This window comes from Spea bombifrons, chromosome 4 (genome assembly GCF_027358695.1).
Source record: "Spea bombifrons isolate aSpeBom1 chromosome 4, aSpeBom1.2.pri, whole genome shotgun sequence".
NCBI lineage: Eukaryota > Metazoa > Chordata > Amphibia > Anura > Pelobatidae > Spea > Spea bombifrons.
In genome coordinates this window covers 93,531,357-93,603,445 of record NC_071090.1, presented here as the reverse complement: position 1 = coordinate 93,603,445, position 72,089 = coordinate 93,531,357, and the positions used below count along the sequence as shown (strand labels likewise).

Below are 72,089 nucleotides of genomic sequence, written 5' to 3'. Positions count from 1 at the left end.
TCACTGTTGCTTTATAGAACAATTAACATAGAATATTCACACATATAAAGTAATCACATTCAGCTAAACACATAATGGGCCTTGGTAGTAAACAACGTATTATCCATGTATATTCATTTAATGGGTGAATTGCTCATTTTGGATTTCAGAGTCTCCCCTAATATAATCCTGAAATCGTCCGATTTTTTGTCAAATGCAATTTCTAGGTACAATCAATATCAATGCAAAACTGTAAAATCCATACTAGCGATTCAATGGCCATTCTCATTGCTCCTTGTTTGGGATATTCCATGCTCATCCATTCCATGGATGTGATTTTCTTGGACTGAGTGCCAAATGCATTATACTCTTTATTCTCATAACTTTCTGATATTACCCCGTACAAGTAAACACCATGCAGACTGTACAAATATGACAATTCAATTCTCAAAATGATGCTTTACCTTAAAATGATTCTTAAATTTGGATCTGCTCTGCACTTCATCCTAGAATATACAATCTATACAATCTAATTATAAGGTTTGTCTTCAAGTTATTTAATGTTGGTCATTGTCCAACCATTAACTGCCCCAAATCCTGATGTAGGCATTGTTTCCTTAAGGTATACATTGATCTGGTTCTCTAAACTAAACAAAAAAAAGTTCATCTTTTAGCATTAACTATAAATTGTGAATGAACTTGGTGCTTCTCCCTGCAGGAAATAGACACGATTTACCCTTCATAACAATACCTTTGTTTTGTGTATTATTTAACCATAACCCTTTGATTTAAACTATTGTTTGTCCCTGATCCCTATAATCTCCATTAGTTAATTTTGATCTCTGCGATCTATATATTATCGTTGCAGGGTAGGCAAAGTGTCAATAATACAATGACACCAGACTCTCTGACAGGTCTTGAAGAAGTCCATGGTGCATATGAGCTCTTATAATTACTTTGATTTATAGATCTGATGATGAGCCATATAGCCTCCATGGTAAGAATATTGTGATACGCTTTTTCTATTTGAACAAACTACTAAAATAGTGCCCCCCATAAACTAAATTGATGGCTATACGTTTCATCTCCAAGATTGGCATTTAGTATTATTCTTCCACGCAATGGTTTAGTTATTTAATGTTTTATACAATCATATAATTAAAGGCATTTAGAATGGCCCTTCACAAAGATTCCATTGTAGCGACAGAATGGTGACAGACCAATTGGTTCTAATGATGGTTTTTATGAAAATGCTTACTTATTACCTGTATTCAACCAGGGAATTTATCTGTGACATGCCAATGAGAAAAGATCCTAGGTATAGAATTGTACCATGTTAGCCACGTGGAAGAAAAACACCAAACATGATACCCTTGTTGGCTAACTGAAGTGTAACAGATTGTAAGGTTTCGAGACCTTTGCAGTCTCGAAATCTTGCAAAAACTCCCTTAGAAATCAAAGTGCAATATAAAGATATGTGTTGCCCTTTAGATCTGCCCATCCTCCTCAAGACCCTAAAATATAAAGACAAATTAAATCCAAGGTACCAATGTTCTTGTGTATGCCTATAGGCATGGCCTGTAGCTGACCTGTCTTCTGGTTACACATTGCTTCTTTTTCTGAGATAATATACGCTTACCTGATATTTCTTCATTAATCTGCACATCACTTGACCCTGCATAAGTAAGATACATTTTACCCAAGTATGATAATTCATTATTGCTGTACACCATTAACTGAATTCACTCCCGATACCTTGTTAAATACCAAAGAATAGTTATATAAAAATTACACTGTAACTTAATGGTTATTTCATTTTAGTAATTTAAATTGAAATTAAAAACTACGGTCTACATATTTAAGAAATCCTACAAAATGAATTACATCTGGTAGAACAGGAACAGATATTTAACAGGCCACATGTCAATTGAGAGGTCCGAGTGAGAAGTCGTATGCAACAAAGTTGGGTTTTAATAATTACAGATTGAAAAGCTCCCCAGATATAGAAGCAGACTATAGCCAGTGACTTCTGAATAATGTTTCTTCAACTCCAGTCAGCAGTTGGTGGAAGAGTCCAGTGGGTACCAATGATGAGACCCCAGACTCCAGTGACCTCACCTCAGGTGAAAGATTCGAGATGTGCGTGGCAGTCACACAGCCTTATCAGTTCTCCGTCCAACAGTTAGTTATAAAAAGCTGGGCTGGAAAAGTGATAAGGAAGTGATACTGGCATCTGGCGAAGAACTCTCAGTATATTCAAACATTTGAAATATCAGAAAGAGCGAGGAATCTCATGTACCAATCTGTCGATGGAATATGACAGCCCAAGATGTGCAGGATTTCTCTGTGAAGAAAGAGCTTAAAGTTAAAATCTTCCATTTCTTCTGAAATTGCAATGCTGATACTGTATCTCCAGCAGATCTCTGTTTGCTCCTTCAGGTCCCTCTACCTCTTGACCTCATACTGTGATCTGAATGTGTCTCTCAGCCCTACACCCAGCCCATTCATACCTCCCTTGTCTGCCTACACCCTCCCCCAATTTACTGCCATTGGCCCCAGTTTCTTCTCTATGCCTCAGGACTTCTGCCGAATCGTTACATTCCATTTCTCTGACACTAGTTCCCTGTCCTATAAACCGAGGGAGGAGTCCTGGTCAGCTTGGGTGTTGTAAAGACAAAGTGAACTATGTGTCCTCCGTGAACGAGGTCATGGTTACTGTACCATATCACCTCTTTATTTTCAGACTTACCTCACCTGTACATGTCAATGACAGATCATTCCATGAGCAACATGTATACACCAGCACATAATCTTATGCCTGCTAGGTAACTTTAATCAATGACCAAAGTCTATTACCTGCCACGTTTCAAATGTTTGCTCTCATGTAGGAAGAGACCTTGGTTGGTGCTCACCTGTAACTCCAGGAACCCCGGTAATGCGTGACATTCATACCACTGATGTCAGGATCCATAAGCTCACCAAAGTTAGACAAATTCCTGGTGTGTCATATTCATTCATGCATTGTTAATGTAACATGTAAATACTATGTGGTATTAACTCTTTCCTTACAAAAGAACACTAGGTATCTTCCTATGACACACTTAGCTGTTTATCATACTTTTGTAACTGCTGGTGGGGATCCTCCAGGCTGACTTACACATATTCACTTCAACTTTGGCTAACTTAGAGTGTAAGATAACCTTGGTGAAACACTTTTTATGAAATGGTGGGCTTCCTGCGCCTTTGCACAATGCCCAGAGTCTCTTACCTACAAAATGTTCACATTTGTAATGAAAGGATGCGAGGTACCTGTGATGAATGGCATGTATGCAGACACACACTTGCCAATCCCACCACATGCCCTGTCAAACCTAAAGAGCCTCCTTCATTATTTTATTGGTAGTTGTATATACCATGATCACTCTTGCTGTTAGATTCCGTCCCTGGATGAACTATTCTGGTATATTCATGGTATGTGCAAAGTTTGGTTACAGGCACATCATACAGCTAATAGGTTTTTCACCAAAACGTTTGCTTCGACAATGCGATAATTTCACAGGTTTGTATTTTCAGGGCATGGTTCTTCTGGTTGCTGTGTGCAGCCACGAGTGGAAAGAACCTGCCACCTCATTGAGACTGGATCCACAGGTCAGGAGGCATGTTGTAATTCAGTCAAAAATTTCTAAAGGTATATTTCGCAGCTGTAGTACCATGAAATCAGAGTTGAAAAGTGCCATTTCATCTCTTACTATTACGTTTAGAACATTTTGCATGTTGCAAACTTATCAAAGAGCGTGCAATCAATGACAAGTTAAAAACAGCTGGATGAAGAAAGGTACTCAATTCAATGCCTTTAGTGGTATGTTACTGCAATTCATTAGGCTACATTGGCATTCTATTTAGATTTTTAAAATATTACTATTAACCTTCTATTAATGATTACATACTCTGCAGTTGCAAAAGAAATTATTTATAGCCTATCACTCAGCAGGTCTATGGAGTTTGAGGCCTCGTATCAGTATTGGACTTCTGGGTAATACTTTAAAAACCTCTCTTGAAGGGACCCATACGGGAAGCTTCTCCGGATCCTCATGTAATCCTGAGCTAAGTGAAGCTGCCCATTTTACCCCACATTAAAGGCAGGAAGTGTCATAGCTGACATGAATGGCTATAATGTGTGTGTATTAGTGTCTGGTGTTAGCAAAAGTGTGTGTCAGCTTATGGTCTCAAAGTGACAGGGGCGAGTCTAGGGAGAAGATGCAAATGTGCATATATATATATATATATATATATATATATATATATGTATATATATGTATGAGTGAATTAGAGCATGTTAGTATGTGCATGCGTTTTAGTTACTTGGATTACCAGCTGACCTGGTTCGGTTTTCAGTGCACGTTGCTCTGTCTACCCTATGCTTTTCATACAGTGATTTGCCCAAAATATTCTGCAATCACCGAGGATCAGAGAGGGAGGAGAGAAGAGATGATTTTCAGCAGTCACAAAAGACTTAAAAGATGAATTGGTTCCTTAGCTCCTCATCACTGTCCTCGCATGAACACTGCACCTAATCCTGACATGCTTTAGACATGTGATGTCACACATTTGTATAACGTGTGACACTGAATGACAGTCTAGATGGGGGCAACCTTGTGGCCTTATGTTTTTGAAACCTTACAGCATCTAGATAAGTGACGCGTACAATAGGGAGATAAGCGGGAGCTATTGCACCTCCATAATATCACAAAACCGGATGTTGAGAAAAACACTAGTTCCATTTGACAATGTTGTCAGCAATAATTACTGTTACGCTACAGGTACAATTGAGTCTATTGAATTTGATGTCATTTTTACTTAAATGAAGTAAATCACTGTCTTTCCCTTTCCCTAGCCAGTCATGTTTTTACAGTGTGCTTTATTCACTAAAACCTGAGTTGTATGTTAATTGCAATGATAAGAAATATTTTGTATCAGTACATTATATCTGCATTATAAATGGCCAACCCTGGTGAGTCTGTCCTAAAAGAATAAATCCCACAGCTATACAAAGAAACAAGGATCCAATAACGCAACTGAGTTGATGCTGATATAATTCCCCAGAAGGTCTCTTATAACATTCATTTATAATGCATCCTTAGACATCTACCAGATTTTACCATATGTTGTTATTGTTCTTCTTTTTCATGAACAATCGTGTAGAAATTATGTAGTTTAAAGGATACAATATTTGTGTTGTATGTGTGAGATTATGAATGGGGGGAAATTACATTATTATGGACGTATCTCCAAGACAGAGTGGTTTCTAAAATTATAATTAGTTGTATTCAGAACAAGGGTGGCAGAGAAGTCTAATTTCTAAAAAGATCTAGCTAAGACAACCTCTACCAAGCTGCTTTCTCACAACTTTTGGAGGCATTGAAGAAATTACTTTTAGGAAGCCTAGGTTGTTTTTAAAGTTTAACAATCACGCTTATTGAAAGAACAAAAAACACAAGTTGTAGATAGTTTAAATAAATACATTTACAGTAGATGACCTGCCATAATAAGGCTACACTTAGAAGAACTGGTATGGACTTCTCAGAAGCTAGTTAGGTCTTACATACACTATTACACATGCACCAATCACATGCGCAAAATCTAGGAAATAATAAAGGCGTGAATGGTTTGGTTCCTTCTAGGGACAACAGAAGGATAAATGTATTGGATCAGTCCAGAAAAACCTTACAATTAGATTTTGGGGAACCCTTACAGTAGATATCCTGGATCTATTACACCTTGGGTTGTGAATGTCTTGGATCATTACAGAAAATCATATGGTTTAACGGAACCCTATATGGAAGGACGAAAGTACTTCCAGAATATTTTCAGAAGAAAATGTTGTGTCCTTGGTGCAATTCGAGTAAGAGTACCAGTTTTAATCTGGGTGTGGATGTCCGTTACAGCTCCTTCATTATTCTAATAGATTGTCTGGACTGAGCTTTCTCGTAATGTATGTGTCTATAATAAAGCGACGTCTCTTTCCCATCCTCTCAATAAGCTGCAGGAACCCGTCAGCACATATTCCATGTCATGACATATTTGGGCGTTCTGCTGTGCGTAGTCAGCGGCAGGTTCACTTGTTGCTATGGAGACTGGCTGTGTCACATCTTTCTATTTTTTGTCCTTGCAGCGTTTCCATGGAAACTTATATTGACTATTCCAGAAAGGCTATTTTCATAATTTCCTGGTAGTTTGGAATGATATACATACATGTTTATGTTTATGAGGACGCTCGTGTTTATTTGTTTGCGTTTGTATATATAGGTATGCTTTTGCGTACTATCGGTTTGTAACCGTGCGCGATATTTTGATGTATAACTTTTTGCCATACGTAGCAACTCATACTGCAGATAAATGTTAGTATCCATGTGTTTATGTGTGTAGGAGTACATAAATTTCTGTTTTCTGTGTGTGTGTATCCAATACAAGAACACATGGTATGCATGTGTTCGCTAATAATATCTATACCATTCAGGGAGCCTACATATGTTTATGTGGAGATCAGCGGAGAAAGAGATTTATGAACAGATGTGAAGATTTGTATGTATATATATATCTATATATATATAGAAAGATAGATAGATAGATAGATAGATATAAATATATATATAATCATTAATATTTATGAGCACCGATACAATACCAGTGTGTTTATTATCTCTTATTACAGGTTAGGAATAGCTGTATTAGAGATCACCGATGAGATCCTATAGAGAGATGATACACTGTATATTTCTAAGGGGGAAATGATTTTTTCCCCCAGAAAACCCAGTGAATGATCATATAGGATGTATCAGGGCCAGGGCGCCTATACATGTGCCAACAAGGATGTTGATTGCTCAGGGGATGAAATGCCCCAAAATACTTTTGCCTCATGGATTATACATATATATATACACACAGACTGATCACAAAAGACAGAAAGGTTTTCCATAGTACAGACAGCAGCAGATAAAATAAAACATGAGCTTACGGCTAAAGAGATTTAGAAAGTTTGTAGGAGAGCTGTGTTCCAGCTCCTCAGCTTTACTATATGGCATGAAGAGCCGACCCCTGGTGAGCTTCTGCTGCGGGAAGAGTTTGGCTGGCCCTGGATAGTTAGTGAAGATTCTCCTTACACATTGAATTTTGCATTATACAGATCCAGCTCAGAAGAAGATATAATGGAACTATTTAAATACTTAAACAGCATTTAACAAAGTACAGGAGGGAGGTTTACTTCAAAGGAGGAGAAATGTTAGAACAAGAGACATGCTAAAACTAGAAGGTCAATTTTTAAATGTAATGTAAGAAAGTTTACCAAGAGGGTGGTAGATAAGTGGAACGGTCTCCCAGCAGAAGTGTTAGAGGCTAACACCATGAGGGAATTTAAACATGCATGGGATAGGCATGAAGTTACCCTGAATCTAAGATCAGACCAAAGAATGATTAAGGTGTGAGTCAACATCAGATGGGCCAAATGGTTCTTATCTGCCTTCAAATACTCTATTTCTAATTGTTAACCCTGATAACAGCTGCCATTTATAGCGTTTTTAGAGATTCATATAGGTGCAATCATATAAATATATTTGTAAGTTCTACGGCAACATATAAAATGCGTCGGGCTGTTCAGTTATAGAGATGCTTCAAGGAGCCATCAACATCTACTTCCATTTTTTTGTTAAATGTTGCTATCATCCTGTGGTTTTTCATTTTGGTTTGAAACATTTGTACACCTTTAAACTTGTTTCAAGAATTGTAATTTTATATGTGAATTCCCACGCTAGCGCTAAATGACAAACGCAGGCAGGCTTTGGTTTCCAATATACGCCACAATATGAATACATTTTACTCAGTAAATATGTAATAAATAAATTAAGGTTAATAAACAAAATGGAAGTATACACCGAACAGAAATACAATATGTCAATGTATCTCAAATGTTACACATTTATTAAAGTGCTGCATATATTGTAAAACATTCTATATAATATAAAATATATATTCAAAAATGAATGGAAAAAGTAAAAACAGACTAATAAACAAAGCCAATTTCTCTAGTGTTGTCCGCTAGACGGACAGGCGGACAGCAGCAGAGGATGAGCTTTGGTTTATAATAAATAAATAAAACTTTTTCGGGCTCTGAAAAGGATTCATTCTTGAGGGACGTAATCCTAAATGATTTTTAGCATTTTTCTGTTTAACATATAATTAAACAATTATCTTTGTGTATCATTGAGCAGCGGGTTGTGTATTATCCTGAAAAGCAGCACGGTGCGACCCTCCAGGACTGACGTTGGGCACTCCTGTGCTAGACAAATTTGTTATTGTTTATCTCTAACGGCATCCTAATTTTCAATTCCAGTTTTCTCAAACATTGGCATAAAATACAGCTTGTTCTCCAATGTCTATTGGAAAAGCGTCCGTATGTTGATTTGGAAAAATGCCCCTTTCGACAGGAAGGGATGTTTCTTGTGCGATATGTTGCATATGACTAAATGGATCTTTTTAATTGTGTTTATTCATTTGGCTGCGATCTATACTAAAAAATAATGCGCAGATTTTTTTTATCACACAGTACAAGTTCTTAAATTATATTCCATGCAAAAATTCAACTAATATCAAATATCATATCAGGCACAATCTTTTTCACAATCTGTATATGTTACAGCGGACAGACCACTCAATCCTTAAGTGACACCGGAGCACCGCACTGCACATGTTTGTCTGCGAAAGCACAACTGCCAAGGGGGCATTAGGGGCTAATAGTTTGACACCTGTATGAAAGGCCGGACTGGGGATGGTGAAGCGGACCTGCCAGTGGCTGCTAAGTGATGTTAGTGCCGCTGCACACTGCACCCAATCAGCCTCTGGTTCTGTCTGGGTTGTGATGAGGAGTATAAGAATATTTGGGTGGTATGATGAGGAGTATGAGAATTTTTCTGGGGGTGTGATGAGGGGTATGTAAATCTCTCTGGGGTATGATGAGGGGTATGTGAATCTGTCTGGGGTGTGATGAGGGGTATGTGAATCTGTCTGGGGTGTGATGAGGGGTATGTGAATCTGTCTGGGGTGTGATGAGGGGTATGTGAATCTGTCTGGGGTGTGATGAGGGGTATGTGAATCTGTCTGGGGTGTGATGAGGGGTAAGTAAATCTGTCTGGGGTGTGATGAGGGGTAAGTAAATCTGTCTGGGGTGTGATGAGGGGTAAGTAAATCTGTCTGGGGTATGATGAGGGGTATGTGAATCTATCTGGGGTGTGATGAGGGGTAAGTAAATCTGTCTGGGGTATGATGAGGGGTATGTGAATCTGTCTGGGGGTATATGCAGAGGGGTATGTGAATCTGTCTGGGGTGTGATGAGGGGTATGTGAATCTGTCTGGGGGTATATGCAGAGGGGTACGTGTGAAGTACCGGTAATTGAATCTAGTGGTGGATGCCCACACCAATGCTTTATCTATTCTGATTAGATTCGGTGCATTTGACCACACTGGCGTTGACACGGATCACATTATATTTCACGACAATCTTATATACTGTATACATTCTACTATTATTTGCCTATGTGGAGTATTTGCAGTTTAAATAAATATGTTTTGTCACTAAGACCTAGCAGTTTCTTTCCCTCTTGTGTCAAGCTCTTTAATGGCCACTCCTTTGCCCGTGGCACAAAATAACTGGGCAGAATGAGCCTCTGGTGCATGTCATACATTGTGAGGTTAAGCCCGTTTTGGAAGGGATCCTGTGTTCTGATGCGTGCACATTGAGCAAAGCAAGCAGAAAATCCCCTTCCATGTCAGAGCTTGGCTGCCATATTGATGTGACACGTGCACCTGAATATCCGGAGCCAGTCCTGTGCAGTTTAGCACCCTCTCCCAAACACACCTGTGCTACCTGCACACATCCGCTTAGGAGGGGCAGCTGATTACTTGGGTCTAGTCTCAACACATCACTCTTGCCTCGCTGTGACATTTCATTTAACCATAAAGAAGCCTCCACAGAACAGCTGAACAATACATAATTAATAGTATAGGTAAATAAGACAAATTAAGCATGAATGCTTCCTTTAATCAATAGTAATGGAACATTATTTCTGTGGCATCTGTTATATATATATATATATATATATATATATACTGCTACATGTATGTAGCGAAGCCATGGTGGAGCAAACTATAACTATAGTTTATAGTTATGGTTTATCATGATGAGAGTTTAAAGCAAATAAGACCTGTGCTCTAACCCTTGGTTCCATGCTGAAAACACCTTATATCTGTTTTGTGTTTGTAGGTAAATATATTATCTCTGATAATGAAACTGTGTCTGTTCGTGTCAATGCATGGGCAGAACTGCATGTATGTCACTATGTGTGAACGTTAGGTCAGTGGTGTGCATTCATGTGACATCGTTGGGCAGCCATGTGGAAGCTCCATTCATCCATCACTCACATGTTGGATCATCTCAAGCTAGCAGAAAATGGAGCAGATTATTAGCTGGATAGGGGAGCTTATTTTTGCAGGGATCTTTATTGTACTGTCTGAAATAGACCTATAATTATTGCTTTTTTAGAGACAAAAAACAGACTGTAGTGGATGATGTCAGACTCCTGGTGCACTGGGCTCACTACTCAATGGATATATCTCATTTGTGAGTCTTTTCAGAACTTGGTTGCATGTGATGTTCCTCAAAAAATCTCCTTTATCACCTTGGCACATTTATGGCATGGCTCTAAGACATGTTGAAGGGATGTGGACACAGATGAGGACTCAAATATATCTGTGAGTGGAAGCTTGCATCTTCAGTCCTAACTTTGTAATGTCTTGACACTAAGTAGTGGGTTCGATCTACAGGGAATGCAACCTCAAGCAAGTCTCCTGGCCACACCAATCACTGTGTTCTCCACTCATGCTTCCATAACTTCTCGACACTACCTCTAAAAAATGTGTCATGGAGAACATTCAACATTTTTCTGTTTTAACAGTAATAATGCTATTCATAAAGCAGTGGGTAGTGCTTTGTATGAAGGGCTTGTATAGTGTGGTTTTATAATGAGGTGTCACCATTTTGCCAATCTCATCCTTTCACGTGAATAATTTAACCTCTTTATATACTACGACAGATTTAAAAAGAATTCAGGCATCTGGAATAATGAGTAAAGGTCATAGTAAAATAGAATTGGTTGGTAGATAACCATTCAGCCCATTTTTTCTGATGGGAAGTTGTTCCGTTTATCTACCACCCTCCCTATGAAGTATAACTTCCTTACATTACGACAAAACCTCTGACCACCTTGTTTTAGATTACGATCTCTTGTTCTAAAATGTATCCTCCTTTGAAATCAATTTCTATCCTGTGCTTTGTTAAGTCTCCTCATGTATTTAAATGTTTCTATCGCACTCTTTCCTCGAAGCCATACATATTGAGATCCTTTAGTCTTTCCTGATAATGTTTATCCTGTAAGTTGCTGAGTATTTTAGTAGCTCTACTCTCCAACATGTCAATATTCTTCTGTAGATAGGCCCTCCTGAACTCTACACAACTCATGTTCAACTGCAACGTTAGTAGCTAGTGTCTAGAATAAGCGAACATTAAGTTGGTTATGATAACACTCATGGGGGCTCCATCTCTAACATAGCCACTAACAGGCGTGATATATGAGAAGACGCAGATCCTATTGCAGTAAAATGTCCCTAGGCATGTATTGCAAGGAGTCACAACATTGTAATCTGGGGTCTGAGACAGGTTTAATATTCTAGCAGCAATAAATGTCAGAGGTTGAGAACGTAACTAGTGAGAAAATAAAGAAATATCCCCACAGGACATGTGCTTAACTACCACCCAGTTCATATTTTACTGTATTTGAGGATTGGGCCCTGGTTGGTTTCTTTGAAAAGGTTGCAGGATATTTTTTCCAGTTATATCATTCTCATCTGTTAACGGTTAGTTATCTCTACAGTAAACTTGTATTTCAGGTAAGCCGAGTTGCAAGGCTCTAATTATTGTGTCTAATTAGTGATACGATTGCATTTCTTGTGTATCTTCTGTATTTTGATTCTAATGCTGTTTGGTTACCCCTTGGTAACATAAGATGCCAGGTTGGCCAAACTCACTAGTTAGACATAAACTAGTATTAAACATAAAAAACAAGCAGGTTCTCCCATGCACATATTGCATTATAGTTCTTCAGCCTCTCTTGTAAAGTAAGTATGCCCCGCTATTATCACATTTTATCTCCACTTGTCATAAAACCCATCTGCCCGTGACTAATGACTTGACCCGTCATTATTTAAAGATACACTTACTCACCTGCATTCAAGCAGGAATACCAGACAAACCATATTCACAGCAAAAGCCCCCGTTGACAGTCTTATATATGATCACAGCCATATAGAAGAGAAAGGAGTCATGTCCAGACTGTGTGATGCTGAGAATCTATCCCTTTATCTGGAGACCCTAAGATTGGGGCAAAGACCCTGAGACTCACAGTCAAACCCGGACAGTTCCTGGGTATCCTCATAGACTACAAGCAAACAGTATGCACCCAAATAGACATGTATATAATACTACACAAACTATGAACTTTAATTCACTGTGTACACACATAGACACAAAGAAACTGCGTCTGCAGCCTCCGTCCTCCTTCCTCCCACTTGCCCCCCACCCTCCTCTCTCCTTCTCTGTGTGCCGAGGAAGCTGGGAGACGTTTGCTAGAAGTGTGTAGGCGACAGGACTCTATAAATAGCTGTGTCTCTCAGTCTGATCATTGCACCAATCCCTTCACTTTGGTATCCAGCCGCTCGGAATGCATCCTATACACCCCAAACACCCTGATCTAGCATATCTGAACCCAATGAGCAAGCATAACTGTGACATCATCATGACCACATATACATACACTGTTTATATGTGTGCATGTGTGTGCGCGTGTGTCAGTATACATATATATATATATATATATATATATATATATATATACATATACATACATATACAGTATATATATAGAAGCCGGTTCTAAAAGTGGATGTTGATTAAAATTTTGACCGTTTGACAAAGCAGAGACATTGTTGAAAATTTAGAGTCATTAAAACAGATGCAAACGGCAGCAGATTCTTCCTGCTGCAGAGGTATTTAACCCTCCTAAATGCCAAAGCTGTAAGAAAGGCATTTAGCAATATAACGCTTGCCTCAACGCCACTCAAAAGGTTAATTAAGAAACTAGGACAGATGGTTTAGTGTACGTAGCCATATACATATTACGCTACACCCATGTTACCTATGTATTTACATTATTATTATTTTTATTATATAGTCCTTGTGGGAGAAAGGACTGAAGCAGGACTTTTCACAGTTCTTGTTGAGTGAATTACCTGGGGATATTAAAAGGGCAGTTTAATGTCCCAGGTAGGCTTTTCGATGGGGATGCCGGGTATATTTAAAGGGACCACACACCTATACAAATACACTGAAGTACAGACGATGACCGGAGCGTCCCTTTAAAAGCAGGGGTGATTTTTTTTTTTTTAACATGCACCTAGATATAAAGCGGCTGGTTGATTTTTTTGATTGACAAAGGTTGACACCTTTTGCAAATGATCTACATTCTTCTCTTACACACGCTCATGCATACATCCTTGAACATCAGTTGATACCACTTTTGGGATGTAATGTACACATATTTATTTCCCCGACAGTTTTCCAACTCACCAACTTATTTTAATCTGTCGTAATACTGGTCAGGTTCATGCAGATAATTGAAACTGTTTGGTGTAGACATTCTGCAAATAAAATATGTTTTTGATGTCTTTTTGCAGATGATACAAAGGTCTCCAACAGGGTAGGTATCACTGGTGGAATAAGCCAAATGGCGAATTAAATTAGGAGAATAGTGGAGAACATGTCAGGTACAGTTCAATGTGGATAAGTGTAAAATAACACACTTGGGATGTAAAACCCCACAGGCAAAATATAGTAGAATAGAGAGGGACTAAATGGTTCTTATCTGATGATAAATTCCATGTCCTGGATAAAAGGTAAAGAGAAACATTTTTGTGGCTCCTTCACATGTATTTTATCATATTACATGAGACTGCACTGAAACATACTTTGCTGCAAATGCTTCCCACTATGCATCAGCATTTACACCCCTAGGATTAGTATTATTAGTATTAATGGTGCTTGTGTATTTTGCTCCTAACTAGGACATGCTCTGGACTAGATGAAGCTTTGCCCGGTACTGTGCAGTGGTGGACTGAAAATTTGGTCACATTATAACATCAGCGTTGGTTCTATGGTTCCATGGAGCACAGATGAACAGGTTGGTGTCCTGCAGAATATGAAGATGCTGTAACAATCAATAAATAACAATAATAGTGTTGTAACACATTTACATCTACAGTATTGGTATGATTTACCACATATTACATTTTAACATTTTGGTTAATGGGTAGATGTTGATGTGAGCTACCTGCTCACAAGAACTCTATTGTGATCAAGCTCCCAATCCTGTTCTGCTGTCACATCTGAACCCATATCATGCATACAGAGCTGTCCCAGAACAACCTACAAAGCCAAAATAAGAGTGTACAGGATTTCATATAAATATTTCAATATGAGTTTTCTACCCTAATAGATTAATGTAAATGTAATGTAATGGGTTAATGTAAAATAATTCCATGAAAAACACCAGGACACAGGGTTGACTATTCTTTATTCTCATTAAATGAACCAGGGACCTCATACCAGTCTCATAATTTCTCTCGCTTCCTAAAACTCAGTGCTCACACTCATTGCTAACTACTTCCACTCTTACAGCTGAACTTCATTATATTATATCATTATAGATCACTTATCTTAAATCCCAAACTTCAAGAACCATCCATTCAATTGCTCATCAGCTTTTACTACCATGAGTAACACTCCTCTCTCATTCTAGAGTCACACCTGCCACCTTGCCATGAGCCTAGTCTTGTCCCTTTATCCCGTTTCTCCTACACCAGTCTGTATTCCACACAGGAATTATCTTCATATCCATCGTCCATGTACAGTTCCATCACACCCTTGTATTTTGCATGGGATCACTTGCAAGGTGCATACCAGAATTCTGTTTCCCTAAATAACCCAGCACATCAAACTAGAACCATCTCCTAAATGTGAACTCTAAGCTTCTGCACTGTAATTATCTTACTTAACTTTATGGGTTTATCTCTAGACCTTTTTGTTCTTTAAGGTCTTGGCTTTTTTCATTGGCCATTAACCTTCAAGCCTAGAACTTGAAGCTGATCTACTTCCCTGTCAAGTCTGAAATACTCTTCCTCCGACCCCAAAGCTCTGCTTCTTACCTCACCTATAGATTCCCAACATTCTCACAAATGTCCAGCCCCTGCCCTGGCATCATCACCTATTGCCATTCAGTGGACCACTGATTTATCCATGAGCTTCTCAGATCCAGGAACCATCGTCTTCACATGACAAATGCCATGCCCATCCATTACCTTCTAACTCATGTCCAGGAATTCCTTTTCACCTGTGACCCTATAATATCTATACCATTCCATATCACAGAATTGTCCCTTATATGTCTATAAGATCTCATTTAACCCTGGAATTTTCCCTTTCTCCTTCCCAGGGAGGGTATTATTGCTCATCCACCCTGACAGCCATCTAAGAATTCAGACCATCGGAATTCTGATAATCCCCTTAAAGCCTCACTCTCTAAAATCTGCATCTCCTCCACGCAGCTCAGCCCCATCCTTGACGTTGTGTCTCCTCTCCCTCCAGCTGTGCCTTTCCTCACCTCCCAAACTCCAGCCTATTCCATCAAACCCACTGGTTTGTCGTAACGCTCATCTGGCTTGTATCTGGGTGCTGTGGACTACCTAGGGGCGACCCCACGCTGCCCACTCGGCGCTCCTTCTGCCGTGGGCTGGGCTCTGTCCACGGTGCTGAATCGGCAGCGTTCCCCGTAGCAACGTCACATGACGTATCCCTCCCGAGCTACGGAGACTCGGGACCCGCCGGAGAGTGCTCCGGGCACCGGGATCGGGGTGGGGAGGAGCGAGCGCACTGGGGTCTGCAGGCACTGTGGGACGTGCCGGGGGAGGAGCGGGCTGATCGTGCACGAGGGAGGGTGAACCTGATTGTACGAGAAGCACCGGACACCGGCGGGGGTGGAGCGGGTGCACCGACTTGGGGTGCACCCTGGGGTGCCGTAGGCGGGGCTGATAGCCCAGGCCACAAGATGCAGCGGCTCCGGTTGAACGAGGCTCACGCCATATACCTGGGGCAGCTTGCCCGCAAAGATGGGACACGGAGGGGGATCCTGAGCAAGAGGAGCTCGGATAACAGCCGCTGGCAGAGCCGGAGCTTCTCCCTACTGCACAACCTGCTCTTCTGCTTCGAGAGCGAGACCAGCGGCCGCCCCTGTGCCCTCTACCTGCTGGAGGGCTGCAGCTGCGAGCGGGGGGCCAAGGGCGGCCCGGACAGACAGGTATACACTGCGTGCAGGGAGCCGCATCCAGGCAGGTGTGGGCAGGGGCCCCGGCGGTTAGGATTGCATAGCCTGGAGATAGGGAAGGGGGAGGGGAGGGCTGACAGGTATGTCATAGGAAGGGGATACAGGTGTAATAGGAGGCCATGGGGTAACACTGGCTCAGGGGCTATACGGGGCTATACGGGGCTATACTGCTAGAGAATCAGCCAATAAGGAGCAGGCATCAGCTGGGGTTATGTAAAGGTATGTAAAGGTATGTAAAGGTTGGGTATAGGAGCTCAGCTTATGGCAGGTTATACATAGGGGAGGCCTAGATAGGAAGGGCAGCTTTGAGGTGAAGCATTAAATAAAAAATGACATGCAAAGACATGAAAAAGGACCTGGAATTGGGACTCGGCCATTTCTCTCATAAACAGAATTTGGCCGCATTCTGGCCAAACTTTGGGAAAGGGGCATATAGCTGTATTCACCCAGGAGAACATGGAGTCTCTAGTTGAAGCTAATACCTTTTATTGGACCAACATGGAAAAATATGTAAAGTTGCAAAAGCCTTTAGGGCCTCAGAAACCATCTGAAAAAGAGACCTCTGTGGGCCTGAAAGTTTAGGTAATTTTACATATACGTTAGTCCAACAAAAAGCATCAGCTATAGGCGTCAAGTAAGATTTAAAGGGCCTCTGGCTCCCTCCTGCTACGGATGTTCAGATGAGATAAGGGTTTTAGAATATATGAAATTATTATTATTTATTGTTTTATAAAGTGCCATCATATTCGGCAGAGATGTACAATGGGTAAACAAGACATAAGTAATTTATAACATAACAATTTGACTTACAGAAACAACAGGTGAGGAGGGCCCTGCTCAAAGAGCTTACAATCTAAAGCAACGTGTAGTATGCCAGGTATAAGCAGGCTTGTTTTGACGTGTTGTTGCATATGGGCATATTTGGTGTAACTGGGAGGAAAAGCCCAATTCCCAATTCCAGTGTGTATAGTGTCGAGGCGGCACAGAGTGGTTGGGTAGGAGATCAGGGTGTAAGTTTACACAATGTATATTTTGTAATGGGGTGGTTTGATTCACATAAAGGTTGCCTTCAAAACCAGATGCATTGTGGGAGCCTGGATGACTGAAGCCACATATATAATAAATATTAGATAATAAGTAATAATAAATAAATATTATACCTAAATTCCCTGGCTTATCCAATCAGTGCTTCTAACTGAGAGTGATTAGTTATGCTGTATGTATAAAATGAGATAATATATAATACATACATTCTAACGGAAGGGTAAAGGTGTCCAGATTTCATACATTGGTACGGACACAGGCAAGGACACAAAGTGATGAACCCCAAAAGGCAGGTCAAGTCTTACATTGGTAGGACAGAAGCCACATACAATGGGGGCCAAAATCATTAGAAATTGTGCTTATGTATAACAAGTCATTCTGGCTCATTGTTCAAAAAGTGGTTTTATCACCATAGCAACCAATGAAGCAGTCCGTTGGTTGTTATGGTGATAAGGCCATTTTTTCAAACGTTGCGTCACAAACATTTTTTACATCCATAAGCACATTTATGAAAAAAATATATTACAAAAACAGTCAAAACATAGAAAATTCATGTTTACCAGAAAGAAGTGCAGACTTATCGGAGAAACATTCTGGGCGGCAGCAGATTAGGGTTTTTTTTGGCATGAATGGTAGGTAATAATAAAGCAGCAAATTAATGCGCCAGTCCTGGAAGTATTGGAGGTGTTTGCTATAGAACAGGTATGGGTCAAACATATAATGCAAAGAGATTTAAGATGAAATTACATTTAAATGTAAGGAAGTATTATTTCAACAAGGGGGGGGTAGGATATAAGTGGAACAGCTTTCCATCCGAAGTGGTAGAGGTTAATACAGCAATACATTTTAAACACCAATGGGATATGCCTATGGTTATCCTAAATAAGAGACGTGACCGATGACCAAATGATTGAGGTTTTTACATCAGAAGAAAATGGTCAGATTAGGTTGGCACAGTGGTTCTGCCTAATTCTATGTTTCTATGTGAGTAATGTCATGATTGCATAAGTACTATTTAAATAGGGTAGTCATTTGTTGATGTTCTGTGTATGGTTGTAACTTAGGGGGTCACACTTGGAGGATCTGAGACTGGCCAAGAGTCTCTTCACCTCCTGTGACTGTTGTACGTGGAAGTCTAGCCCATCTTTTTCTCCTCCCAGCTGTTCTGCACATTAGAGAGTCAAGGCATTGTGCATGACAACATATACAATATCATATACAATATAGTATAATACGGACAATGCTATATTTAGTAAATCCCTGTGTAAGAAGCAGCAATCGAATCAGAGCAGATCTCAGATCGCAAGCAGATTCTAGTGAGTCTATCAGTAACATACAATCTGATTGAGAGGACTAATATGTTATGTTTTTCAACATATCCAACAACAATCGGCACCCGGTGGAAAAGACACCCTTGAAAATGTACAGAGTAATTTAAGATATACATGGTCGCTTAGACACCTGAAATAGAGAAGTGGTAGGTATGTGATAGCTGTTAGACTGTCTGATAGATGCATGATTGATGTGTGAGTACTGTGACAAGAGATTTGTTATTCGATGAGAATAGTTACATACAGGGTTGCGGTATAGAAGGGGCATCAAAAGGAAAGTTATACAGCGAAGGGTCATGTGAGCAAAGGGAGACATGAAATTGTAATCAGATGGGTCATGTAACAGAGCTGTATAGTTGTAAAAGGTGTTACAGGGTGCCATGTGCTATTAGAGAAGGATGTACAGGATACCTATAGGGGAATTGATCCTTTAACTGCAAAATAATTAGAATACAATTATACTAGGTTGAGAGTTCCTATAAAGATTCATTTCTCATCAATGGCTTCAGGTACCACAAAGAGTGCAAGTTTTCTACTCATATGAACACAGATGCCGCTTTAGCTAGAACACGTGTAAAAACCTGCTCTGTTGGGAGCTTTTGAAGATCTATGTTCAGAAACCCTGCTGTAATATTGCAGGCATACCAGAGACGAAGGACACGAGGAGTCCTGTAACTTAGCAGGGGGAGGTACGCAGCATACATACAGTGATGAGATGTGCCGGACTGATATTATATAAGGGTTCTATAGCAAAAGAATGAAATGTTCAGGACAGGTCATGGCTATGGAATGGAGATCATATACAGGATAAGAGCTCCTCTTTTAAACAAGCAGTGAGGGCAATAGGTCAGGTACAATGTCACAGGTCCTATAGCAGTAAGGGTTAACTTATTGTTATAGTGTGATATAGTTTATATTTTATCACAGTGAGTGATCAGAAGAAAAACCTAAATCAAATCTATATTTGGTGTGACCACACTTTACCTTCAAAATAGCATCAATTCTTCTAAAGGCACAAAGTCAAGGATTTTGTAGGCTTATAGTTAGATGTAGGAATAATTATACCAAATAGGTGCTAATGTTCGTCAATTTAATTGCTGATGACTGTTTAATGTCAAAAGTCACACAACATGGCAAGACTGAGCACAGCAACAAGACACAAGGTAGTTATACTGTAACAGCCACATCTCTCCCAGGCAGAAATTTCAGGGCAGGCGTTCAGATGTTCTGCCCAAGCTCTTTTGAAGAAGCACAAAAATTAGCAATGTTTGCCTAAATACACAGAAGAACTGTGGTTAGTTCTCCAAATAACTCCTGCCAAGTTCATGTGTGCAAGTCTACCTAGAAGAATTGATGTTGTTTTGAAGGCAAAAGGTGGTGATGCCATTTGTTGATTTGATTTTGAGTTTTTTTCTGTACACTCACTTTGCATTTTGTTAAATGATAAAAAATATCAACTACAAAAATGTCTATTTTTGAAAACATTCTTCACAGCACCTGCCTAAAACTTTTGCACAGTACTGTACCGCTTTAATTACCTTGCACTTGTAGGTGTGTAATAAGGAAGAACAAGGAAGAAGAAGAAGCTCTGTGTATCCATGTGAGCTGTAATCTCCTTCACCTATTAGATAATTAGGATTGAGTGATTCTGTGCTGATTTAGTTTACATAAGGAAACATCTGCTAGATCTGCAAATTTTGCCCCGGGGACCCTTCTTTACCAATTATAAATGGATATCAGCTTATATTAATGAATCCTTGATTTAAGTTCATTAGAAGTCTAAAAATAAATCTGCGTGCATTTGTTTCAGGTCAGTACACAGCACTTTTAATGTCTTCACCACAATATGGTCATTACATTTTAGGTTCTTTTGTTTCACTGCTCCCAAATAAAATGAGTGTTATGCATTAAAAGTAATTTCCAGTGCAATGTTTGAAATGTGGTCTTATCACTATAGCAAAGAATGGAATACTACAATTAGTAAGAATATTCTATGTGCTTTGAAAGTAATAAGACCAATTTACAAGCTTTGGACCAGAGTTACTGTTTATGCATACCTCAAATGTGTCCCACAGATCAGCTCTTTGCACCAATGTATCCACCCCGCTGTGTGCATATATTGTGTATCCTGGCTCCATACCTTGTCTATTTATCCAAAATATAATGAGTGTATGATTAGTTTTACTTCACTGATCACTGGCTTCCTCTGTTTTCTCAGTATTATTTCATCATCAACTTTAATCATGAGAATCAGAAGCCTCTGGAGCTACGGACAGAGGATTCAAAGGATTGCGATGAGTGGGTGACTGCAATATCCCGTGCCAGGTATAATTGCGCGCTGCATCCAGACTACACCCACAGTCCCTTAATACACCCACTATGCCCGGAGATCGCACAACATACACAGAACTCCCACTTTGTCTGGGATTCATACATTGTTCCTTGGCGATTGCAATATCCCATGCCAGGTATAAGTTTGCATTGCATCCAGACTACACCCACTATTGCTTAATACACCCACTATGTCCGGAAAACACAAAGACAACACACACACAAACTGCCACTTCGCCTGGGATTCACAAAATGTTCCTTGGTGAGACATACTGCTCTTAGAGGACAAGAAAAGCATGGCTCCTGTATTCATCTTTTACATCTATATTCACTGTATATACAGTAAAATTCCCATATACACTAGACTGGAATCATAAAGCATACAGCAAACACTCTGCACTGGAAAGTTTTATTATTTATATACACCGTGGAAAGAAAATGTAAGTGAACCCTTTGAAATTATCTGGTTTTCTGCAATTATTGTTCATAAAATGTAATCTGATCTAAGTCACAAGTATAGACAAACACAATGTGCTTAAGCTAATAACGCACAATCGTAATCTTCCATGTCTTTATTGAACGCATCCATTAAACATTCACATGGCTGGTGGAAAAAGTGAGTGAACCCTTGGATTTAATAACTGGCCAAACCGCCTTTGGCAGCAATAACTTCAAACAAGCACTTCTGGTAGCTGCAGATCATACCTGCGCAACATTTAGGAGGAGTTTTCGACCATTCTTCCTTGCGGAACCGCTTAAGCTTAGCCAAATGATGTCCGGGGTGAACGGCTCTCTCAAGCTCATTCCACAGCGCTAAGGTCTTGGCTCTGACTGGGCCACTCCAAAAGGCAGATTTAGTTTTTTTAAGCCATTCTGTAGTAGATTTACTTTAGGATCTTTGTCCTGCTTCATTACACAACTGCAACTGAACTTCAGCTGGCAGACACCAACCCTGGCATTATCATGTGTTATGCCTTGATAAACTTGGGGATTCATTGTCCCCTCCGCAAGCTGTTCAGGACCTGTGGCACCAAAGCAGCCCTTAATCGTGACGCTACCCCCCCTTACTTCACCATTGGGATGATGTATATTTGTGGGTATGCAGTGCCTTTTCTATGCCATACGTAGCGCTGCGTGTTCTTCCCAAACAATTTAACTTAGTAGCATTTTGGAGTGCCATGGTGATCGTTGGCAAACTTTAGGCGAACAGCGATATTGAATTGGAGAGCAGCGGCTTATTCCGTGGTGTCAATGCCTGTTCAATGTTTTGCGTTTGGTAGACTCATGAACAGATGCTAACTAGTTCCAATGATTCCTTCAAGCCTTTAGCTGTTACTCTAGGGTTCTTTTTTACCTCATTGAGCATGTGTGGTGCCCTTAAAGTCATCTTGGCTGGGCACTCACTTCTAGGGAGGGTAGCCACAGTACCGAATTGTCTTCATTTATAAATAATATCTCTAACTGTGGACTGGTGAATATATGAACATTTTGAGATTACTTAGAAACCCTTTCCAGCTTTTATGCCGTTTCATTGATTGGACTCCAATTAGCTTTTGTTGAAGTGATTAGCCTTGGGATTTTCTCTACTTTTCCCAACCCACAGTGTGAATTGTTTGAATGATATATTCAATACAGACAATAACAATACAATAACTTGTGTGTTATCAGTTAAAGCAGGTTGTGTGTGTTCTTAATTGTAACTTGCTGAATAGGTAATATATATAAGATAAGTCTAGTTCCTAAACATCTATCTTCACGCACCTTTGCCATTTAACACAGTCTGCCACAATGTAGCATAGGATATAAACCTCTTATATACACTGAATCTATAATTTTCAGTTTTGCACCTGAAAAAAAATTGAATCTTGAGTTGAAAAGGGTTTGACCCCACTGCCCCCATTGTCTTCCTGGTTTTTATTCCCTCTGCTATTCCTTACTGAAAGATTGCGGACACCTGTTATCATATCATTACTGGCGCAATGTGTATATGGTCATTCAATTATATTAAAATAAAGGAAAAGACACTGAGGCATGGTGCTAAAAGTGTTTTGAATACTATGATAATCTATTTTACAGCAAACCATATTAAAACTAATGAATCCACTGATAAAACGTGTTAGCTTAAACTTGTTAACTGATGCAATCTTGCTGACTGGCTGGGGACCCTGAGACACAAGTAGCCACCAGTGTAACATCCCTGAACATTGGACACACTGCTTGTCGCTCACCAGGGCTTGAGTCCATGGTGTGAGTCTTGCACTTAACTGCTACTGCTAGTGCCACCTGAACTACCTGATCCTTGGACAGCTAAGCTCCTCACTGATGCCAGCGCTCAGGGACCCCGCAGCACTGATCCTGACCTGAAACATCAAAAAAAAATGATGAGGGAACCAAATCCTTGTGCCAGATGTATCCAAAAAGGTCTGAACACAGTGATGCTCTCCCTTTTATACACTTCTAAACTTGAGAGCCCAAGCACCCCTATCCTGACTCTGTATAGTAACGAATTAGCATTCACTCAAGCAGACCTATTCATGCTAAACTCCTAGGCTGTAAACACAATACTCAGCAAGCTCTAACTACCCTGAAACATTTAAATGTACCTATAAATGACCAAGATACTGTGAGGCAGCCCCTTTAATGCTGCTTGTGGGCCTGTTCTAAGATCACAAGCCAAGACTACCTATCTGCTCCCTATACTGAAACCCTTTTATTGAACCCTCTCTAGTAAGCTATACTGTAATGTCTGTTGTGCTAAAATTTTGACCTGATACATATATTTTATAAACATTTTATGACTCTGGGACACCTGAAAATACCAATATGGTGCCTGCGCCCCTTATAAGTGAATTAGAATATACCAAGGTAATATGACCTTATAAGGTCATTTTACCTTTATATTACCTTGGTATATTCTAATTCACATATAAGGGGCGCAGGCACTATTTTGGTATTTTTTGGTTTTGTTTTAGACAATTGTGAAGTTTGTCTTTATTATTATTGTGTTCTGGAACAGCTGCCTTATGGCCAACACATCCATGATTGCACGTCTTATGGTCACTGTATTTTGGAACACACCATATTGTTGGTACCTTTAAAAAAGCATTCCCTGTGGTCGGTGTGCACATTGAATATACACTGTAATCCAATTAGAATTTGGATATAACTCAAATTCCAAAAACACATCAAACATTTCTCGGTATCATTGACTAATGACTAAACTCACGACGCACATATAAGAGCTTACCAAGCTGTCCAAAAACAAGCTCTTAAGACTTTCAGTGGCATTCAGTTTAGTTTTAGGATCTAATCCAAAAATAGTTTTTAACATCTCATATCTATTAGGGAACATAACCACCTATTAAGGTTACACTGCCCCAAGCCCACTCCCTAAAGACAAGTAAAATGCTCATCATTCTGTATTTTCATATGTTTATTTGTTTATTGCCAGTTAAATACATTGTATCTCCTTTTATTTAGCTACAAGACACTGGTGACAGAACATGAAGCATTAATGCAGAAGTATCTACATTTGCTACAAATTGTTGAGACAGAGAAGAAGGTGGCAAAACAGCTGAGACAGCAGATAGAAGATGGAGAGGTAGAGGTGGAGCGTCTGAAATCTGAGGTGAGAACCCTGTGTGATCTTGGGCACCATAACCTCTGCGTATTTCCATTAATTCCACCACACAACCAGTAATACTAGATAAATCCCAGTAATGGAAAAAAAACACAAAATACTCACTAGGACCTTAAATAAAACCATTAGCCATCCAATGATGCATAGACGATTCCAGTCATTGCTGATGCCACCCAGATATATAAAATAACCACGCATAAGGGCACACTCACAACACCATGCAGATTCCAATAAACTAAGAAATTAAATTATTACTAGAAGAGATACCCAGTTTCATCAGAGGAGTCTAGTTCATCTATTAACATGTGGAGCACTTGATATACTGGATTATTTCCAATTCTTTGTGATACCATCATCACACCTACTACCCATTAATGCCATGTAAATCACACAATTCATAGACAATAACAGGAAGCTTGGAAAGGAGGGCCATAGAGAGGAAGGGGTATCTGCAACCAGCACACAAGATCTAGCTGATTCTAGAGCACTTATACCAGATATGCAATCAAAAGGGGGCATGTGACCTTTTATCTCCTGCAGAATGTCTCTGAGTCTATTATTTTTTGTTAATTAGTGTAGACCTGGTTAGTTATAGAAATTTCATTTCAGGCATACTCATTAAGGAGGATTTATTTTTCATACTGTCTATATATCTGAGGTGTGTCTGGGTTTGTCAAGGGAAGCTGAATATTTCAACACAGTTACTTAATTATCCATGATTAAAGGCCAATCTCAGTGAAATTCTTCACAAGGGCTCAACCCCTAGTGATTGGGCTCCTGAATATTCTGTAATAACTACATAGGGACATATGTGTACACATATACAAATGCACATATACATATATGCTTTTACTCATGTATACAATACTGATACCTGAGAAACATAAGTGATATCAATGACACCAAAATAATTGTGGACAAATTCTAATACTGTACAAAAGGCTGTAATGTGACCAAACTCACTTCATAATTCCACAGGGATTAGAGGAATGCCACTCCAAATCCCTTTAACATAAGAGGAACATCGGTAATACCAGATTAACACGAGCAAGTCCAGATTTACAACAGCAATATCTGATGGACACCATCAGTATTGAATAAAAGGGAAGTTGTTTAATTGTAATATAATAAATTAATATTGCTTATTAATACCTATAGAGAATTTCATTTACTTTAATTATTACATATTAAAACAATGGCATTAATAAAATAGAGAACATTAACAATTACAAAGAAACTCAATTGAAAGAATTAATTTAAAAGACATGACAATTAAGTGGAGGAATCAAAATATCTTTTGAAGACATCTGAAGCAACTTTTATTTCCAGTCTTAAACCAAAAAGACTCTTAAGCAATCTCATCCCAAAACTCAATTCATGTAGTGACCATGGGGGAAGAGGGTAGGGACATACACGCACATGCTATTTCCCAAAACATAGCATAATCTAACTAGCGCTGCCCCTCCACTCACAAGCCCTTGGTATCCTGACATTATCTTTACCAAGATACAAATCTAAAAACTTTAAATCAGAGCAATGCTTGCAACTAAGAGTGGCAAGCAAGCTCCCTAACTGCCTGATGTGTTTCGCTAACGAATTTGCATCAACAAGGACCAAGTGTTCACACGCTGGCAAGGTTTATAAAGACTGTCCCAGTCCCCCAGTTATAAGAATGATTTCTATATCATGAAGAGGGAAGTCTCTGGTGTCACAGATATAGTCCATCTACTACACCTGCATTTTGTCACTACATATAGTTTATATATATATGATAATTGCTTTATTTTCAGGTTTCACAACAATTCCCCGTCTCAAAGGACTGGTGGCAAATTTTAGCTCAGGTCTGGACAATTCCAGACAAGCAGGCCAGGAATTTTGCATTTCATTTTCGTGCTTTTACACTCTAACTCTCTCACTCTTACTCATGCATTCTCTCACTCTTATGCTGTCTCTAGCACACTCATACTCACGCTTTCTCACACTCTCACTCTCTCTCACACAGTTGAGATGCCTGTCCGCAAGCTGGGATATCAAAAACTGTGTCATGTTTGTGGCCCTTGAGGCCTGGAGTTCTGGTGTTGATATTTATTGGGATATTACCTAGGAGTTTGCAGCATCATTGAATTTAAAGGAGCAGAAATGTACAACGGTCCACCGATCTCTCAATCTCTCTGATTATACAGACAGATGGGAAGAAGGCAATGTATCCCTAACATGTGATGTCTGTAAAGTGCATTCAGTATGTGTTGTGTACATGATGCACATATTTTGTGTGGATAGATGAGAGGAGGGCACAGTGTCACCAAGCTGTGATGTCTGTGTCACAGCTGCTGACACTTTGATATGTAAATGGAAATTGATATTAAAACATGGAAATCTGAATATTTATGAACTTTAGATGTCCTGCTAATAACAAGCTGCCTCTCATCACTGGAGCATTAACTCCTTCCCTCATAAATTATCTTCCGCTTACCCCCTTCAGATATATGCACATATTACTAGGAAACCACATCAGTAGGTAAACAAAGATATTAGTAGGTCCAAAGAGAGTAAGTCTTGGTGCTGATTCATTGAAAGTTGAGTTAAAGGGTTAATAGACTGTCGTGACTCGACGAGCTCTTGCATGTCTCAACTCAAAAACCAATTTGCATACTCATTAATATTCAAGTTGGTTTTGAGTTGATGTGAGTTACAAAATAGATGTCTAGTTAAACTCACCTAAATTGAGTCCTAAAGTAAGCTAAATAATAGTAATAAATCTAAACAAAATATAATTTGGAAAAAAAAGCTGAATGAACCATTATTAACCAATCGATAAAGGCGAGTGCCTCCTCTTCTCATATAATTTTAAACAATTAAAAACAAAAAAGAAAGTTAACCCCCCCCACACACACACATACCTTAAAAGTTGCTCTAGTAGGAAGGAACAAGGTCCATCTAAGGCACTATTTGGGTGGCAGGATAGTGGACAGTGAGGAGTTGAGATGAACTATGTTCCAAATCTTAATTTCAATTGAACTGCAACTCCACAGCAACTCTGGGATTAATAAATCCTGAAGATGCTGTTGTTTTCCAGATCATATAAACTGTGTTATGCAGCAGATAAATTGAAGTGAGCAGAGCTTCTGCTGAGTGTGCATTGCCAAGTTGTCTGCACTTGACCTTGAAGGGACGTTTTAATGCGTATAATAGCTGCACCTTTTAAATCACCATTGCTTCGGCCTTACAATTGCATGGAAGGATTCTGCAGAATCCCATCCGCACACACAAATTATGCTTTTGCGTTCTTCCCCACTTCCACAGTGGCATTATTAGACACTAGGCTGTAAGGTCAGTGTTTCATAGTCCTGCATGGATCGCTAATGCTGTTTGCATCTCTGATTGTAGGTTTATCACTTGTTTTAGAGGTGTCTGTGAGGCTGTGATGTCAGTGTTACAGATACAGAGCTGCGACGCAGCTTATATATATATATATATATATATATATATATATATAATTCTAATAAAATAATTTTTTCTTTAAGGAGAACAACTGTACAGACCAAATTAAATCGGTTAATGCCTGTTAATTTTCATAGATTGCATCATTACTAAAAGACAATGAACGGATCCAGTCAACCCAGGGCTCAACTGACGATACTGACATCAAGAAGATCAAAAAGGTATATTGATTCATACTGTACTTTCCACATACATTCCACAACAGGCCCAGAAATACATTGGACTTCCTTGACAAAGGGGACAAATGCCACCCCAGGCGGGTCCTTGATTGTTAGCAAAGGGTTGGACCGGGCCATGGAGGCAGGAGCGCAGTGGGGTCACATAACAAGTGGTTATGTGTTTGAATAGCCAGAGAGAAGGGCGGGAGTATGAATGTAGGTATGTATGTATGTATGTTAGAATGAGAATGCATGTATAATCATGTCTGTGGGACCATGAATGTGTATGTGAAAGTGGTGTGAGTGTGTGTTAGCCTGGGCGTGATAGTGTGTGTTAGTATGAGTAGGTGTATGGTAGTACAAGTATGTGTGAGTAGGTATATGTTATTCTAAGTATGTGTAAGCAAGTGTATGTGTGTTAGGATGAGTGTGTAAGTTTGTGTAAGCATGTGGACATGTGTGTGCCAGTGCATATGTAGGGGAGCAAGAAACCGATGGGCCCACTTGGCTTTACTTGCACCCGAGTCTGAAGGTGCCTGCCCTCCCCTGATCCTGTTCCTTCCTGCAGGTGCAGAGTTTCTTGCGTGGTTGGTTGTGCCGCAGAAAGTGGAAAAGCATAATCCAGGATTACTCGAGGTCTCCTCATGCAGACAGCATGCGCAAGAGAAACCAGGTTGTGTTCAGCATGTTAGAGGCAGAGGCTGAGTACGTACAGCAGCTGCACATTCTAGTCAACAATTTTTTGAGACCTCTGCGTATGGCAGCTAGCTCCAAGAAACCACCAATTACTCATGATGATGTCAGCAGCATCTTCCTGAACAGGTAACTGTGGGCTCTCTGCGAATGTGGCTTAATTTAGAGAGGCCGTCTAATGCTACATGTTGCTGGGCCTGGGCGAGCATTCAATAAACAGAGTTTCAGCACCTCAAACCTTTTAAAAATGATATGAAATGAGTCAGGCATTAATTTATTTACTTCCTTTGAGTTCATTTGTGTTTTCTGGTACCGAATTTAAGGTTTCCCTGTTGACTTTGAGGTTGTAGATTATTTACTTTTGTTTTCTTTTTGTTTTTCATAGCGAAACCATCATGTTTTTACACCAGATCTTTTACCAAGGGCTTAAAGCTCGAATATCCAGCTGGCCCACACTGGTTTTGGGTGAGAATGTCCACATGCCCATCTGTCCATATCCGTCCTACCATCATGTGAACAACTCAGTGTTCCTTTAATACTACCCTTCTTGGAGGAGACAAAAAGATTTTATGACCTGTCTCGTGACCTGTATATCTGTGTATGTCTCTCTGTGATCCTGTCACATTGTATCTTCCTCTGATCCTGTCATCTTACCTCTAGCTGTATGTGTCATTGTATCTCGGTCTAGAGACTACTCTGTCTTCCTCTGTCTGCTACTATGTTCTCGCATCACTGGTGGGATAATACTCGGTCTTCTCTCCACAGCTGATCTGTTCGACATCCTTCTGCCGATGCTGAATATTTATCAGGAGTTTGTGAGGAACCATCAGTACAGCCTTCAGATTCTGGCTCACTGCAAACAGAACCGAGACTTTGACAAACTACTGAAACAGTATGAGGCCAAGCCAGACTGTGAAGAACGCACCCTAGAGACATTTCTCACCTATCCCATGTTCCAGGTCTCTAATAAGGAACACTATATATAAATGAAATAAAATAAAAAACAAGCTGTGTGTAGGGGCAGCATACAGACTCAGAAGACAAGCAAAAACAAAAGAACAATAGAATTGTTATTGGTATCTCCTTTACAAATGCAAAGATGTAGACTGAGAAATGTAGATCAGGGTGTAAAATGACTGAGGATTTTAGAAAATAATTTGGCGTCAGATAAGAACCATTTGGCTCATCTAGTCTGCCCTCCTAAGAAAGATCAGGATATAATGCAGGGGGCTAGAATCTGAGTTATGAGAGTTACATTGTTGATATGATCATAGGTTTATTTCTTTTTTTATTGTTGCTAGATCCCGCGATACATCCTTACACTGCATGAGTTGCTTGCTCATACACCTCACGAGCATGTAGAAAGGAACAGCCTTGACTACGCTAAATCTAAATTGGAGGAACTTTCACGGTGAGTTACCAGAAATGTTATCATTTCAGCAGCCCTAAGTTCAATGGATGGATTTAATACTCCTCAACGTATACAACACATTTATATATTATAATTGTCGTACTTAAGTCGTCTATAATTCTTCCGATGTATCCTCTAATGGTCACCTATAGATCTGTATGGGCTACCAGCAACTACTTAACAGTACAGTTTCTAAGTTATTGACTGTGATAGATTCCAAACCATTACTTATAAGACAATAGCAGAAGAAAAATAACAGCGTACACAAAAAAAAATGAACTGAACAAAAGTGTTTTGAGAAATTTTTTGACTGAGTAAGATTATGCAGTGGATTATGATTCTGGTAAATTGGTATTTATATTGGTAGAATATTGTATATACTTTTCTCTCCTAGAATAATGCATGATGAGGTCAGTGAAACTGAAAATATCCGTAAGAATTTGGCCATTGAGAGGATGATTGTTGAAGGCTGTGAGGTTTTGCTGGACACGAGTCAGACCTTTGTGCGGCAAGGTACAGTATGGGCTTTAGAACATTTAGACTTGTATACAACACAATAGACTAAGCAGGAGAATGGGACCAGAGTTCAAGTCTGGATGACGATTTCTATAAGGAAGGCTGTAATTGTGAAGCACTTTTTCATAAACACCAGTAAATGAGCACAATTACCCGAGGGACCTTATTTATTAACAGTGTGGTTACTGATTTAGCTGATGTATACAAGGAAGATGTGGAAAGTACTCTAACTAAGGTAAAGATAGTGGCTTTGAACAAATTTCTGCCTTCTCCACATCCTACACACACCAGTTCCCATCCCACACACCTTTGCACCAAACTGCCGTACTCCCACATACAATCTGAAACTCTGTATTCTACAAGGCATTATTTGCAGCCCCCACCTTTACTGCATCCCTCCATCTCCACGGTCTCTCTACTACCACTTTTGATCCTATTTTATTTACGTTTAATTTTTTTGGAAATGACGCGGGTCAGTTATGCTTTTAGTCATTTTGTCTGATCTAATGACTGATCTTGGCCTAAAAACCGAAACCACCAGGGTGTTGATGGGATCGACTGATCTTTAACCGACTAACTTTAATCAAATTGTAACCATGTGGTGAAGATGTTACTGTAGTAAAAGGTAGTGAACTGATCTTGATTCCTTTAGGCTGTCTGATCCAGGTCCCCATGTCAGAGAAGGGCAGAGTAACGAGGGGACGCCTTGGGTCTCTGTCCTTAAAGAAAGAAGGAGAACGGCAATGCTTCTTATTTTCCAAACACCTTCTGATCTGTACACGCAGCTCTGGGGGAAAATTGCATCTCACAAAGGTAATTACTTCTAAGGGTGTCCACAACAGGCTCAGGAATATAGAAAAGACAAAAGGACATTAACCCATTGATGACAATTGACGTGCCGTGCATGTGGCGCTTGGAGCAGCTGCCTGTCTCACCTCATGAAAGTTACAACCCTGCCTCTCTTACTGGTAGACTCTGGGCTGGATGGATCAGTTAAAGTTTGTTGTTTTGGTCCCGAGTATTCCCGACATTTCAGTGTATTTCTGATTGCCGGTTGCTGTGACATGTTTATGATTGCTGTAGGTTAATACAGGATCTCTTTCCCTGATTTGTAGAATGGAGTAATATCGCTAATGGATTGTACTTTATTGGAGGAACAAGATGATGATGACAGTAAGTATATACCCAAGTATATTGTTCGGTATTTTCCATATATGTTCCATTCAAAAAGATCCTTATCTCATTGTGTACAAATGCCTCAATAATATCAAGCCATTCTGCTTTCTGTAAACTCTGTAAACTCTGTAAACCTTTTTATCTTTATCCATGTCCTTCTGCTTCCTGTTATAGGTAGGCCCCCAACACAGGATGGGGATCACTTGGACTTTAAGATCTCAGTGGAACCCAAGGACTCTCCACCTTTCGTTGTCATTCTGCTGGCATCTTCCAGGCAGGAGAAGGCAGCATGGACAAGTGACATTAGCCAGGTCACCACTGTGTCATCACTTTGTCATCATCCTGACTCTGTCATCATGACTATGGCACCATTGTGTGTATTTGGTATCACTGACATCTTACTGTTACACTCCCTCTGCTTTATGTGTTCTGTTCTTTCTATTGTACCTTTTAGACGGTCTTTTGTCTGCAGACCCTGGTGTATAATCCCCTACGATCCACTTTCTCATTTAAATTATATGTCTTTCATTAACTGTTCTTCACTTCAACCTCTTATTTGGGCTTCCTTCTTAGTTATGTTCAGGTCGATTCTTTCCATGTATTTCTATGCTCCTTGTCTCGCACACCGCTCACATGCTGCACACTCTTCTCATATCCTAATGCTTTACATTTTTCCTGTAGGAGTTTAGTTGTTTGTTGTTTCAGCTGGGCACTTTTATGTGTACTTTCGGTGCTATATGTTAAGCCATATGTTATACTTTTTTCATGGTATGGACTCACTACTTTACATTCTCTGCATTTCCTTGTTTGTAATGTTATCCCTTTTCTGGACCCAGAAAATATAGTGTCAACACAGCACCAACAAATGGGGTAAATTAAGGAACATTGCTTTTAAAATAGCTATATAATTGCCCTTTGATTCATGTGTCTCGTTACATGTATGTGATGTCTACTGTTACAGTCTAGATCTGAGGTTTCAGCCCTACATATCCTCCTCTGTACCGTCTTCTCTGTGTGCTATACTTTGCTTGGTGCTTTGTGCAAAAACCTCTCAGCCCTGTCCTTAAATGACCCCGAGCAAGGCAGGTTTTTCATTCTCTCTTCACATGAGCACAGGTGGCAGTTTTCATGGATAAGTGACCCTGACAGATCCACCTGTGTGAATTAATCTACATTCTTCTCTGGTAATATGAGGATATGAAGATATCCTGTTTTCAAAAACCTAGCTTGCTCTTCTCTGTTCTTCTGGTCTTTAGTGTGCATTTGTATTGTCTTTTCTATTATTCCTTTCTGTTGTCGTTTGTATTGTGTTACCTTATAAGTCCCTCTCTTTCTCTTTCACTCAATGCCAATGTCTTCCTCCCACTTATCCCTGTATCTGCTCTACAGTGCGTGGATAACATCCGTTGTAATGGTCTTATGATGAATGCATTTGAGGAGAACTCCAAAGTCTCTGTACCCCAGATGATTAAGTGAGTTATTCATGAAATTATAATATATATGCAGGAGACTCTAAATGGAATGTCAGCATATACTGTATGAAGGTGTTCATGAATGTTTTAGATATGACGCAGCTTAACATACTGGTGCTTTTACCAAGTCACTATTACTTGGTTACTGGGTAAATGGTGTAATGGTACATTTTCCAGTTGGACACAAGTCTGGAGTGGAGTAGTGTTCCATTCTTGGTCCCATATTATTTAATTGTCAATAATCTGTAACACATGGCACTTAACCGTGTTAAACCATGTTTCCCATATTTGATAAACCTGCATAAATGGTACATCAAATGATTCAGGAGAAGTAGGGCCTTCTTTGGACATCATAGAAATACACAAAACATTATTAGTGATAGTAGGTTAAAAAAATATACTAAAATAGAAATAAAAATTTTCATTTTATTCATATTTCATTTTTCCCAATCTCCCACTTAGCAGCATGGAGATGCCCATGCCCCTGAACAAAAAAGACAGGACGTAGGTCCTAATGGGCTTCTTGGCACAGGTTTTAACGATGTACAGTTGCGTCCTAAGGAGGCTGAACGGGTTAAGGCAACATATCAATGTTTGCAGATGACACAAAATTATGTAAGATGACTCAATCAGAAATGGATGTCAGCTCCCTTCAGAAGGATATGATCGGGCCCTTGCGTGCTTCAGCATAGAAGAATGTAAAATCATGCATTTGAGGAAGAAAAACAAGCATGCTAATTACACATTTAATGGCCGCGTAATTTGCAAATCCTCCATGGAGAAGTATCTGGGGGTAGTCTTTGGCAGCTCCGGCAAAAGCAAGCAAGTTGATATCCAGTAGTAAAAGGGGATTGAGTGTACAGGATGAGAATGTAATATTACCACTTCATACATCATTAACAATACAGTTTTGGGCATCAGTTTATAAAACAAAAGACATGGTAGGACTGGGAAGGGTTCAGAGTCCGCCAACAACATTGAATATATCAGCTAAAAAGACAGACTTCACAAATTAAACTTGTTTACGTTGAAGGAAAGACGCCATTTCCCCCCACTTCTTCTACCACTTGATTATGAAGTACAGGTATATTGAAGGGTAACACAAAGACGTGTCCGGGGATCTATTTAATCTGAGACATTTACAGGCAGAAAAGAGGCATCCTCTAAGGCAAAGCTGTTTGCCATTAAGCAAAGGAAAGGGTTTTTCTGACAGCCAGAGCAGTAAAGATGTAGAATACAATGCCAAGTGGTTTTGGGAGATTTGGTTAATAATTTCTAAAAGTTTGCATGTCTAACTAGTAAACACAGTGATTCAAGTAATAATTTAACCTTAGTTTTAATTAGTCTTAATCCAGGGGGGGGGGAATCAATATTTGTTTTTAACCTTTTTGGAAAACATTGGATAAAAGTCTTAATGTGTATTTTCTATTCTTGATGGACCTTTTCAAGAATCGCTGCCAATCTGAGTAAAATATGTAACTGTGTAAATTCTTGTAATCCTGGTTGATGGTGTGATCTGGAAATCTGGTAAATAAGAACCTTTGCTCCTATGATCCCACAGGTCTGACAGCTCACTGTACTGTGATGATGTTGATATTCGCTTCAGTAAGACAATGAACTCCTGCAAGGTGTTACAGATCCGGTATGCAAGTGTTGAGCGCTTGCTGGAACGCCTCACAGATCTGCGTTTCCTCAGTATTGATTTCTTGAACACGTTCTTGCACTCATACAGAGTTTTCACTTGTGCGGATATTGTGCTCGACAAACTCATTGCTATCTACAGGAGGCCAGTCAGTGCTATCCCAGCCAGGTGGGCATCAATTTAAGAAAAAGACCTCTCTTGTAAATTCCACAGTTTGCCGCCATGCTTTTCTTCCCATTTATTCAAAACATCTTTTTTATATGCCCAGGTCCTTGGAGCTCCTCTTTGCCAGTAACCAGAACAATAAACTTCTGTATGGTGAACCACCCAAATCACCTAGGGCCACCCGCAAGTTCTCATCTCCGCCACCCCTCTCCATCACCAAGTCCTCTTCCCCAAGCCGCAGACGCAAATTGTCACTCAACATTCCAATTATCACTGGTGGAAAAGCGCTGGATCTTGCTGCTCTGGGATGCTCGTCTAACGGTTACTCCAGCCCTGGACCTCCACCATATAGCAAGACCACTCTGGACATCAATAAGCTCTATGTGTCTGGAAGCTTCCCCAGCAAAGTAGGAGAGGGTGAGGAACCACCAGCAGAGAAAGATGAAGAGCCTGCAGCACAAAGACAGAGTAAGTCTATCATACTAATGAAAGGGGGGAGTGAGCGTTTTGATATTAAGGAATGGAGTCACAAAGGATAATATATGAGTTGGTGTGCATATTAATATTCATCATTCAAAAACTGACCAATTTTATATTGCAGTCATTGAAGCTTCCACTCGAGTGGAATCTGATACAGAACAAACACAAAGCGATGAAGCTGAAACAGATACTTCTCCCACCCGGTCCCCAACCACTCCAATATCTCAGAGGAGCCGGAATTCTGCAGGTTACTTCACTGTCTAATGTGGTGTGGATTAATGTATCTGTAATTCTTCTGCCTTGGGAATTCAGAAAATAAATTTAATCTATTCATACCGGGGGTGAGCCTAGGGAAAGTAAAGACTGGATTCAGTATTACTTTGGGGCCCACCCCTTAACTAAAATACACACACATACTAACACCATACAACAACTTCCACATGCTGACTCTACTATACATGCCTCCTTTCCCTAGCATCACTAACCCTAGGATCTTCCCTGACAATTTTAACACCATACCCTGATACACACACCCATGTTAACATGATACATTAACACACCCTGACACCAAAAGCACATTCTCAAGCTAATACCATACACTAATATATACACACCCTTACACTGCTGAAAGAGATTAATGCAAACACCAAATACATACACCATATGTAGACACACACTCATGCTAACACCATACACTTACATAAACACATACACTCACATATGCCAATTCCATATACTGATACATGCTAACACCATACATCCAAAACCCATCTTATTGTTATTTCCATCTATATTACTTTACTTTTTTCCCCCTTTATTCCGTTCTTTCTTTAAAATGTAAAAGGTTGGCTAAAATGATATATACACACATAGTATAGTTTGATATGAGCAAATCCCAGTTTATTCCCCTTTACAAATTACTTGTAGCTACAGTCTCCCTTACTCATGAAGAAACTACAAGACTTTATTGTATGTTCCCCTGTTTAGAGCACTATGTCTATAGGTCAACGAAGATATTTTAATCTTGGTTACAGGTCAGTATTATAGTCCATTTAATCAAACCTGTGATATTTTTCCATAATATAAATTGATGTAGATTATACTATATATATATATATATATATACGTTATTTTAACTTACAGGTATAAATGCAATTTTTAATATTTTTCCTAGATTTCACGCTCTTTTCCTATAATAATGGCATTGTAATGACGTCCTGTCGAGAACACGATAATACACGCAGCAACCTATCTGCGGCTTCTGCCTTTGCTATCGCAACCGCTGGAGCCAACGAGGGTACACCAACCAAGGAAACCTACAGAAGGATGTCTTTGGCCACAGCAGGTATATGGGTGTTCAACGGGGAGATGAACAAAAGGGTCGCTATGACAAAAAACAGATGGCTTCCATAACATTAGGGCATTTGCTTATTGACGTGCAGGCTCAGGTCAAGTTAATGATTTAAGAGTCTGAAATGCATACGGAAATCATGGGATTATGCAAGGACCGACGGGGGAGTAGGACGGAGGCAGTACGATGGGAGTTATGGTCATACAATGCTAAAACACAGGGAGGGGATCTGTGTTAAAGATGCAGTTAAGTTTTTCCCAATGGTTATCCTTAAAACAGTGTCTATCCATTAGTGTTAAGTATGTTGAGGAAAACCTATAGCTATGTCTATTTTGATGCTTTTTGCCCCTTTGCAAGTAGCTGCTGGGATGGAGGCATAGTCCGGCCTCCCCTTGTTACTGAGGATATGTGACTTTTGTATGCTGCAGGATTTCCTTCTGAACAGAGGAACGGAGACAAGGAATTTGTGATCAGGAGAGCAGCGACAAACCGCGTGCTAAATGTACTTAGGCACTGGGTGTCCAAACATGCACAGGTACCCTTACAGTAGTCACTCATCCTCAAGCAACATGTCGGTGCCTCATCTCAAATGTTCAATCCCTTTCCATATCCACTGCCTAACAATGATTACACCTGCTACAATTGTTTCTCCACCCTCTCATTACCAAGAAACAACCATCTCTACCCACCCTCTCCATGATTACCCATCTGTAAATAAGCCTTCAGATCCCTCACTCCAAGTAGCCTTTGTGCTTTTTCGAGGTATATGTACAGAATGATTTTTGACTAATGTGTGTTTGTTTATATGTGTGTCTGTGTGCTTTTCATAGGACTTTGAGACAAACATACAGTTGAAGACCAAAGTCATTTGTTTCCTTGAGGAGGTCATACACAACCCTGAGCTGTTAGCCCAAGAAAGGAAGGCTGCGGCCAATATTATCCGGTGAGGCACCCACAGTAAGGGTACAGCGAATATCCTATAAGACACCTTCATCGGGTGTTGTGTGAACATCTAAACAGATTAAGTGGCTACAATAGATAATTCCCCCGCTGAGTCTCTTTTGAGTATGAGGGGAAGACATCCATACAAGTATGAAAGAAATTCAATGTGTTTTTCTTTAAAAACAAATGTCTTGTACAGTTTCTGCATAACCATTCTTTTCAGTACTTGAGGGTTTAAAGAGGGGATGGAATAGAAGGATAAGGAAGGTGGAATTGAGTATTACTTTAGATGAAAAGGGAATAGTCTTTAGATAGTAAGGAAGGCTTCATATAAGAAGGAGGGTAGAAGAATCAGGGGCATAGGCTTTGGGTGAAAAGGAAGGAGTAAGGTTTTTGGGAGTTAGACATTAAAAGAGTAGAAACTTTTGATGAGAAAGTGTGAAAGTAAGGCTTTAGATAAGAAGGATGGGTAAGGCTTTAGATGAGAAGGATGGGTAAGGCTTTAGATAAGAAGGATGGGTAAGGCTTTAGATGAGAAGGATGGGTAAGGCTTTAGATGAGAAGGATAAGGCTTTAGATGAGAAGGATGGGTAAGGTTTTAGATGAGAAGGATAAGGCTTTAGATGAGAAGGATGGGTAAGGTTTTAGATGAGAAGGATAAGGCTTTAGATGAGAAGGATGGGTAAGGTTTTAGATGAGAAGGATAAGGCTTTAGATGAGAAGGATGGGTAAGGCTTTAGATGAGAAGGATGGGTAAGGCTTTAGATGAGAAGGATGGGTAAGGCTTTAGATGAGAAGGATGGGTAAGGCTTTAGATGAGAAGGATGGGTAAGGCTTTAGATGAGAAGGATGGGTAAGGCTTTAGATGAGAAGGATGGGTAAGGCTTTAGATGAGAAGGATGGGTAAGGCTTTAGATGAGAAGGATGGGTAAGGCTTTAGATGAGAAAGATAGGTAAGGCTTTAGATGAGAAGCTGGGAGGTAGGCTTTAGGAAAGAAGTAAGTACAAAACGTTAAGAGAAGAAGTTTGTGTTACAAAAGAAGAGCAGGATGAAGAATAGAGAACAGAAAAAAATATGTTTAAAGTGGTTATAGTTTAGCAAACAATATGAGAGTGGAGGAGGAAACCTGGATTCAAATGGGTTACAATTGTATTTTTTATTTTTGAGATGTAACTCAGCTTGTGCTATTGTGTAATGATGACATGCCATCCACATACTAACAAAAACCTATACAGACTGATACCAAAACATGCCAATATTACTTTTTAAAGCACAAGATTTTCATTAACTTGTTTCTGTCTCTAGCACTTTGACTCAGGAGGACCCTGGAGATAGCCAGGTTACTCTGGAGGAAATTGAACATATGGTAAGTCAGCAAAAATATGTAAACCAGGCTGGTAAATACTGATATTATATATATTATTATATATATCAAGTGACATGATAATGCTTTTTCAGTGTGTATCATCGTATTGGTTCCAGAAAAGGTAGACTAAAGAAGTTTTAGGGGATTGGCGCTGAATCTCTGGGGTCTTGAAAGCGTATGCGATTCTACATGTTACTTTATGAAGACTGATCACAGACATGTACTATCTGTCTTCAGAATAAGTTACAGACTGAAACACATAAGGAAAAACTCTGTGTGGTAGATTAATTTGTCACATTGGTGTTAATGTGCAGGTCTTGGGTAGTCCTGTGGAACCCTTTGAGTCTCTGTCTGCTTTGGAAATTGCTGAACAGCTCACCTTACTGGATCACCTGATCTTCAAAAAGATACCATATGAGTGAGTTACAAACTCCACGTCACAAATACTCTCCCAGTATGTTCACTCATCCAGCGTCTAGAAACATAGAAACTCCACATTTCACCCCCACTCGTCCATCCTCCTAACCTCAGACACTGTATATTTACATCACACTTCCAGCTTTACAAATAATGATTCCTTGTCCCTTTTACCACAGGGAATTCTTTGGTCAGGGTTGGATGAAAATGGAAAAGTATGAGCGAACTCCGTATATAATGAACACCAGCAAACACTTTAATCATGTGAGTTTCAAGTTTACAAAATCATTACTCGTGGAAGAAAGGGAAACTGTATTCCATGGCATGACATTGTGAAATTAATATTATTTTTGCAGAGAATAATCCCATTAAAGTCATCCTGATTGTTTTTGTTTTCTCTGGGTCTGTATTTGCTCCGCTCCACTCCACTGTCCTTGCCTTGCAGAAAAACAAGTAGTGCTTCACCTGCTTTCATACAGAAGTTATTGAGTTTTGTCAACTCCATTGACACTTATTGTTGACACCCTGAATATTATTCTTTATAGCATTCTTTATAGTGAATTTTATCCGTTTACTTTACCATTAGTTTTGCTGAGTGTTTTATTATACGGCAGAGATAGGTTGGGAAACACTTTTGGGAAACTAAATTAATGGGGAAAAAATATGACTTTTTCACATAATTGGGATACGAAAAGTTGTACCAATAAAGGTAACTCTACCATTCCATTTGGCAATGTATTGTAGATGAGTAATCTGATTGCTACTGAAATTCTGCGAAGTGAAGACCCAGTAACTCGCGGGTATACCATTGAAAAGTGGGTGGCTGTCGCCGATATTTGTCGATGTCTTCATAATTACAACGCAGTTCTGGAAATCACATCTTCGTTAAACCGCAGTGCTATCTACCGGCTCAAGAGGACCTGGATTAAAGTGTCAAAACAGGTACTAGCCAGACACGTGTTGCTCTCTGTCTCCGGAATAGCACTTACAGTATACATTTAGAACTAGTTACCTTTGTGAATTGTACGTTTTATCATCTAGTATGCTTATTAAACATATTAAATGGAATTATGGAAAATTATTATTTTTTAACTTGTCTGCTAGAGTTTGCTCATTATAGGAATGTCATCAGCCCAATAATAAAAGCTGTGTAGATGACTGATCCTCTTTAAATACAATGGTGCTGATATTCCAGTAAGCAGCCTTCATGGATCATATTTCATTGAGAAAGCAATCCCAGTGTTAATGCCTCCATCTGGTGGTAACTTGGTATTCTGTCACAAGTCATCAACATAGAATTAGCTCGGTTTCACATAGCAAAGAAAAACTCTCCCTTGTTTTACTCTACTGGAAGTTTCATCCTTTGCCATTTACTGTTTGGCACCTTGAATATCATCTAAGAGCCTCCTTTAATGTTAACTAAATGTTAGCGTTTTCATTCCATGCAGAGCTGTTAAGTAAATAAAATTCATTGTTAAAGATATTTGCAGTGCTCTCGGATCCAACCCTTACAAGTATGTACCCATTAATAAGAATTTTATACCTATGCAGAACATCAGCTTTGAATGCGAGGTACAAATCGTTGTAGACTAATAGATGGGATAACATGTACACCTCTCCATTCAGTTTCTCTCCCTTGCACCATACAAGAATACCCTTTGTCCTTGCATCATTTACCCTTCTTTGCACCCCCTGTGCAGCTGTTTGCAGTAATAATCATAACATCTCGTAATTTTGTCACAGACTAAGACTCTCATTGACCGCCTTCAGAAGTTAGTGTCCTCAGAAGGCCGCTTTAAGAACCTAAGAGAAGCCCTAAAGAAGTAAGTTCAATAGCAGCATGATTATATTTACCTAATTCAGAGTGTTATGGCTAACTGTTCCTCTGCTGTAATGTACATAACATTCTATATCATCAAATATACATTTTTGGAGATCATACCATTTTTGCACAAAAAGATCACTGGGTGGTGAGTCAAAATGCATAGTGATGTTCATCATGAATAGTGATGTTCGGAATGCGGAAATATGTTTTCCAAAGTATTTTTCACGTGATTGTATAGCTTTCAGAAAAGAAAGGCTAGGCTGACCTGCAGGACAAGGGACAATTGCCGCTGGGCTGGCCCAAGTTCTTTACGCAAGGCCAGTCGAACTTGGTCAGGCTCACTATGGGAAGCAGTGTTGGTGCGTGTGTGAATGCCTGTGTGTATGCATACATGGAGGGTTGCAGGGGCCAGGGGAGGTCACTTGGCTTTATTTGTTTCCCAGTTTGAAAAGTGCCAACCACTTTCCCGCAAGCAAGGAATCTAACGTGTAATATAAACGGATATGGCATACATGAGGTTTTAGGTTTTTCCAAAAAGGAAAATTTAGTCACACAGGTGCAGAAATGGGATTCATGGTCCAGTTAGCGATATCACTTTTGCGGCTCTTTTATTTCACTGGTTTATTCTGTGTTTTTTTTGCCTTCTCAGCTGCGACCCTCCCTGCGTTCCATATCTGGGAATGTACCTGACTGATCTGGCATGTATTGAGGAGGGGACCCCTAATTACACTGAGGATGCACTTGTCAATTTCTCCAAGATGAGGATGGTGAGATATTCATATATACAAAAGTAAAATATTACAGGAAAAGGATGAGAACATTTTTAGCTCTCCTCTTTGAATTTCTGTAAAGTTCAGCAGTTTGAAGTAGTTGTCTCTTTATTTTGGGTCCAATGAACTTGGACTCTCAGTTGAGGGTCTGTGGGTTCTGTAGTGATCACACTGGTAAGTGTTTTGGGATTTAATAATAACAAATGTACAACAGTTGACACCAAATGTCAAATACAGCTTGCTTTTCAAAAAAACCCCTTAAAATTATTTAATGTATAAAGATAATAAATATATAATAATATATATAATATATTTTTCTTTGGCAGTTCGGATATTTTCACTGCTGCTTATGTTTGTCTTGGTTTTAGATATCACATATTATACGGGAGATTCGGCAGTTCCAACAAACATCGTACAAGATTGAGCACCAGCCTAAGGTATTTTCACCCATTGTTTTTTTTTAAATAAAGCATTAGGTCCGCTGTTTGAAGACTGAGAGCCTATCTGGCCTCCAGACAGACTACAAGCGTCTTGAAAAAGGAGGTCCAATGGAAAATGGCATGTAGTAAACAGTAATTGTGTGTAGAATTGTAGAAAATTAGTTTGTTTTTTTAAAAATAGACATGTAAATAGCTTATTTTTTTATCATTTAACAAAATGCAAAGTGAGTGATCAGAAGAAAAATCTAAATCAAATTAATATTTAGTGTGACCAAACCTTGCCTTTTAAAACGGCATCAATTCTTCTGGTCACACTTGCACAAAGTCAGGCATTTTGTAGGCATTTAGTTAGATGTAATTATTAAACAATTATACCCAACCAGGTGCTTATGATCAACGTATTATGTAGGTTGAAACATAATCCTTAACAAAGTAGAAACCGTTGTGTAGGAGGAATAAAACTGGGTGAGGAACAGTTCCACTCACTAACAACGTGAGGTTGCTGAAGACAGTTTAATGTCAAATGTCATACACCATGGCAATACCGAGCACAGCAACAAGACACAAGGTAGTTATACCTCTTCAACAAGGTCTTTCCCAGGTAGAAATTTCACTTTAGAGGTTTCTATGTGTTCTGTCCAAGCTCTTTTGAAGAAGCACAAAGAAACGGGCATGAGGACCATTCTTAGTTTACAGTATTTTTTCACATCTGTCTAAAACTTTTTGCACAGTGCTGTATTATGTATATATATATATATATATATATATGCTGTGCACAACTGATTAATAGCAAATAGACAACTTTCCCTTTTAATAATTAAAAACAAAACAGCAGTCTGCAGTTCAGTTGAGGTTTTTTACTCTTTCACAAAATGTCAACCTAATTATAAAATCATTTACAGCATGTTATGACTGATATCCGTTTGTACAGGTAACACAGTATCTCCTGGATTCCTCAGGAGTGTTGGACGAAGAAGGTCTTTATGAAGCTTCCCTCCGCCTGGAACCCAAACTCCCTACCTGAAGGTTTTGTGCAAATCCCCTGCCTGTATTATATTGTACAGACCCCCCATGCCTCTCGTCAGACCCCACTGTGCAGGGGTCACCAAGCAGGGGCAGAGATGTCTGTGTCTCCATCCATCCCAATAATCCAACTGAGGCAATTCCCACAGTAGCCCAAACCCAAGTTTGCCCCCCAAGACACCCACGAAAAGAGGACCAGGGTGGAGATTGAGATAACCCTCAAAAGGAGCACTGTCCTACAGCCCAATAGACTGTGAAGGGTGAGGGCAGGATCAATATGCTACAGCTGCCTCCTATTGACTGGAAACTTGAGGAGATCAGAGCATTGTGTCCATGTGTGGCAGCTCACCACCAGACCAGCAACCACCTTGTGCTAACAACCTCCATCCTCAGCCATGCTTGAATGGAGTGGTTAACAAAGCAGTTCTCTCAAAGAAATCTTTTAATGGCAAACCTTAATACAGAAGGAGCAGAGGATGAAACAAAGATTAATTAAGAACGATGGATATGATTTTGCTAACTGCTTGGGAGTGGAAAGTGTAATATCAATTAAATGGACCAGAGCTTTAAATAATATTATCACAGTCCCATAAAGATATCGGAATGGGTGGGACTCTGCCTCTGTCTGTCTCTTTCAAATAGCACTAGCTCAGATTCTGCTCCAGCTATGTCACATTAATCCAGAACAATTAGTAGTTTTGTGATCATGGCTGCAAGAGCACAATAAATGCACAAGGGATTCAGGGAAGAGATCTCACAGCCTCCAGCTGATTGATGGAGCAGGTCCAGTAGATGCTATAAAGAATGAGAGTTCATGCAACTGGTTTGTGGGAAGGGTCCATTGTTTATCTAGCATGGATCTAGTTTATGATGGAACTCTAGTTTGAAATGTTAAGGGAATCCACACCACCATTTAATAAATGTATGATCAGTTAGCACAGCATTAGGTATGTTGTATATTCTATCATCAACTGTAAGGAGTTTGCAGGTGAGTAGCATTTGGACAGCATGCTGCATATCACTGTTTAAAGGGTAGGTCAGCTGCTTATTTTCTAGGCACCTGGCGGTCGGCTTGGCAATGATCTCAGTTTGATTGCTGGTTAATGGTCAGTTGGACATATTTCTAGTGGACGATGACAGGTTGTTGACAGGTCAGGTGGCTGGTTAAGACGGAAAATTGCGACACTTTGGTTTCTTGATTTTTTTGTACAATTCAGTGTTTCCTAATTACCTCTCACTAAATAAATCTTTTATCTCAGGGTTACCACCAACCAAGCCTGCTTATTGACGCCATTTTGTTCACGGTGGATATATCCAGCATAGTTAAAAGCATCAACCCTTGTCTCTCCCAAAGGTGCAATAACTGGTTGTTATGCAATGCTTATTGTATTGAGTGCTGCAGGCATAGAACTGCACTGTATATACCAATGAATTAAATAAGGAGCTTTTCAAGATGTATCGACAAAATGAATATCCTGACCTATTTGTAGCAAGTGTGTGAGTGGGGAAATCATATAATATAAAAAAAGAAAACTAAGTCTTGGATCTGGTCGGGACCAAAGACGATGGCTTCCTCTATGGTGCGTGCTCCTTCACTTTAAGACTTCATTGCATGGCATGGAACAATCCTTTTCTTTTCCTAAATAATTTATTTTTCATATTTTTAACACTTCTGAATTAACTGATATTGTTTAATTACATCAGTAAGAAAGAAAGGGTACAGATATAATTAAAGAACTAGATACAAGAACTTGAGTTCAATCCTGACAATTTGATTTTTGTTTGAAGCCCTTTTTATTGTTTTCAAAGTGTTTACTGGGGTGTTGTTAATCCTACAATTTCAAACAGTAAGCTGTGTGTTTGTGTTAATGCTTACTTTATGACTGAACGGTGTGCATGTGACTGGTTGATGTGTACACAAGTGGATGAACAAAGTGTTGGCCCTCAGAAAATGTAAAATCCTGGTTTACATTTATATTACCTGAGAATTGTAAGAAGAACACTGACCTGGCACTTGACCTGCATATTTTCTCGTAGTGTGTTCAGATTTGTTTAAAAAATATATATATATATTTCTACACCAATATCTTTTCAAATTCCGTTAAGCACTTCATCGTCTTTGTTTAACATGAAACCGCATTATTGAGGATTAAAATAAACTGTTGAAGTCTGATCCTGTTTGATATAGGAATGAGAATGAAAGACAGGGTACTGTCCTACCTGTGAATTTTTTTCATTACAAAGTCAATGGAGGCTCACAAAAAGACCACCCTACCTTTTTTTTTTTTTTTTTTTTTTTAACTTGAGTGGGCAGTTTATACAAAAGGAAGCTTCCACTCCTCCCCTGTATGAACCAGTGTTATTTATAAACCGAGGCGATGAATCTTTCATTCATGGTAAAAACATGGCAGTAAGTCCCTTGGCAAAAGTATCCATGCTAAGTGATGGATGTACATAGTGCCCAAAGATTTGAGAGTTTACAAAATGTTACCATATTTATTTGAACGTTGACTGTCTATTGGTAATTTGGATCCTTCTTTTTCATTTGCACGGAAATAGAATACTGAAGTATACGGTATGTAAACAAACAAGATCTCGTATGTCAAGGTTTAAAGACAAGGTTGCTTCTTGAACTTTAAAAATAAAAATTAAATGATGGTCTTGAAATATTTCTGAAAACAACTCAGTAAATCAGGGCATAAGAAGATACTATACTATACTCTTAGTGGTTTCTGGCAGCTGGAAAAGTATAAGGCTTCCGACAGCTTTTAGAATGGTTCAGCATAGTGATCAACGCATCAGGACAGCTGGTACACACTACAACACTGTTCCCCGGTGCTGGCACAGCTGAAGCACACTTTTAGTGATCTGGCTGCATTACAAGTGCAGTGTTTTCTGGCTGCCATACATGGTATTCAGGCTGCAAGGTTCCAAAAGCTGGAACGACTAGAACATGTTTCAAGCACCCGAACACATGTAAACAGGAACATACTTATAACATTATACAGTTATAATGGTAAGGTGTAATGACTCATTGTTAGGTGGCTGGTGTCATTCATTTTAATGCGGTCAGAAAAAAAGGTTAACTTTTACACAATGTCACCCATCTCTGCATCATTCGTTTTCAAACGCTATATATGATATATTATAAATCCTAGACATACTGGCCTACATAAGTTTTATAACTAAGCCGCCCTCCCAACTTGGAGCTCCTGATTAGTCTGTCCCTAAAGCAACCTGTCTGCAGACATACCTCTCTTGCTCTGTAGCTTTTCCCGGGACGTATTGAAACAAATGACAAAACGGAATGCCCATAGACTATAATGGAAAAATAAAAAGTTTTTTTTAAACAGAAGGTTAAGGCATATCATTTAGATCTTTGGCCATTGTAGTCTATGGGCATTCCATTTTGTCATTCGTTCTAGTGTGTCCCCTTTTCCCTGCTGTCTGTAACGCTCTGGAATTGATCCTGCACGGTTCCATTTTTTCTGGAAACCGAGACGTTTTGTATATTATATTATTATTAACTATGGAAAAAGCTGTACAGAAAATACAATGGTTATGTTTCGCGGGCCTTGACCAGATAAAAGGCGTCTGAGGTTCATTGGAGCTGACCTTCCACTACACAGAAGGGAAAGGCTCTTCTGGAAAGAGAGCAGCACGGTATTTTAACACACGGAGCCGTTTACCAACCAGCAGTTATAACACAATACACAACACTAATATTTCTATCGTGGCGCTCATGCAGGGACTAAGCGAATGACGTAATTTATGCGCGCCGTCTCCCTGCTGCGTTACTAGGGGCGTGGTCGAGTCACGTCTCCGCTTGTACACGGTCAACCAATGAGATTTCTATCGAGGAATCGGCGATTCGGCGCGAACAGAGTCAGACAGCGAAAACATTACAGAAACGGTGAAAACGCAGCTACCGGCCCTGGGATGTAATAGGGACGAATAAAACTGCAGGTATAATAACGAACCGGGCTTACTACCGGCTTGCACACCACTTTCCTGAAGTCCAATTGTAATTTCCCGTTCCCCCCCGTCGTTACGTGTTTTATGTGTGTAAAAGCTTCGTTCCTTAATTGTATAGCGACGGTATTTTACCGTCCAGGCCTCTTTGTATTACATTTGCACGTGCCATATTTGGAATGTATTGCTCGTGTCAAAGTTCCGTTCCGTGTCAAGTCAAATTATGTTACATACTACTTGTTATGTCCTGTCCGCCCATTGTACAGCGCTACGGAATTTGACGGCGCTATATAAAACAATAAATAATAATAAAGAGACAATGTATATTACTTCACTGATAATCTAGATTGGAATTTAAATATGGTACTTTTCATGGCATTTATTTAGCCTCTCATCATTTTTGACAAGTTTCTCCTTCAGGTTTGAATGACATCTTATTAGACTAGGAAGTAGTAATTGGGATGCAATTATTATTGTTATTATTGTTATTATTGTTAGTCAGATGAAAGAATAATTATGGGGAGGGGCTAGGAAGTATAAAATAAGCAATATAATGCATTTTATGCGTAGTGGAACAGATAGTTTATATATAATATATTTATTTCAGAGTATGGCTGCTCTTCCTCTGAACAACCTCCAGAAACAACTTGAACTGTTCACCGCAAAGGGTACTTGCAGCAAGCTCTCTCTTCAGAAGCCGAAGCCAAGGTAAGTACGTAAACTTTACAACTCTTAGTGCTCTTATTCCTAAGTGCCCTGAGAGAAAGGAAAGGAGAAAGGAGAGAAAAAAAAATGCAGAACATGCTAATGCCACCATCCAAATGAATATACTTGCTTTTTGGCAATATAGAAATATCATCATGTTACGGATGTTTTTGTGTTGTCCCGCATACTACTAATTAGGTTACAAAAGCCAGGGTACGATGGTGTTACGTGACGATGAAATTATCAATGTAAGATAGTTGTTGGGTTTGCGGCTCTTTTGTCAAAGCATGCTTCAATTCAAGTGTATTGTCCATGTTCGTTTTAGTGTGTAAATATTGAAAGTGAGAGCAGGTGAACAAACATGTATCCCTGGGCATATGAGCCATTCGTTGATTCTACATGGAAACATTCGTTTCTAGGAATACCTGATGTTTTGTTAGCTGTATATATAGTATATTTTATTTTATTTGGCAAAGACCTCCCTTCAGATGCAATTCAAACTGCACATCAGTAATTCAAGAAAGAGAATGTAACCCTATTCCCACAAGCACTCGTACCGTAGTATTTTGGCGCACCCCATAATGATACAAGTAATGGGATTTCTGTGTTTAGGTTGGTAATGCTGCAGCAACAGGGAGCCCATGTCTTCTGTTATTACAAGGCAGTGATTTATAGCTCTTCCTATTTTTATTACAGTGCTTTTACATTTAAAAAGAAAACCTCACCAGATGGATTGTCTTCACCTGCACTGGTTCAGATAAAGCATCATGTCCCTCTCAAGGAAAAGAATGTGAATACGGCTGACAGCATAATTTCATCACAAAACATATCTACCTCGCAAAAGCCTAAAGAAAATGCTAAAATTAATGCATTTTTCAACCCCATCTGCACCAAACCACCGGAGCCCTCAAAGCAACTCCTACCTAAGAAAAACATTCAAGGAAATACTTCCCAAAGCACGAGTGTCCAACAAGCAGCACAGGTTTCTGAGATAATAGACTGCAATTCCTCTTTTAGCTCCACACATAACCTGGATGATTGGGATGATCTCGATGATTTTGACACATCTGTGTCTCCCAAGAGTCAAATGCTGAGCAAAACGCAGAAATGCAGCAAAACTCGAGAGGTGACATCTCCTAAAAGCCTGAGCCTACGCGTATTGCCCAGTGCAAAAAGGCTCTCTGCCAGGCTTTCTTCTACAAGTGATACAGGGGTTCCTGAAGCACCACTCATTCTACCTGATCAGAAGCTGGAAGTTCCAAAACCAGTTAATGTGGCAACGGATGACAACAAATTATTGGGTCTGTTCTGGTGGTTATTTATTAACAAAAATGTAAATTTGTTTTAGTACCTTTTTTGTTTTTGCAAATGTGATAATATTGGTCCAAGTGCTGTGCGAAAATATTGTACCGTTGTAATGCCTACAAGTCGGTAAAGCAGTATACACTAGTAATTAGAAAAAAAAATCCTATTAAGGATTTTCCTCTCATCCAGAGCACATGCACACAAAACAGACATGTGTTGGGTTATATATAAAAAGGGATTCTGGTGCAAAGATTGAAAAATGAACTTATGCAAGCTACAGTATATTACATTGGTCTTTGTAAAAGGAGTGCTTGGTCACTTTGTATACCTCACAGTCATAGTTCCTTTACATTCCTCCCAAACATTGCTCTTTTGTCAATCTTTAATAAAGACTCCACTTGTATATAGGGATTGTGTAGTAGTTTGCTGGCACATCTTTGTTTGTATGCTGACTTCCATTCCTTCTGGATCTATAACTCAATGTTAGTTTGTGTTTTTAAATGCCATTTCAAAACGTACATTCATCTAACTTAAATATAAAGATACTTTTTTTATTGTTTTGTTGTATTTTTGTTGTAAAAAAAAAAAATCCATAAAGGGTTCTTGATTATTCTTGAAATGTTCCTATTTATTTAGCTGTAATCTGTATCTTTTTCAGGTGATATAGAGGAAGCCACTCGCAATTTGAGAGACGATTCTGACTGTATCTCAGAGACGCTGGCTCAAGAGTTAGTAGATAATGACTGTGATGCGGATTTTGTTCCACCGTCCCCAACAGACAGTTCTATTTCCTCTCCCTCACTGATTAGAAGCATTTGGTGAGCAGCTCTATTCCATGTACAGATCTAGTGTTATCTCAAGACACTGCATGAACTTTTTATTGCTACATTTTAGTGGCTATATTGTAATTTTATTTCCATGTATGCATTTCAAGAAAACCCAACGCCCACAACCTTACTTAAATAAATAATTTTGCCAAAATTGTCTGGCATTCTTGTCTGTTTCGAATTGCAGATTACGCCATTGCCTTTAGATGACGAATTGTGTTTCTCTCCATTAGTTCCCTAAAGAAGCAGTCATTGTCTTCCGACATTGATACTAGTCTACCTGGACGTGTACCAGAACCACTAACGGAACAGGGTTCTTCAAAGGGTAAGATCCAGATCCTGGATGCGTGCGTAAAGTAGCCCACGTAAAAGTGTTGGTCTTTAAAATATAAAGTGCTGCAGCCATGTATGAAATCCAGTGCTGAAAACAAGTCCTACAATTGATTGCAATCTGTTTTATTATCCAATTAGATTGTTTTGCAGCTAAATATTGAAGTTTCAGGAAAAAATTTTAGCTGAACTTTTTTAGCTGATTTTCTTTAACTGTGGTAGATTATAGGAAAAGTCGTTTGCTTAATTGATTCCTACAAAATAAAGTTTTGGGTTTTTTTGTCATCTGAAAACTATTTTATTTATCTGGTATTTATATTCTTTTATTAATCACAAACAAATTACGCAGTACTGTACAATTTAGCTGGGGCAGTAAACACATAGATAACAAATATACATCAGGAGTTGAGAACACTGCGGTTAAGCTTGACATCTAGCCTTATGGTATTTTATACGATGTCCCTGACAGGAATGGTAAGGTTTTGAGGGCTCCTGCTCATGAGTTTACTATCTAAGGGAGTAGTAAGGGTAATTGGAACAAAAGGAGGGGTGAAAAGAGGGAGTAGTAGCTCTCTTTGTAGCAGTATTTAGGGCTAAGTGTTGCAGGGGGGCAGATAAGGATGTATAGATAAAATGAACCGAACAGTGGGTGGGTTAGTGCATGGTTTCAGAAGGTGGCTAGCACACAATTTGGAATGTAACCACGGGATACAGGCCAAAACAAGAAAGAGACCTGTATATGCATTGAAATAAGATTTATATAATTTTGGTGAATAGTTTCAGGAAACCTCATTCCCTGCACACCAAACAGATGGCTGTCAGTTGACTCTAACAAGTTATTCCCACCTACAAATCTTGTAGTTGCGTTTTTCATATGTGTATGAATTTAAGAGTGTAGAGCGTATACTTCCTATATGTCAGATAAAGATTCTTCTTACTGCGTCTTTTCATTCAGTTGGACGGAACGTGCCACCTGGACTTTGGGCCGTGATGTTAGAGATATGTGACTTAGTTGACAAGATCCCTCTGTCAGAGCTGAAGACGTTGTCCTACGGAATGGATCTCCAGAAGAAAAGGGATATACGGTATGTATTGTCCAAGGAAGGTGATATACATAGATGCAGACCAATACATTCACAGTGCATTCACTTTTGGGGGCCAGTCGAAGCTGCACGAGAAAAGGAACGCCGTGATATGATGTCCTATCCTGTTACTCCTTGTCTTAAAGCATGCAGTGCCTTTTAATAAAGTCTGTTGACCCGGCAGACCCTCTATAGTGTAAATAGGCTGGTTGGCAAACATCTTCTTTGTAACCGGCTCATTGTGTAGCCTGACACAGAAGGGCTTTGTTTTGTACTAAGGGTAATGCTGACCTTGGAAAGGATAAGTCACTGGTGCAGACACTTACTATGTCTCGGTTACAAACACTTGTGTGTTGCTTTAACATACTATATGTGCTCTTTCAGGAAACATCTCATGTCAGATGAATCTGTTTTCCATTCTTCTGCTGATGAGGAATCTGTGTTCACTTTATGTCCGCATTCATCATCCCCAAAGAACAGGGTGCCTGAAGGGACGCCTGCCATTAACACGGGCAGCTCATCAAGGGGTGATTTAGGACAAAAGTTTAGATTCAACTCAATAAATCAGCTATCGGATACGACCTGCCAAATGAAGAGTGTAACCTATTCTTCCTTCCAAGGTGTAGATGTTGGAGAGTGTGATCTTAGTATTAGTGGGTTCAACACCCCGCACACTGAAAAAACAGTCCCCACAAGCACCTGTGCAAGGCCAGCCACTCGTTCTACAGACTCTGTGGACAACATTGACCTTGACTTTGATATTGATAATTTTGATATTGATGACTTTGATGATGTGCAAGGCATTGAAAGTTCAGTGGCGCCTCCTGCTGCCCATGCCCCTCAATCACAGTACCTACCAGTAAAGGAGGCTCAAGCTTATACAAAAGAGAACACTACATTGTTTAAACCATCTGGACCAACTGGCATTTCTGGGTTATCAGGTCAGTTTATGTAATGTGTATTTATTTCCTCATGTATGTTGAATAGCTCTGGCCTCATACTGTGAAGGGTAGGTGCCAGGTCTGCTGTTTCCAAAGTATACAAAAACTCGGTCAAGAATGATTGCAAGTGAACCTAAATCTATATCATGACTATGCTTACATTTACCATATTCTCGAAAGAACTTCTTAGAGAACATTATTAACTTTTATTGTTTTATCAAATGCAAAGGAGGCAACATTTGGACCAAGAGCTGAATATGAGACAGGTTGCTATCTGTTGGCCCCAATAAATAGATATTACCATTTTATAACATTATCCTTCCATGCTAAAATGCAAATAATTGCACTGTAATGTAACCTGTAAAAATACCCCTTTTACAAACTGGTTCTTTTGTCATTAGACTCTCTGCTACAGATGCAAGTGGAGAACCCGGCTCATGAACGTTTTAGGGGCTTCAACTTTCCCCATTCCAAGGAAATGATGAAAATTTTCCACAAAAAATTTGGCCTGCATCGTTTCCGTACAAACCAACTAGAGGCCATTAATGCGTCGCTGTGTGGCGAGGATTCCTTCATTCTCATGCCAACAGGTAAGTCATCACTTTCTCTTTTTTTATCTTGCATTTTCATGTGTGTGGTCCATATTTGATCAGCTAGGGGGGGTTGAATATTGAGATATGATGTTAAAATTGAGTCCAGTACACAAAGATCTTAAAATATCTGCCAGTAGTACAGGCATGTCTTGTCAACGAATAGCTTATGTGTACTAATGCATTATGATTGATTTAAAAAAAATGTGGGACATTTAGGTAGGCAGGCAGGCTGTATGAAAAAGTGGTTTTGTCTGATGTATTAAGCAATCCTGTTAAAATTGTGTTGTTTTTTTGTCTACAAATAGGCACTTTATTTTTCTTCCAAGTCCAGTTTTATCCCACTAATGCATTTCAAAGGGACAACTTTTTTAGAAATAATAAAACCGCTGAATGTTTACAAAGAAGTAGCAGCATATGGAGATGAAGTTTAGAGACCTCATTTCATTGAGATTCTTGGCTCTGAATTGGTGGTATCTAGTGCCCTATACACTGCGCTGCTTTCTTTCCAGGTGGAGGGAAGAGTCTTTGTTATCAGCTACCAGGCTGTATTTCCCCTGGAGTTACCATTGTGATCTCTCCCCTTCGGTCACTGATCGTGGACCAGGTCCAGAAGTTAACCTCTCTAGATGTAAGTGCTTTAAGATCAAACTAGGTATAGGCCTGAAGACATCGATTGCAGATAAGGAAATGCATTACATTCTAAAAAGATCCGTTATTGCTCCTGCTATTGCTTTGGTAATATATATATATATATATATATATATATATATATATATATATATATATATATATATATATATATTAGTACAGTGTGTATTTCCTAAATAATGCCTGAATACAAAGTTATTTGTAAGTGTAATGGCACTTAAACTCTAAGTTTACTTGGAGAATATATGGCGAACTTCACAGAAGCAATAAGGGTTTATTTTTCTTCTGCAGATTCCTGCTACATATCTTACCGGAGATAAGACGGATGCAGAAGCGGCTAGCATTTACCTGCAGCTCTCAAAGAAAGACCCCATTATAAAACTCCTGTACGTTACCCCAGAGAAGGTAAATAACCAGTGTGCTTACTGCATGAATAACCTGGGGGATTATGCATATGGATGTTGTACTTCAATAAAGGGCTTTTTCCCTTGTGTGTCCCAAGTATAGCCAACACCCAGACCTCTGGTTTATGTCATCTGCCTCCATATGAGCTTCTAAAAAAAATATACAGTTTGGTAAAGCGCAGAACTTTTAACAAATGTCAGTGAAGAGTTTTATACCGCAGGTTATTGCAACTGTGTGTTTACATGAGGTCTGAACAGCATTAATTAACTTGGTGGTAGACATGAAAATATCTAAATTCATGCATTTTGTAGTTGAATTTTTTGTTAACGTTGATTGAAAAACTACATTGAAATGTTAAATGGTAAACTGGGGACAGACAGAACAATATAATGACCCTATCCCTTTATCTCTTGTTTGGGGTTGAAACTTCTTCTGTGGGTTTGCAGGACCCATTAAATCAATATTGTGTTTGTGTTTGTAGGTATGTGCAAGCACAAGGCTTATGTCTTCCATGCAAAATTTATATGAACGTAAGCTGCTAGCACGTTTTGTCATAGACGAGGCTCATTGTGTTAGTCAGGTAAGTTATCTTAACGTACACATTCTTGGTTACTACTTAGTTGTTTTTGTGCATGACGTTAATAGCTCCTGTCTCGCTCCAGTGGGGGCACGATTTCCGGCCGGACTACAAGCGTCTCAATATGCTGCGACAGAAATTTCCCGCTTTGCCGATGATGGCCCTCACAGCCACTGCAAATCCTCGCGTGCAGAAGGACGTTCTGAACCAGCTAAAAATGACCAAACCCCAGATGTACGTGTGATACCTTTTCTGGGGGGAAAGGGAATTGGGTCTTTACAGTGAAGCCTGTGCCGTTTATTATGTAGGATGTAAAACCAATGTATATTGTTCTGATGGTTAGGATAAAAATAAAACACATTGCATCTATACTACAAATTCCTCTGTTTAAACATATCTATTTACATCTGTGTCTCTAGATTATTTCTATATTTTCTGTATCTTGTAGATTTACCATGAGCTTTAATAGGGAGAATCTGAAGTATGAAGTCCTACCCAAAAAACCCAAGAAGGTGGCTCTGGACTGTGTGGAGTGGATCAAGAAATTCCATCCTCGTGAGTAATCTTGCTGTGTCATAAATCACCAATGGCCTGACATGTTGAAGCATCTGCATGTATATATTTCTGCTACCATTTCAAGGCAAAACATTATGGTGATTAAGGATCAGTTCATTTTAAGGAAATCAGCTGTATAGTATCTTTTCAGGGGGAGTTGAAAAGGTTAGGTAGAGCTTGCTGTCCACACTCGCATTATCTCTTCTTTTACTACATGATTGTATTTGTTTATTTAGGGATATAATCTGAACAGAAAAGTTCAATTAACGTTTAGCAATATTTCCTCTTCTAGGTTAGAACAAGCGGGTCTTATAACTAAAGGATAAAAGGCCTAGGAATTAATGACAAGAGGGCTCTGCTAAACCAATCTCTCTACATAGATATTTTAGTATTTACTTTGACGATCTCTTTGATGGTTTGGTGGTGTTGACGGATGTGTGTAGAATACTGGAGGCTAATGAATTGAATTCTAAAACTTGATGTTTCTAGATGATTCCGGTATAATTTATTGCTTGTCGCGAAAGGAGTGTGATACTATGGCCGACACTCTGCAGAAAGAAGGCCTGGCGGCTCTGGCGTATCATGCTGGTCTCAGTGACTCCAACAGGGATTATGTGCAGCATAAATGGATTAATCAGGATGACTGTCAGGTATGATACGGGAATTTGAAGGGATGGGAGGTTGTTGGTGCGCATCCAGCCAGGGTGAGAAATAATGGGGCAGTAACATTCAGTTCTTTTATCTTTTGTATATGCACTTTCTAATAAAAATACATTTTCATTGTGTGTATTTCTAATGTCGTAGCAAAGCATTGACAAACTGTGGCTAAAATAAAGCTACTTCCCGTGAGCATTTAGGATTTTCACTGCTGTGATAACTTTTCGGTATGTATCTCCCATAGGTCATCTGTGCCACTATCGCATTTGGAATGGGCATTGATAAGCCAGATGTGCGATATGTAATTCATGCCTCGTTACCGAAATCTGTGGAAGGATATTACCAGGAGTCTGGAAGAGCTGGTAGGGATGGAGAAACATCCCACTGCCTGCTGTTCTACAGCTACCATGATGTGACAAGGATTCGCCGTCTGATACAGAGTAAGTCACTGTGGCGGCTGTATGCTATCTTTATATAAAGTTACATTTTTAACCCCCGCAACATTTTCCTCAGATCTCTTATAATGGTTAGAGAGATTATTATTTAAATGTATTGATTTATGGAACGTGACCAGATTCTGCAGTGCTTTACAAAGGAGGGTTGTAACTGGAAATAACACTGGTTGTGTGGTCCTTTTGCCAGTGGAGAAGGATGGGAACAGCCAAACAAAACAGACCCACTTTAACAACCTGTTCAGCATGGTGCATTACTGTGAGAATGTACAGGAATGTCGCAGGATTCAGCTTCTGGCTTACTTTGGAGAAACGGACTTCAACTCAAATTTCTGTAAGGAGCGCCCTCAAGTGGCTTGTGACAACTGTTGCAGGGCAAAGGTAAGACTCGCTACTTTGTGTGTCATTTTAATATTTTGTTGGTTTGGGTTTTTTTTTTTTTTTTAAAGCCCATTCATGTGTTTTTAATAATCCATACTTTGTCATTAAAATATGTTCGCAAAACAATGCTACTGCTCAATTAAAATGTTTTAGGAGAATGATCTATTGCCTTCATATCCAGATTTATTTATTTTGCATGTGTGGTGTGTAAATAGACTTTTTAGACTTTCTAGGGCCACCCCAAAAATGCATGTTTCCCAGAATCATCTTGTGTAAGCATAGGATGACTAGACAATGATTGATCCTCTAAGGCTCACTAATATTGAAATATTAATTTGATGTGGTGTGCATTCCAGGACCTACAACCTGGTAGATTTTGGAAACCACAGATCCCAAACATATTTATCTGCCATATCAAAACGTAAACATCTAATGTACATATTGTCCTTCTCGCTTATGATCTTGTTACAGTGATGTTTGGGGGATTGTATGTTTTAATATACTGACCTGCTGCCATTTCCAGAATTACAAACCACGAGATGTGACAGATGATGTGAAAAATATCATCAGGTTCGTTCAGAGTCACTGTTCTGCGGGACAGAGCAGGGGAAGGAATAACTCAAACCGCTTGACTCTTAACATGATGGTGGATATATTTCTGGGTAAGCCGTGTGACACATTGCTAGCAGTAAAACCCAAATCCAACGAAAGGATAAAACACGTTGTAGAGGGGCTGCCTTTTTTTCTGGGTACACTGGGTTTAATAATAAAAACCAAGCCACAGTAGTAGAAACGTGCACAGATGTCTGGCACTGCTAACTAACATTTTAGGGCAGCTGCTGGCTAAAACAAGAAAAATGATAAAAAGGAATATAAGAGAAAGGGAAATAAAAGATAAATGGTGTCCAATAAAGCAATACAAAATCTGTAGTCCCCAAAGCCCTATAGAAAGCCCCCCCAGGCTCCATGTCGTGGGATGCCAGGGGAAGCATTAGCTGTTTGCTAAATTCACAGTCTGCTAATTCTAAATTGCTAAATTAAAACAATTCTGATAAAGCACCTGAACTTAAAGTGTATTGTACCAGCAGTTAACCCCTTGTGCATCTCTGGACAAGTTGTTGCCATCATAAAAAGACAGCTTGTCCCTTCACTGCAATGAAGATCGAGAGATTGCTTCTGGATGTAAAATAGGAGTTATTGTTCCAAACAGTGATGCAGCAGAAGAGTCACAAACGTTGATGTTCTTGTTTCTTCATTCCAGGAAGTAAATCTGCAAAGGTGCAGACAGGAATATTTGGCAAAGGATCTGCCTATTCACGACATAATGCTGAACGATTGTTCCGAAAGCTGGTCTTGGATAGAATCTTGGATGAAGAGCTTTATATTACTGTAAATGACCAAGCAGTGGCATACGTGCGACTAGGGGAGCGAGCTCTGAATGTACTGAATGGATTCAGTAAGGTGTGTTCTGCATGTTGTTAATTTGTGTGGTCATCGAGTGCTCAGTGCTTAATGGAATTGACCACAATGTGCAATACTACATGCTAATCATTCTTACATAATAATAATAATAAGATAATCTTTAATCTAAAATTAACCTGTGTTTCATCTTTAACTAGGGACATGGGCTAGACTTTGTTGTGGTGACAGCACAGGTTGTGAACTTCCCATAGAGGTTTGGTGCTTAACCTAGGTTATAGATTCTTAATGTTCTTTACTGTCCTGATAGGTGGAGTTCCAGGACACAGAAAATGCCAGCAGCCTAAGGAAACAGAAGTCAGCTGTTGTGGCAAACACATCCCAGAGGGAAGAAATGGTGAAGAAATGCCAGGCAGAGTTGACAGAGCTCTGCAAACGTTTGGGCAAGATATTTGGCGTCCATTACTTTAACATCTTCAACACGGCTACAATAAGGAGGATCGCAGGTGAATGTTTTGCCTCAGTGTTTTGCGGAAACCAGAATTTTGCGTTATGACATTTGTTCCAGACTGATTTTCTTTTTTGCAGTCTTTCACATACACCAACCTTTTGTATTATCTTGAATCTTTAGCTTTGTGTTATTTGGGTCAAACAAACAATAACAAGTCTGACATTGAGTTTTCTTTACCATACCTCAAAGTATTAAACAACAAAACTGTATAGATCACATTTATCCATATGAACTCTCCTGCAAAATATCAACAGATCGGGGTCTTACACACGTAATGGTTGCTCCTGGAGTCTGTCTTTGAACTGTCCACTGCTGGCGGATATCGCTTTATCTTTGTTATTGCTAATTTATATATTTTTTACGGAAGGGACACCTATGATGTTGGTTTTGTGTTCCAGAGACCCTGTCTCCTGAGCCGGATGTCTTACTGCAGATCGACGGAGTCACAGAAGATAAACTGGAGAAGTATGGAGCCGAACTCATAGATGTTCTGCAGAAATACTCTGAATGGACACTTCCAGGTGTGGCACGTAGTCTCATATGCTACCCATGTAGATTTGTTTCCTAGTTTTAGAGTAGGAAGAGCTTTCGTTAGTCTGTTGCTTCACGGCTTAAAACTAAACACTCGGAATTCATGAATCCCCCACTTCTAGGACCAGAAAGTCTGCAGAGTTTGATTACATTTAAGGTCAACTTTTGCCAGCTAACATACTTAATGCAGTCCTAGGAGACCTGTTGTGATTGCGTTTTGTTTTTCGGAGGCTTGCTGGAGCAAATGTAGCTGTACAATAAGAGGAGGTGATTTGACGAGTGTATTTTTCTATTCAGTGTCATTTTGGTATTTCCATTTAAACGCATCGGTGTCTTACAGTTGAAGATATTTCACTGAAGTCAACAAACAGTACATCAAGAATGCACCAAAGCGAGGAGGATGATGAGGAAAGAAGTGAAACATCCTCGTATTTCAGCTCTAAAGGAACAAAAAGGAAAAATGCCTCCTCTTTCAGGAAGTCAAAGAAAAGAAAGACCGGAGGAGAGGGTCAGCAGTCCCGTCCCAGGAGGTAGATCAAACCCATTTGCTTGCTCCAGATTGTCTTCAGCTAAATGATAATGGTGCAAAGTATTCTTATCACCATAGCAACCAGTAAAATAGCTTCTGGGAAAGTGGACTTTTGATTGCCATGTTGATAAGAGTATTAGAATGACCCGTTGCACATACATATACACATTTAATGCTTTTATGAGCTGCCGACAACTGACAGGAAGAATATGTATTCTAAAGGATTTTGTTTTTGTTTACGTTCTGCTTGTAGCAATGCATCCTACAACAGAAGCAATTCATATACCTCCAAAGCATCCAGTGGATCTAACAGTGGATCTAACAGTGGATCACGGCCAGGAGCTGCAAAGAGACCCGGGTTCATGGCACCACCAATGCCACAGAATAACCGCCGCTTCTTAAAGCCATCCTACTCGCTCCTTTGACTTTGGATATATTTGTGATATGTCCTATTTTTTGCTTTTTGTACTAAATATTGTTAAAAATAATACTTTTTTTTATAAAAGAGAACTTATAAATAAATCTTTAACTTGTTAGGAAAAATACTATTGTCTTGTGCCTTGTTTAGCAGTTAATGTGTCATTACTGCCACAGTAAGAGAGCAAGTAAAGAAATTGATATTGCACCAAGAAAGGGCACTTGTGTCTCCTAAATCGTTGATTTTAGTTAACATTTAACTAATACACATATATACACATAACTAAGAAAAATGATGTGGTTTGGGCAAATGCCTCAGATGCAACTGAGATATGCCTCTCAAATTTGGATTTTAAGGTTCAGTAGGTATTCAAATTAAGGGGGAACTCCCACCATTTTTATTGCTAGTATCAGATTAAAAATATATGGTGCATATTAACCATTTGTATGTACTCTTGTTCTGTTATTTGAAGCAACCAGACATTTTATCATACTGCATTATCATGCTATCATATTTTAATCACTTATCTAGTCTATCCTTATTCATTGTTTTACGTAGCACCGTCATATTCCGTAGCGCTGTACAATGGATAGACAGGACATAACAACTAGTATATAACATAACTATTTGACTTACAGAAACAGGTGAGGAGGGCCCTGCTCAAATGATCTTATATTCTAGACTAATGAAAGTCTATGGAGGAACACACTTCATTGGCATTACCATCATCCAAAATCTCACACCTGACAATGGCAGCCTCTAGGTCTGCAGATTCTGGAAGTTTTATTGCCGCAAAACGAAAACCAGGTTTTTTCCAATGCTAACAGACAATAATGATTTTTTTTTCATGGGACTTCCCTTTTAATAGTTTGGCTGCTTGATTGATTATCAATTAAACAGTGAAAGAAACTGATTACAATGGGATTTAGGCTGTACTTTTGGTTACTATTTCAAACTCTGTTGCACTTCAGTTTATAAAATATTGTGTTAGGCTTACATTTTAAATATAATTGAAACAATCCACATATAAAATGTGTACACCACATTGGAAGTCTAATCAGATTTTACTTAATTATAGTTTCTAATCGGCGGATAAAAGATTTACCACAAAAAAGTTCTGAAATGCCGGTTATCCAGTATCTTCAAGCTTGATGGCAAACACCTTCAGTCTACTTAGGATGTACCTGTATTATTATTATTTGTTTCATATAGCGCCATCAGATTCTGCAGCGTAGTACAATGGCTAGACATAACAGGATGACATACAGAAACAGGCGGGGAGGGCTTACAATCTAGAGGGAATTGGGGTGTATTACACAAAAGGTAAAAGTGCCACGGTTGGGGATGGACGCAGGAGAGGGACAAGGAAAGGTGAGCTAAAGGAATATGGGAGGGCGTGAATGTATAATGTTCTAAGCATCCTTAACAAAGTGGGTTTTGAGGATTTATTTTGAAGGACCGAAGGCAGGGGAAGTTCACTTGATGACAGGAGACCTTGCTGGGCTCTCCCATGGCTCCCCCTGCTGACTGATATCCATTATTGCAATCAGCAATGCAGTGCTAAGGAGTCTTTGGGTATGAAAACCCCTGGGCCTGAAGGGGTTAAAACATTTATTTTTGGGAGCCACATACTTTGATCAGTTGCAAACACATGTATGCATCTTCACCATTCACACATACAGCAGCTCATTAGAACCGTACCCGCCTGAGTAATGTTTTTAGGATCTCCTAGGAAATTCTTTTAATTAAAGGAGATCTAAGGAATGCAATACACTATCACCAAAATGCACTGTATGTGGTGACACTTAATTCTGTCTGCTACATATACATTAATATAGGATCTATGCAGCAGCACATTTATATTTGAATATTGTCCTTGTACATCTTCCCATGGAACGGCTTAGTTTTTACAGATTACGCGCCCCCCGAGATCAGGTGGCAAGACTGAGATGCCGCAAGGATCATTTAGAGCCTGGCTGCGCACATCCAGCCCTTGGTTGCACTTATATCATCAGGTGGCTGCTGGCCTTAAAGTGCCAGGTCTGGAACATCATCGCCGCTCCAGTCATATGCATGATATCCTAAATCAGGGGTGCTCAAACTGCGGCCCTCCAGCTGCTGCAGGACTACATCTCCCATAATGCTCCTTCAGCTAAGGGGCTGGCTGAGGAGTATGGGAGATGTAGTCCTGCAGCAGCTGGAGGGCTGCAGTTTGAGAACCCCTGTCCTAAATAATAAATAAGTAAACACTGATTCGAAAAGGACATGCTTAGTTGCCCCGTGAACAGGGATCATGGAGACCAGCAGGGTTTTTTTTTTAAGTAAGGTGCAATCAGTCCAATAACACTTTTCAATATGATAAGTTTGCATCTGACCCAAAAGAATCGGCATCATAAAGTTAGCACCCTACCCTGGTAGATGCCATCAACCTGTGTAATAAAGAGGAATACTTATTTTTAAACCATTTTCTTACCTCTAAACGACAGCTTAGTCTTATCACGTGATACATTTTCTAGGATCACATCTTACGTTTATTGTAAGTTTTAAATGTGCTGAGGCTTGTAGCGCTAGCTCTTAAATAGGGCTGTGCCCTGTAATCTGTATAATAATACATTGGCTGGCGCATTCAATAATTAAAGGTTGTTTTTTTTTCTTGCTTAACGGGGAGGCGGTTCTGTACCACAATCTGCCCCTGAACTACTATTCTCGAGGTCAGAGATGTTCATAGAAAATGTAGTTGTGCCCCCTACCAAGCATGTCTGCGGTAGTAAAGTAAGGGCAGAGTGGCTCCGCCTTCCACCTGTCCAGTTACCAAACATTCTCTGACGTCACATCCGCCTCGGGTCTCATGGTTATGCAAGTAGCGCTGGCGGGAAATTTTCGGATAGCTGCTGCAGAGCTGTCATAGGGAGAGTTCTGCATATTCCGTATCCTTCCTTATACCGGCACCGTGCTGTGGGGAAGGAGGCATTGTGACTGAGTGTGAGTGAAGACTGTAGCCTAGAAATAAATATGGGCACGGGAAAAAAGACAGCTCAAGAAGTGCAGGTAAGAGACACAAGTGTTACGCAACGCTGAACACTTCACCTCACTCAGCTCTCTTGGTTACATAATATTATTGAATTAATATTATTTATAGGCCAGCTGACAGAATGTCATATTTTCTCTGTCATGTTTTATAATGTGAGGTGCTCTCCTGTTTTTCTTTGAGTAAATAAAATATATTGTTTTGAGTTTTTTTTTTTTTTAATAAGTGTAGCATTCTAACAATGTTCTGCAGGCACTGGTCAGTCTGTTATTCCTGAAATTATAATGTGTTTATATCTGCAGATTTCTAACCTTTTAATTCATTGATTTATTGCTCACATTAGGTTTTTCTCACTTTTATTATGTAAGAGTTCTAAGAAATATTATGCAACGTGATAAGCTGACGTGTGTAGTGTTCTGTAAATTCAGGATTCGCATTGTTTTAATGCTGGTTTATTCAATCTTCTATGTTGGTTTGTTAACAGGAAACTACACCCATTAGCAGCAGGGTCTCTGCGGGCAAAACCCGTCGCGCTTCGCTTCAAAACCGTGCATTATCTCCCCCTAAAAGGCAGCATGGGAAAAGGAAACATGAGCGGGATTTAGATGACCAAGAGAAAGGTACGCCGAGGAAGAAAGCGTACATCGCAGGAGAGACCAGCTTAGTACGGAAGCATCCTATTGTCATGCTGTCACAGGTGACACCCGAGACTTTAGCTCACGTGACCACTGAACACGCCGAGGATACAGATGATGAGGCCCCGGGCAATCAGGTGAATGGTCCATGGCCACCACATGTCAAATTCTGATAAAACTAAAGTATCATGTTTCCCGTTTTCATCAACCACATATTTATTGTTTTTATCTATAAAGGAGCAGTCGGACCTCTCTCCGTACGAACTTGAAAGGTTAAACAACATAAAAGAAAATGCTAAATTTCTGCAGTCCTTGAAATTGCTGGAGGTTTGTTTTTCTGTATATTGCTACTTTTTGTGTGTGCTTGCTATTGAAATGTTTAGTATAGGATTTTAGGAACTGACAGCTACATCTTAAATGTAAAGTATAAAACTATTTTGTGGTTAATTATTAGGGATGCGGGGAACATGCACACATTTTTTCCTTTGCATTGCAGAATAAGTACAAAAAAGGTCATTTATTAAAACTTAATGTTTTAAGAAACTTATTTTCCCTGTTAACGATTTCTACATACATGGAAAAAATGTTAAAAAATGACAACTGCTTTTTCAATTTCAAAAAATATATATTTTAACCATGCATTGTAACTGATAAAAAATTGTTTTTTTTTTAGTGCGCTAAAGGTCTAACTTCTGTGAAAAGTCAAAATAAAACCAGTGGAACTAAAAGGTATGCTTTACTGTTTATTTTGTTCCTACCCACAGTTACAATAAGTCATAGTGAATTAACATCCTGTTTTTGTTTACCTTCACATACACATCTTTCTCACCCGCTCTGTGTGTCTTTCATAAAAGTGTTGGAAAAGGACCTATACAGGGATGATGGGATTCTGTATTTCAAATGTATCTCTTCTTTGCAAAATAATACTGTTCTGCCGATGGTGTTACAGAGGTAGCTATGTCACCCTGTTCCAAAAGATGTATTCAGAGAATATCTAGAAGATATCCTTCTGCGGGTTGTGACCAGAGTATACCAGTTGTCATTAGGCGTCGTGATAAAACTAGTTACGTGTTTCTTTGTGTGAATTCTAATATGTAATCACATTCTTTAAGGTAGTGCTTGGAAACCATGTTTTTTTTTTGGGGGGGGGTTTGAGCAGAGGCATTTAGGATTCTAAATATCTTAATCTTATTTTTTAAGTATATACATGCACGCACCTACCTGGAAGCTGTAACATGAAGCGATTATACTGCGTTTATTAGTATGCTGAGAATGTTCCTGTTCGCTGACCATGCAAAATTTCTGTTCAATGCTCATTGTACAATTAGTGTTGTTCTGTGTTGCGGTGTGACAGGGATTTTCCTGCTCTGTATTTAATCTCTTGTGACATATTTCTTATGTTTTGATGCAGTGACGTTTGTTTATTTTTCAGGGTAAAACCTTTAAAGGTAGAGGAAGTTACAGCAAGACGCCGTTCCACGAGACTGCAGAGAATTACTCCAGATGTAGTCCCTGTTCCTACTGACCCTGAACCAGTGGAAGAAAATGTAGGTGATAGTGGTCTGCTGGGTCTGGGAGTAACACATACAGCATGGGCTTTGTCACCTTGTTCTCTAGAGGGCGCTGTAACACCTGCAAAGTAGGTGATAGAAAAGTAGGAGGTATATTTTATAATCACTATTTGTAGAGTAAAATGAAACTAGCTTTGAGTTGTTTTTTTTTTTGTTACCTTACACTCTATCAGTGATGATGGTAACAGAAGGTAAGATTAGCTACATGAACAAAGATGATTGAATGTCAGCGGAGATCGGATGGTCACATTTGATTTTCATTTTGGGGGAGGGTGCGGGTGTACAAGTAAGATTTGTCTTGCTTGTATACCATGTCTCTTCAGCAATCTTAGATGTTTTTCTTGTTCCCCCAATGCCAAGAAAATTAAACCTCCAGGTCCATTGGACATGATTGCCATCTATGATCGGGATGACCAGAGCACATTAAACAGCTTCCTGAAAACATGGGAGTCAATCAGCAAGGTTATTATATGTCAAATGTCTAAACAACAATTTACTTTTCATTTTTCATTTTCTATGACTATAAGTTACTAGGTTGTTTTTCTGCATTTCCAAACAGGAGGAGATGCATTGCTCCACAAAACCATCATCCGTGGACCTTAAAAGGTAAGGATTTAGTTTTTTATAGTTTTACATATTTTTAAGGTCTTTTTTTGTGTAAATGTCTTTTTGTACAGCAATGCTTCCTCTTTTGTACTTCCATGGTTATACAATGTCAAATCACTGTCCTTTCAGATATGTGGCTAACCTAAAGCGAATGACCCTGCAAAAAGAGACTGTGGCAAAGGTGGTTCACAGCCGTATTTTTTCCGTGGCCGTTCATCCATCAGAAAGTCACACTCTTGTTGCAGCTGGAGACAAACTGGGGCAAGTTGGACTGTGGGACGTGGTATGTGTTCTTTGGTGTGTGTAAATTATAAACGTTTACGTCTTTGTTACTTGGAAACGGTGGTGGATTTATTTCTCAACTACACATGATGAATATTGAATATATGAATAGATATCTATAGATGTTTGAAATGTCAATTTCAGTTGATATGTTTATCATGTTTCCACCTGAACACCACATGTATGTTGCAAATTCTTAAACCTGGTATTTGCTATTATAGGCCAGTATGTTTTCTGCATTTCTTAACAGGATTGTGCATCACCTAATGAGACGGTTCATACATTTAACCCTCATGCATGGCCTGTGAGCTCCATGTATTTCTCCCCTGTTAACCCCGCACACCTGTTATCGCTCAGTTACGATGGTTCAGTACGCTGTGGAGATGTGTGTCGTTCAGTCTTTGATGAGGTAAGTTTTTATTTGCCTTTTAATCAGAATAGTGTCTGCCTCTCTGAAGCCATATCATGCTCTGTGAGACCAGCCTCTACAATTACCTCACTTGCTTTCCTAAATGGAAACTGCTTACTTCCATTGGATTCGTCTCCCGCTCACATAAATATCTATAAATCCAATTTAATGGCATGTGGAGAAGAGCCCCATGTGTTGTCATCTGTTTTCTAGCAGATGCTACGCTGAGGTGAGATGCTGCAGTTCTGTATTGATCGACTCGTGATCTAGCCCCGTGCTATACACCATAGTTTATTTAGAAGTAGGTTTTCTGAAGATTTCTTTTAAAGATATGTATGTACCAGCCCTTGGCAAATTGCAATGACATCCCAACTTGTTCAGTCTCTTACAAATGTCATAAACATAACCTGACTAAACCCTCAAATTGACCACATGAATTATACACACATCACATCTTCTTGTGTCAGTTGTATTCACATATGGTGCGAATTCACATGATTACAATCAATTTTTACGGTTTGTGGAACATTCTGCAGTTGGGGTAGTGTATATGTGCGTATTTTTTTTTACAAGCAATACTGCAAGAAATGTAGTTCATAAAAGCCATGTATACACCTTATGTCTAACAGATATATAAACCGACTATTGCAGATGACAATTCACCCAAGTTCATCCAATTTTGGTAGGCTTTGTAGCTCTCAAGTTTCTGTTTGCTATCATATGAGGGTGCATTGGATTAAGAATGACCCCTTGCAGCCACATCAGACAAATACCTGTAATGTATTCTGAATCAGTAATATGTCAACCTCAGCCTCAACTGTACTCTCTACTTTGATCCCTATTGAATACGGGTGCCACATGACTGCTGAAAGTGTCTCCTGTTTAAAGTTGTTTTAATCCATTTTTCTAGGTTTTCCGTGATGAGGATTATAGGTTCTCCTCATTTGATTTCCTGTCGGCCGATGCCTCTGTCCTTATAGTCGGTTACTGGGATGCATATTTATCAATTGTGGATCGTAGGACACCAGGAACATCCTATGAGCAGCAAGTATCTCTGGGAATAAAAAGTGTTCGCACTGTGAGCATGCACCCTTTAAACAGAGACCTCTGTGTTGTTGCTGGCGCTAGGTAAGAATATAGTCTTTGTCAGATTCTTACCAGGACATTAACAATCTATTCTATATCTCTTGGTCTATAGTGTAGTGGAATACTTGCTTGCAGCTTAGTTGCATTGGTGCAAATAGTGAGCAGAAGTATATTGTGCTGCTGGTGTATTCTAACCATCTATCATGGGTGGGGGGAAGCATTGTGTGAGTTGCCAAATAAAACACTAGGTACTGGTCTATAGTTTTTTTTTTTTTTTTTTTTTTTTTTTTTTTTTGAGCAGAGCTGTAACATGAAGCGATTATACTGCGTGTATTAGTATGCTCAGAATGTTCCTGTTTGCTGACAATTAGTGTCTTTCTGTTGCGGTGTGACGGGGATTTTCCTGCTCCTGTATTTAATCTCTTGTGACATATTTTTAATGTTATGATGCAGTGACGTTTGTATTTATGATGTCCGAAAACTCCAGCAGAAGAAACAGCCTGTCCTATCACTAACCGGCCACACAAGAAGCGTGGCCTCTGCATACTTCTCTCCTGGGACTGGTAACCGGATTCTCACTACATGTGCTGATGATCAAATCCGGTAATTACGAGTGCTTTAGAAATGCAGACGAAACGTGCACAAAACGCATCTTCTACAGCAAACTGTTACAGCGATTTGCATTCATGAACTTTTGTGGTTGCTTGTTTATTGGGCCGTTCTCCAGTGTATGCTATGGGATGTAAATCAGTGGTTGGCATGTGCAGCTATCTGAAAATATTTTTTTGTCTTTTTTTTTTTAAGGGTGTATGACAGCAGCAACCTGAGTACCAAGGCTCCTCTCATCACCTCAATCAGGTAAATGTCCTATGAGTGGTTAATATTACACTTGTGCGTTCGTATTCGGACGAACATGAAAACGAACACGAAGGGTGTGCGTTTTCGTTGTTCAGCATGAATACCGAAGAAACGAACATGGCGGCAACACGAAACGTAGACTCACAACATGAAGAATCTTCGACTGCCGTTGGTCTCTCCGCTCCAGGAGTAAAAGGTCCGTACAAGCAACTCTATTGGTCGCCAGCAGGAGCCTCCTCTGCCATCAACCAATGAAGAGCAGGATCACTGCTGGCGGCCAATAGAGTTGCACGTACGGACCTTTAAAATATTGCCGCCAAAGCTGCTGCGTACCGCATTAACCCCCTACCTAAAAAAAAAAAAAATCCGAAGAATGTACACAAATATTCACCCGAACCGAACACAGGACAGGCCCAAGCCTAGTCAGTACCTACAAAAACGTTTTAGGCAGGTATGACCTTTTCCGAATTCCACAATGTACTGTTCGGTACACTTAATAAACATTAAAAAAAATATATGTACGCATTAAACCACAGCAACTGGTGTCATGTGTTCCATTTCCTGCATTTGCACGACTCCTTCACGTTATATCTGCCTGTTTGGTTCAGGCAGCGTTTCAAAGGGGTGGGGAAGAGGAAGCTAATCTCTGTAAATTGATTAGATTATGGTGGCTTTGTCACAGACTCTTACCCCAAACAATTGCTCTGATTTACAAGAAAAAATGCTAAGGGTAGTTCAGTAAATTGATTTATTTAAGCTAAAAGTGGTGAAACCTTTTTTTTTTTTTTTTTTTTTTTTTTTTAAATACATCAAAATTTATATCACATGTGATCAGTAAATACTGTGATCAGTAAATACTGAAGCTCCTGGCTCCGTATGTTTTGTTGCAGGCTCCTTTTTGTCAGGTAATTTTGTCAAGCTCTGCATTAACATTGGTGTACTTAACATGTACTGTTTGGTAAAATTCCGTCTGGTAAATATTGCTTGGATTTCCAAGCTGGTACAGATCAAGGTAAACTCATTTTCTCCTTTGTAGGCACAATAATAACACTGGCCGTTGGCTGTCTCGTTTTCGGGCTATTTGGGACCCCAAGCTGGAGAGCTGCTTTGTGACTGGCAGCATGGCGAGGCCCCGGGAGATAGAGGTTTACCATGAAAGTGGGAATCTTCTGCATTCCTTCCGGGACTCCGAACACCTTGGCTCTGTCTGCTCTATTAATGCCGTGCATCCCACTAGGAACGTGCTCGTGGGAGGAAACAGCAGCGGGAGGCTACACGTGTTTCTTGATTGATGGAGCCAGACCAAGAACAGAACCTAGTCTTTCATGTAACAGTACTGCTGGCGCCATAGCAGCTCTAAAGCATATGCGCCAATATGCATCCCGTGAAAGGACCGCAAAGTTGCATTATTCACTTTAGGCATCCTCATAAACCCGTGTGAATGCTTTTAAAGCAACTGATCAATGGACGCTGTATACCCAGATATAATAATCAAGCAGCGGTTCGGTTACATGCTCGGACAAGGTACAGCTATGTGGCGTGATACAGATATCGGTTCTTATGCAATAGGGGAGATTAATTTTCATAAAATGGAGCCTAAAACGTTATATTATTTTAAATGTATTATTTGTTTATAGGTATTGTACATCTTCAATTGTTTTACATGTTGTATTTGAGGACATAAAATCTTGTTATGGTCCCGATCTGTCTATAGTGAAATCTGGAATCGGCTGAGTTGAGGTTACACAGTAAGTTGAGCTTCATGTACCAGAAATTTGTAGGGACGTGTAGTCTACCAACTGCGTTCCCCTCCCCCATCTGGATTGTACTTCCCATAAGAGAGTCTGCATGTTCTGTAAATTGGGAGCTAAAGGTGTTTTTTTTTTCTTTCTATTTCCGTGTAAAGTTTGTTGCAATATAGTCGGATACAAAACACGAAAACAAGTCAATTTCGGTCATGATATGTTTTATTAAAAATATTGTCCAAAGCAAGGGACTACTATGCATGTCATTCATCCACCCTCCATCGCTGGTGCTGTGGAAAACATGACTCGAAGTTGGCACACAGACATGTCATTTCTCTTTTGTATGAGACCGAAGAGATTCACAGTTGCAAGTTAGTTTCCTCGGTAAATACATCATGCGGTCTTCTGGCTCATGCGTGACCGCAGCATGTGAGCATGGAACGGGAAACATCTGGGGACACGCAGGACAGCAGTGGGATGTGCCTAATAAGGCCATTTTTATAATGTTTCGTATGGATACAAAGCAACTCAGCACCAGAATGAATCGGATATTTGTAGATTAATTCCTAGAAAGGAAACTGCATAGAAGGGTTTTTTTTTTACACGCAATGATTATGAATACATAACTCCTAATCACATCCAATAACCGTCTTCTCTGCCTGTAGACAATCTTGCCAGGCTGCTGGCATCAATCCTGGCAAAACATTTGCCAAACGCACACATAGCAAGATTATATCATGAGGATTTGTGATCGCTCAGGAGCCCCCAGTCTTTACAGCCAGTACTGCTATACGCTGATCAGGAAGGACACGGACACCA

General features: G+C 39.5%; 3 protein-coding genes across 4 annotated transcripts; all 3 read left to right on the top strand.

Annotated features, from left to right (window-relative positions):
- The first annotated feature begins 16,161 nt into the window (after positions 1-16,161).
- On the top strand, positions 16,162-45,679 carry RASGRF1 (Ras protein specific guanine nucleotide releasing factor 1). The gene is made up of 27 exons (XM_053464118.1): positions 16,162-16,490; positions 21,111-21,217; positions 24,704-24,851; positions 28,442-28,525; positions 29,091-29,344; positions 29,601-29,680; positions 29,981-30,174; positions 30,517-30,626; positions 31,021-31,139; positions 31,795-31,955; positions 32,258-32,315; positions 32,493-32,629; positions 33,708-33,790; positions 35,352-35,600; positions 35,701-36,065; positions 36,199-36,324; positions 37,252-37,422; positions 37,857-37,963; positions 38,259-38,371; positions 39,677-39,737; positions 40,052-40,155; positions 40,334-40,418; positions 40,899-41,096; positions 41,898-41,977; positions 42,629-42,746; positions 43,118-43,186; positions 44,121-45,679. The coding sequence occupies exons 1-27, from the start codon at positions 16,242-16,244 to the stop codon at positions 44,211-44,213; spliced, it is 3,723 nt and encodes a 1,240-aa protein (XP_053320093.1). The 5' UTR covers positions 16,162-16,241; the 3' UTR covers positions 44,214-45,679.
- A 2,411-nt stretch (positions 45,680-48,090) lies between these two features.
- On the top strand, positions 48,091-61,175 carry BLM (BLM RecQ like helicase). The gene is made up of 22 exons (XM_053464956.1): positions 48,091-48,178; positions 48,792-48,892; positions 49,586-50,190; positions 50,853-51,012; positions 51,255-51,346; positions 52,307-52,436; positions 52,818-53,374; positions 53,776-53,964; positions 54,477-54,595; positions 54,907-55,020; positions 55,502-55,600; positions 55,683-55,831; positions 56,046-56,152; positions 56,642-56,802; positions 57,054-57,249; positions 57,452-57,642; positions 58,166-58,304; positions 58,904-59,103; positions 59,372-59,567; positions 59,971-60,093; positions 60,444-60,633; positions 60,886-61,175. The coding sequence occupies exons 2-22, from the start codon at positions 48,795-48,797 to the stop codon at positions 61,055-61,057; spliced, it is 3,987 nt and encodes a 1,328-aa protein (XP_053320931.1). The 5' UTR covers positions 48,091-48,178; positions 48,792-48,794; the 3' UTR covers positions 61,058-61,175.
- A 2,832-nt stretch (positions 61,176-64,007) lies between these two features.
- Positions 64,008-71,193, top strand: WDR76 (WD repeat domain 76). Of its 2 annotated transcripts, none has more exons than XM_053463021.1 (13): positions 64,008-64,098; positions 64,563-64,850; positions 64,957-65,040; positions 65,387-65,442; positions 66,146-66,260; positions 66,645-66,746; positions 66,844-66,890; positions 67,020-67,173; positions 67,423-67,581; positions 68,492-68,709; positions 69,121-69,270; positions 69,472-69,525; positions 70,562-71,193. In XM_053463021.1, exons 1-13 carry the CDS (start codon positions 64,063-64,065, stop codon positions 70,815-70,817), a joined length of 1,719 nt encoding a protein of 572 aa, XP_053318996.1. In that variant the 5' UTR covers positions 64,008-64,062; the 3' UTR covers positions 70,818-71,193. The 2 variants fall into 2 exon arrangements, with proteins under 2 accessions (XP_053318996.1, XP_053318995.1); XM_053463020.1 differs by having other exon boundaries at positions 64,951-65,040.
- Positions 71,194-72,089: the final 896 nt, after the last annotated feature.

What these genes read in the sequence shown, in the direction of transcription:
- RASGRF1 (XM_053464118.1), top strand. Translation starts at nt 16,242, where the DNA reads ATGCAGCGGCTCCGGTTGAACGAGGCTCACGCCATATACCTGGGGCAG. An exon ending in TGGAGCGTCTGAAATCTGAG is followed by an intron (nt 24,852 to 28,441) that starts GTGAGAACCCTG and finishes TAATTTTCATAG; the next exon opens with ATTGCATCATTACTAAAAGA. An exon ending in ACATCAAGAAGATCAAAAAG is followed by an intron (nt 28,526 to 29,090) that starts GTATATTGATTC and finishes TCCTTCCTGCAG; the next exon opens with GTGCAGAGTTTCTTGCGTGG.
- BLM (XM_053464956.1), top strand. Translation starts at nt 48,795, where the DNA reads ATGGCTGCTCTTCCTCTGAACAACCTCCAGAAACAACTTGAACTGTTC. An exon ending in GGAACAGGGTTCTTCAAAGG is followed by an intron (nt 51,347 to 52,306) that starts GTAAGATCCAGA and finishes CTTTTCATTCAG; the next exon opens with TTGGACGGAACGTGCCACCT. An exon ending in GATGGTGGATATATTTCTGG is followed by an intron (nt 58,305 to 58,903) that starts GTAAGCCGTGTG and finishes TCTTCATTCCAG; the next exon opens with GAAGTAAATCTGCAAAGGTG.
- WDR76 (XM_053463020.1), top strand. Translation starts at nt 64,063, where the DNA reads ATGGGCACGGGAAAAAAGACAGCTCAAGAAGTGCAG. An exon ending in TCATCCGTGGACCTTAAAAG is followed by an intron (nt 66,891 to 67,019) that starts GTAAGGATTTAG and finishes CTGTCCTTTCAG; the next exon opens with ATATGTGGCTAACCTAAAGC. An exon ending in CCTCTCATCACCTCAATCAG is followed by an intron (nt 69,526 to 70,561) that starts GTAAATGTCCTA and finishes TCTCCTTTGTAG; the next exon opens with GCACAATAATAACACTGGCC.